Source organism: Numenius arquata, chromosome 23 (assembly GCF_964106895.1).
Source record: "Numenius arquata chromosome 23, bNumArq3.hap1.1, whole genome shotgun sequence".
In the NCBI taxonomy this organism is placed as follows: Eukaryota; Metazoa; Chordata; class Aves; order Charadriiformes; family Scolopacidae; genus Numenius; species Numenius arquata.
Window position 1 is genome coordinate 7,182,923 of NC_133598.1, and position 61,536 is coordinate 7,244,458.

Sequence of the window (61,536 nt, forward strand, 5' to 3'; positions counted from 1 at the left end):
GATCAGCGTTCAGGGCAGGACTTTTTTGCGGGAGGATGCTATGAGTTGTCTTTGGACCTTGAACTTCTTTGGGTGTAACTGATAATGAAAAATATTTATGAGAGTTGAAACCAAAGTACACAGTAATCAAGGTGGGTCATCTTTTGTTCATTAAAAAAATTCAGACCGAGTAGGAATTGATCATGGGGTAGGGCAGAGCCTGCACCTTTAAAGTTGAATACAGCAAGTGACCCTGCTACAGTTACATCCCTGGCTTTACATTTCACCGCCTCGATCTCTGAGGGTATCTTGTGATAGTCTATTTAAGAGTAAAAATTCTGCTTTCTCAGTATTATTAAAATTATTTTCTGTGTTACCTTGATGGTATTTTTTCTAAACATCACTTGAAGATTCCATTTTTTCTTTTATTGAGCAAATGACAAAGGTTCTTTGTTAGATTTCATGCGTGCCTATAAACGCAACACGATGTCATCAAAGGTCTAGATTGGCTTTTGTGGGTCAAATTCCTAATCTTTGCATTCCCAAATATCCCCCCTCCCTATGGAGCAGCAGCTCCATAGTTTAAATATCAAAAGCTAATTGTGTGTGTTATTAAACTGATGTCAGGTGTTTGAAACTTACGAAGCTGGATACTATTTAGAAATAGAATAGAAATAAAAATATATATATTTATAATATATATATTTAAATTATATACATAATAGAAATAGAAATAAAAATTTCTTATTTAGAAATAAGAATAATATCAAAATACACTTCAGATTGATAGAGAAATAAAATTCACTGATACACAAACATTTCTGAACTTTTCTCTAACTTCTCCTTATACGGTGATCTGAATTAACGTGGACATCAGGAGCAGGTCAGGCGTTTGCCTTGTGCTCAGGCTCTGCTCCTTTAGGTCAAGCTGAACCTTCAATAATTATTTTTCTTCCAGAATCCTCTTGACTGCTAAGCAAAGGTGTTCAGGGCTGTGCAATGGGAAGCGCAGAGCAATAGCACCCTGCAGACCTTGTGTGAAAAGACATTGGGCTGAATTTTCTTAGTGTTCCTTTTCTTTTCTTCTCCAAATTGTTTACTGACAATTTCTCTGGTCTTATCATTTTATACGTGCTTCTATTCCAAAAAATAAGCTGGGACATTTGCAAAAATATTTACTAAGATCAGGACAGGTATCGTTCATACCAGAGGTGGGGTTTGCTTCTCCTTTTTGGTTCAATGCAGTTCTTTCCATGGACTATATCTTGAATTGTATAAAGCACTACAAACTGCAAGAGTGAACACCAAAGACCGTGTCTATACCAGAAAACGAAACAAAGGCCCGGCCCAGAGAACGGCCGAAGGGCGAGCGCCTGGTCCTGGCTGTCGCCTCCAGCGCCGTTCAGCTCTCGGCTGGGAGTGCCCATCGGCCTCCTCCACCTCCCGCACTATGCCCAGCTATTATCTGGAAGAATATGGGCTGCCTTTTTTCTTTTTTTTCTATATTATTTTTATATTTTATTGGTTGCAACAGTAAATTATCTAAATAGATGTTGAGCAACCTAAAAATGTATTCTCTGCTATCTGCAGTTTTGTTCGGAGTTAAAGAAGTGCTGTTAAGGCTTTGCTGATGTTTCAGTTCAGCCGTGCCGTTTCCAGCTCAGGGCTCTGCTGGGAGCCCTCTCTCGAGGACAGTCTGGGGATTCGTGCGTAACACTTCCCTTCCGTGACGTGCTCGGCGGGAGGGGCTGTGTGTAATCATAATAAAACATTCATTGCAACACTAATAAATTTTTTTTTATTTTATGAAGAAATCCCACCTGTGTGACAGAAGCTAATGTATGTTAGAGAGCAATGAAGATAAGCCAGGCGGGGGATGATAACGTGTGCCTGCCATTTGGTGTTACTCACCTTTACTAACCCGCCGCGGGTAGCCGGTCTCCAGTGTTCAAGGGAAAGAGACACACCCAGCTTTGGTTCTGCATTTAGGCGGAACATACGCTTTTCTTTTGGCTGACCTGAAGATTTACATAAAAAGTCTTTTAGTTCAGTCTTTAGTGACGATCCATTCTAGGAGTGAAATCCAATGCCTGTTTATTAGTCCTGGTAACCATGTTGTGATCTCCGTTTGGATTTTCACTGAATTTCACTGAATTTCACTGAATTTTTTTAGAGTTGGAAGGGACCATATAGATCATCTAGTCCAACTCCCCTGCTGAAGCAGGATTGCAGGATTGCTTAGAGAATGATTAGAGAATTGCTTAGAGATTTTGTGTCAGAAGAATTTGAATCTGAAAGATCTCTTACAGTAACGTCCTGAAAGGACTTCCACTGTCCAAAGTGCATTCAGGGGAGTGGAATTCCCTCTTCAATGTTCCAGCCATATTCCAGTAGTCAGTATTTCTGTGTCTGAGAAATTCTCCTCCTTCTCTTCTTAATCTGCTTGTGAGAAGAATTTAATTCTGGATTTATGCCGTACAACTGCTTTACAACCAAGGGAGCAATTGAGATGAGCTTCCAGGGGAAAATCAGCATCAGTTTTAATGTAGATGTGAGCCAATAGCAGATTCTAAATTAAGATTTTTATGAATGAGTGAAAAAAAGTACTTAGGACAATTCTCCACCCAGAAAACTATCTTTGCACCATTTGTTAATGCAAATTCTGCACCCTTGGAGACTGCTCTCTCCAAAGAGTAAAGAAAGATGTTTTGGGTTTTGCCGAATGTGATCGGACAAGCGAGAGGTCCAAATAATGTCACTGACTCAACTGGGTTCACTGGAGCCCTGACCATTTGCAGCACAAGATCTTACACTTCTTCGCGTGCATATTTTTTCCTCATTTCCTTCTCCTTTTTTTGTCCAGTGGAAATACCTTAATCATCAAATCACTGCACCTTGTTTCTTTCTGTTTTGAGCTTTTGACTAGAGAGGTAAATTTAAAACATGACTTTAAACAGTGTGATACTTGAAGCCGTGTTCCAGATCTCGGGGTGCTGCGTAAGACAATGTGGTGGTTCCGTCCTTCCCCAACCCCAGGCTGAAAATGAAAGTCAGGAGCTGCCTTTCCCGTCTCAGCTGCTCTGGGAGAGAGTCCCACCTCAGTGCCAACAACAGCAGCTCCAGGCCATACAAATGAACCTGCTCTTTTTTCTTCCCTAGAAGAGCCCTTGATATCAGCTCTAATATGATCTAAACGACGACCAGGCAGATCCTTTTCCCTTGTAAAAATTATGTGCAACTGAGGTGTCAGTGAATGAGAAAACCAGTAAACTGGAGAATATTTCAGCTTACTGGTTTTCGCTGTTCCATAATGCTGGAATCGTTCAGTATCCATGAGAAAATATTGCATATGATTCAGTAAGCAAATACAATTTTCTTGGCTCTGTGCAAATATATGCCCAGACTGATAACGCGCCATAAAAGATACGCACAAACACACTGCACTGCAGGTATTCACATCTCTCTAGATTTTTTTTGCTAGCTTTAAAAAAGAAAAAAATCCTTGTGGTTTGAGGGACCTGACTTGTATCACCATTGGAACCCCAAACCGAGAGAAAAACGTAATTTCTTGTCAAGGGTGTAATTGCACTCGGCTGTCAGGAGGGTCTGGGCAGTTGTCACCTCAGCTGTGCGGTTGGGGACACTCTGGGCAATCCTCCTCTCAAGTGCATTCGAGTGCCCACATGGCACCCCCGCTCCCAGAGCCTCTGGAACCAGAAGCAAACTATGGGGTGCTGGCTGTGTAAAAGAGGAGGAACCTGAAGTACTCTCCCAGCCTCAGGACCTGTGTCAGGCAACCAGGGATCACAAAAAAAAAAGAAAAAAAAAAAAAGAATGAAACCAGGCTGAAAATACAGCTGAGTACTCCCCCGGGAAAGCTTCGAGGAATGGCCGTTACAGAAATTCTTCGACAGAAATTTCCAGTTGAGGTTGCTCCCCAGCCTTGGGTCTCGGGGCAGGCCCAGGGCCCAGGGGGAGTGGTTCCCGGGCAGCGCTGGCTCACGGAACCCCATTTGCCTGCCATTTGGAAGGGAAGCACGATGTCTATTTTCCTGTTTGTCACTAGAGGCCACCACATGCCTTCTTAAAGAGTTACATCTACAAATCTACCTATTATTTGCTGCAGCGGGAGAAACCTTGCTGGAACCTGAACGTGGTTAATGAAATTCACATATTACAAAACAAAATGTAACATATTACCTACTTTTCTGGTCCTATATCCAGAAGAAAAATTTTTTGCATAACTCTTGTGGCCAAATGTTTAAAGCAATATTTATCTTCACAGCCACAAGCTGTAATTAGGAGAGTTTTGTGCTGTGGACGGCAGTGAGTTTGTAAGCAATGGCAACGAGTATTATCTGTCTTTCTAAATCTTGAAAGCCAAATGTTCAAGGACGGGAATGTTCATGATCCCTTCAGATTGTGCCCCTTTCTTTATGACTGATGCTTGAGTATCTTAATTTTTAGGCAGCAATAAACTCTAGACATTAAAAGGTTTCTTTGAGTTTGTTTTTATGGTTTTTTCCTGCAGAGTTGTACTGTTCTTTCCAGAGGAACATGGCCTTTCCCAAGATGTGTCCGTAACTGGCCTGAGACTGTTCCGTGGTGAGAGTCACTGAGAAACCCCCTGGGCACTGAATGGCTTCCAAAAATGAATAATTTGTCTCACTAATAAGGAATGAAAAAATGGGTTTTTCCTGCACTGGTAACTTTAAAATCACGATTTCTGTTACTTGCAGCAACATCACATACTTCTGTCTTTGAAACTGCCTTGGCGGGAGTTGCTTCCCATGCACTTGGTTTATGCAGTTCATGCTTTAATTTCTTGCCTGCGTGATTCAGGGGTGCAGGGCTCAGCCAAAACTGGTGCTTTTTCTCTAAAAGTAGGAGACTATTAACTTCTGTTCTAAGAAGCTCTGTACAGTTTGTCAGCTACTGCGGCTTCTTCGTTTCTCCTTTTCTCTGCCTGCTCCGAGTAATTATTCCTCTAAATTGAAATACATATTTCTCAAATTGTATTCCTCCTCTTGGTTGTTTTCCATAGAGCCTAATAACAGCCTATCAAACGAACTCCATGTGTCCTTAGGACCTTGGAAAGCAAAAAATTTACCCCTGAAGTCTAGACAGTTATTGCAAGCGGCTTTACCACAGCTGATGGTATGATTTTATGCCTTTAAGCTTCTGATGCATATTCAGACTTTCAAAAGGCAAATGAATCTGTGCAGAAGAAGCTGCCGTGCACCTGTTTCACCATTAGGTCATGTCTAGGACTGAGGTCTATCATACAGACAGTCCAGACTGGGATACTCTGATGCTTGTGTTTAGTGGGATATTTTCACAAACCATTCTTTTATGCCAACCCCTGGATGTGTGGCTCAAGTGGGTCCTTTCAGTATAGTCATACAATTAAAAAAATCATAAAATACAACTTGAAAAGAAGTGAAATATTTTACTGAGGAAGGAATTAGGAGGAAGCAATGCATACTAAAAAATTACTTGTGATATCACAAAGCCAAATGTACGTGTAGAGTCAATAATTAAGATACTTTTGCTGTATAATTGGGGATGTGAGGAGGACGGGGGGTGCAGCCTCTCAAGCGTTACTCTTTCCTTGCTCCCCTGTTTATAGATCCTTCCCTTCTCTACATGATTCATACACAGGAACAGGCATCTCCCAGCAAAACTTTAGAAACCTTTATAGGTCAGGGTGTGGACATTGTGAAATGTTTTACCGGCTCTTCTACCTGTTCTCTCTGCTTCAATAACAGTGTGCGGTGTTTCCAGCAGTGTTATAAATGCTAGATTTTCTTTTCTTTTCTTCTCTTTCTGAAATGGCTTCATTCATTTTGCTTATGTAATAACAAGGCAGGCAGAAAGCAAAAATTTTGCATTCTACATAAATGTCTAGTTCATAAATAAGAAAGAAACCTGCCAATATGTGAGCACATCACCAGAAAGAATGTGTGATTAATAGCGCAAACCAGTGCTGCATTACCTCATTGCTAACTTCTTCCAGGGGATCAACAAGTCACTTACCAAAGCTGCCTATTGTAATATACCTTAATAAGTTTTAACATTTCTACAAGTGAAATGAGCTATGACTCATACACATTCTGGAGTGCATTCAAGTCTGTATAAATCACGTTGGAGGATTATTTAGTGCAGGACTTCCTTAAATGGCAGGTGAAACTGCAAGAAGTGATTTGTGGATGCTGATGGTTTCAGCCTCCTTTTATAGACTGAGAGCTCCTGTGGCTTGTTTGTTTGCAAAAGTGTTCTTACCTCATTCACTTAGGCTTAGAAATGACAGTATCTCCTACTGATATTTTTTTGCTATCATAGTCTATTTATGGGAAATGGAATATGTTAGCTTTGAGTGTGTTATTTTTTATGATACTTCACATTTTTAAAATTTTTTAAAATTTTGGACCTGAGTCGGTCACTTCTTTGATGTTGAAACAGCACTTCTGTGTATATTTAATACAGAAGTAGAATAAATACCAGTTAGCAGAGTTCAATCCGTTTTAATACAAGGAATTAATAAAATCATTTTTCAAGCACCACAGTATCACACTCCTGAAGATTTTCCTTCCTTCCAGACACTGATCTGAGACAAAGAGAAAAAAGCACGTGTGCCATCTCTGGTTTCAACTTCCCCAAATGCTGCAGAATCCCCAACACACCCAGGCACTCATTTTAGTAGGGCTATTGGCACGTGTGAATTGAAGAACATCATCAAAGTTGTGCAGGGTCTTGACCAATGGTGCACACTTGAAATAAATCAATCACGTTCTCTCTTCGTTGCCATCAGAGCCAGCCGGGATTGCTGTAACTGGAGAAGGGCTCTCCCGGAAGTTGTATTATCTAATAGCTGGGCTAAGTAGAAGCTGTGAAGTGATGAATTCTAGTTTAGCCGCTATCAGTGACTTTCTCTGCAGCCTTGAGCAAGTTGTGTCATCTCTTTTTCCAATTTCTCAAGCAATAAAATGGGAATGATAATATACCCCCATTCGTTATCTCCCTCGCTTCATCTCTCAGCGTGTTGTGAGAATATAGTATTAACAGGGCATGCAAGTGGTAAATTTTGGTATCATTATTTATTATGTAAGGTGCAGACCTACCCTAAATACATTTAGGAATGTATAACTTATCTACCGGAACACAAATGCAGAAGTAGTGGACGAACACTAGATACAGGGCACAGCACGGCCGCTGACACAGCGCCATAAGGTGTTCCACAAAAAGGAGCTCTGCAGTCACACGTGGCATTCTAAAGCCATGAAATAAGCAATGTTTGCCATAGAATACTTGCTTTCATTTAGAAAACAGAATGTAGTGTAACTAATATTTATATGATTAAGGACTAATTGGTTTACTTTGCTTATTAAGAGACGGCAGCTGGAATGGCTGTGTTAGAGCCGTCGGCGTGTGGTGGCATCAGTCACCGGGTGAACGATGTGGCCGGCGTTGTGGCTGTACTGCTGTGACTGTCACAGAATGCAGCAACACGGGTGTAGGAGAGGGTGAAAATCATGTGAGGAGTGGAGTGGATGGGAATTCTGCTGCCTCTAAGCCAGGACCGTTTGGACCATAACGGAGTGTAACATGGGAACGCAGGGAGCTCATCTCTCACCTCTGCGTGAGGGGACACCAGGACACGAGTAAAGCCAGTGCATTGCTCAAGAATGTGAAATAAGGACAGGCGTGTTCTTTAAAGCACTTCAATTATTTGTGTTTCCTTCTTCTTTCCTTGTAGTTTAGCACAATCAAAACCTAGCACAAAGCATAGATACTTTCCTTTGATTTAGAAATAAGGGGCTACTTAGAAGTTTTTGTAATTCTTTGTATGACAGCAGTGTGGTTGTGCTCTGTAAATGGAATAAATGAATCTAACCTTAAAGAACACAGAAAATTGCTGAAGAAAATCTAAGCTCATTTTGTCCAGATGCTACAAACGCCAGGTCTGGCTTGTTGGATCTGGTAAGCCATAAGGAAGGACATCGTTAATTAGCCAAGAGTTACTAATCCTGTACTGCAAGTTTTACCCAATTTAAAGAAACCATTAGGTAATCCATTCAATGCTTTTGGGATCTCTTTGTGCAACAAGGGTGGAGAGTTGGGGGGGGCGAAGGGGAATCGTGAACTGGTCTTGACATGCCAGTAAGAAAACATTGTATCACAGAGGTGGGCTTTGTTTATTTTAAATCTGCATTTTCTTTGAAATTTTCACTTTCTTTTGTGAGCCCTGTTTCAAAGCAAAGCAGGTAACAGGAACCCTTTATGAAAGTCCCTTCTGAGCAGGTAGACAGAGCACAGTGACAATTCCCCTGCCCTGAACACGCTGGTTTATATGCAGACGTTGACTTTGGAATGCAAATCCCTACAGACACTCATTATGCTCCATTTCGGCTCTCTTCAGCCTGCTTTACAGTCTGCCTCGTCTAAACACCTCTAATAGTACTTCTCTTTTTCTTGCTCGGTTTTTAGCTTTGCACGCCACTGGAAATGTTCCCATTGCTGGCAGGGTCTCCTGCGGGCTGGTGCTTGGGCTGATGCGAGGAAGGGGAAGGAGTTTGGATTTGGCTGAAGGGCTCGGGCCTCTCCCCTTCCCTTGGTACATGTTGCACCTGCAGCTCATCCTGACTGCGGAACCCGCCAACAAAACCCATGAGCATTAACGTGACAGCAAATAACTCAAATGGTGCTTTGAATGAAATGGGTCACTGAGAAAGAATGAGAGTATCTGGAAAAGTACTTCTAATCTTTGAAGGAAAGCGTGTGAAGACAGTTAAAGAAAATTTCTCTAATGCTGAAGAATAAAGAAATGTTTCCAGGGCGACTATTTCAGTAAGGTGTACTTTGTAACAATCCTACCACTAATGCTGTTTTAAATAGTGACATCGAAAAGTTGTATATAGGGAAGTCTAATAGTTTTGCTTGTGTGTCACCTGTAACTTGTGTCACCTCTTTCCTTCTTTTTTGCACCCTCCCAGTTTTGTACCTCCTGAAACGAGCCCTTTGCAGCCTTGGCCCGTGTCAGTGACGCTGCTGCCCTGGGCTGGTGCATATGCAGGAAAAAGCAAAACTGGAACAAGTGGTGGAAAAGAGTTTATTGGCTGCAGTGAGGTATATGATGAGAGACATAAGACCAGAAGAAAAATTGAGAGATTATTCAGTTTAAATTATAGTTAATTTGCAGAGCAATAAATGAATCACAGATGGAGATTCCTGCCCCAGTGAGATGTGCATAATATATATATTAACCAGCTCAGCCAGTCATTTTCATTGAATAGCTTTTCTTCAGCGTTTTGATGACTGAAAGCTCTTTAACCTGACAATATCAGCTCTACCTAGCTCTGTGTGGCACTTGCCATGATTAGGCTGCAAATCATTGTAGGAGAGAGTTCAGTGTCGTATCCCTGTTCTACACCCAGGGAGACCAACGTGCAGCACGGAGTTGCAGAGAAGGGGCACAGCAGGAGTGAGCAGAACCCTGAGTTCACGCTTGCTGGTGGATCTCGTTGACGGTGGAGGATACCACCTGCCCATTCACACTGTCATGGACAATTGCTTTGATCTTCCGATTGGTCAGCCCAGCATGTTCTGACAGAAAAAGAAAGGTTAATTAGTCAAGAAGCAGTGCTGAGACAACATGATGCAGGGAAAGCTTCATTTACAGTAATTTACCAGCTACTCCTCAACTGATTTATCTTTACATGTTTCCCTTTAAGTCAATACTTATGATTGCTCTTTGTACTCCAGAGTCACCCAAGTCTCGGCCAGGTCAGGGCCCATGAGTCACACAGCTACAGCCCAGCCAATGCAAATGGAACCTCAGAGCAGAGCAGCCTGAATGTCTGCAGGACACGCTCCTGCCGGAATGGGAGTTTCCAGACATGCAGATTTTCTGTTGGCTCTCAAGCCCTGGCACTGTTTTAGTCACCGAGTGGAGTCTCTGGGCCTCCTCGGGCACCAGGAGAGCTCCAGTCTTGAGCCTGAGCTTTGGACATGGGTTTGACTGCCAGAGGTCGGGCTGAGACAGTCCAGGAGAGCGCAGACACAGCAGAAGGTGCTCTGAAGTGCAGCCCTTCACGAGACCGATGAATCACTGACATTATTCTCAAATGTGGCCTACATGAGAATTAACTCAGAGTCCATTCATGTAAGGTTAAAATTATTCTGAGTAAAATTTGATTGAAAATGACAATAATTGAGAGTCACTATAGAGAAAAAAATAAGGGACTTTTACCTTTAGCTTTTGATTCGGATTTTCTGGCTATCCTGTAAAGATAATAAAAGAGAGAAAAAATACTAATTTCAAGAAGTTATTCATTCCCTCCTTCTCAGTGATTCTAAGGAGACCTCATAGCACTATGAGAGACAAAATAAAAAAATAAATAAAAGGATGAGAACTTTTCCTCTTCAGCAGTCCTAGGCACAGCTGCGCTCAGCTGGAGCTGTTCCTGTCCCTGTTCACTCGTGCCTGCGCTGGGGGCTGCTGCAGTTTCTCATTGCCCTGAGTTCTCAAGCTGATCTCGTTTGGGCTGACACAGATACCCCGGGCTTGGTGCCCTCCTGCCCTGCCCCCCGAGACTTTCACTTATAAAGGCTTCTAATCGTCTTTTTTCTGATCTTGTATAAATCAGACATTCCCTGTATGTAAGATGAGAGAATGAAGACTAGAGGCCCAAAGGTTTCTGACCGCAGAGATTTCAGACGAGGCAGAGGTGGGGGAACCAAAGAACCCGTCAGCAGAGGGGCTCACTCTGGGCTCACCGACCTGATGTTGTGTGCTGGCGTTTGGAACTGCAGGTGCTGACCAAAAGAGATCTAAACTTGTCTCTGGGCTTCTTTTTGATCTAGAACTTGTTTTGAAGATAGGAAATGACTATGAATTTTACTGAAATTAGCATTTTTTCCTATGCTGAAATAGGCACGCTGTGGGAATGTAGTTTTGTTTTTTTTTAATAAAAAGTTACATTAATTTAGATAATCCAAATTACATGGGTATAAGTTTCTCTGTATACTAAGTGGCTCAAGCTTTTTATTATGATCCATCTTATTAAAATACCAACCCTTGATGTAGTATGGAACTCACAGGCTTTGATTAAGTATAAACAAACAAACAACAAATAACCCGAATATGAGAACTCTCCTCTCATCTGTTCCAGTCAGGGCGGCTTCGCCTTACCCGTCAACATTCCCTTCCAGCAGCAGGCGGTAGGTGGAAATTTCCTTCTCCAGGCGGGTTTTGATCCCAAGAAGAACCTTGTATTGGTTATTTTGTTGCTTTATGTCATGACGAACCTGGCTCAGCTCTTCCTCACATTTGGAGATGATCTGCTGCATGTTTTGCAGTGCAGCAGCATAGTAATTCCGAGTGTCCGCCAAGGTGTCCTCCAGCATGCGCTTCTGACAGAGCAGATAATACCAACACTGTGGTTAGTATTTATGTGGTAGATACAATGCAGAAATGCCAGCAAATTTGGTCTCTGGCTAGATGATCACAAAATTAAGACTGTGGTAATTGAAACACTTATGCATTTGCATGACTATTCCCGTGCAGACAGCAGAGTCATGGAGCTGTGGCGTGTGTGCATAACGAGAGGCAAACTCTGGGTAATTAGTCCCTGCCATATTCTCTCTGCTCAGAAGCTGTGCTCCTGTAGCTCTGACTCTTCTGTCAGTTCTGAATTTACTGTCCAGAAGCTCCAAAGTCTCCCAGTCATGGATATGTGAGCTTTAATCTATACAAGAGCTGAGTGATAGTTTTGAAGATTTCCCACCAACATTTTTCACAGTTCAAATACTTCATGCATTACAATAGCAGTTGTAAATATGAACTTTGTGTTACTATCTGTCGTCTTGGGCATTTTTTCTCTTTAGGTCATGGAGACAGCTATCCCATCTCTGCTCTTTCTTCTCCCCATATTTTATTCTGAAGAGACACATACATTTTTCACTTTTTGGTGGTGGTTGCTGAACCTTTTTTGCATATTCTGGCAAAGTCAAGCATGGTCCCAACTCCAATTTCACTGATACTTTAATAATTACAATAAAGTGTAATTAAATAAACAATAAATTGCTAGGCTATGGATTTAAGTGAAGAATTGGTCCGTGACAATTTCTGAGCTATTGGAAGTAGCAGCGAGACGCCAGAGAGGTCTGCAATAGGTACCTTACTCATCTGTGCCTGCAGCTCGATGTCCAGGGACTGCAAAGTACGTGTGAGATCCTTGATCTCGTTCTCATTGCGCTGTATCTGCTCGGGGTTGGGGGCTGCTGCCAGAGACAGAGCTGTGCTCTAGGGACCAAAAAAAGGCAAGGTAAAAGCTGCTGAGTCTGGCCATTCATGAACAGCAGCAGGGATCCTTGATATGAGTAGAAAATAGCCGTTACCTGTTCTTTGTACCAACTGTCCAGGCTTTGACGATTCTTTTCAATTATGGCTTCATAGTCTTCTCTTATTTGTGCTAGGATCTTGGCTAAGTCTTCAGGAGGTGCCGCATTTACTTTTACGTTGACTTTGAAGTCTTGTGATGAGCGATTTGCTTCCATATCCTAATCACATATTGGCAGAGGAAACAAGGAAACTTGTTTATGAAAGTGGAAAGTTTTCATTCCTGCCTTGACTTCTGCAGTTCCATCCTCTCACATAATCCAAAATACTATTTTCATTATGGTAGGTTAATTGTTATAGGTATTCATTTAACACTATTTGCAAAATTTATACATGGGTAGTACTATGCCACGACTTATACCAGAGACTTGTAGCTGCTTCTGTGGCAGAACTGTGCCAGAGAACTCACTAAAAAACACGGGAGAAGATCTTTCATAGAATATTTCTGGAAGATACATACATAATGGAGAAGCACTGATTTTTTATATTTATTTATCTATTGGGAACCCAAAACCTTTGATGAAAATCTAACAGTAATTTCATCTTTCTTACCCTCCATGTTAATATTTATGGAACTATAAGTAAGTTTACAGGAGAGTAATGTAAAAGTTCTGTGTAATTGTTAAAGGAATAATTGGATTAAAGCATATAATTACTGTGTAAACAACATAATTACAGGACAAGTCAGGCAGGTACGGTAACATTCCTTTCGGTGTAGCACAATCCTGTGTGCTAGGTACCATTTTCAAAAGCGCCCAGGCAAAGCGGCATTTCAGGGTATGACATCACAGCCTCCGAAATGCCGATGGACTGGACACGCTGATGTCTCTGCTGGTTGCCCTGGGCTATTGGAGCCGTTCAGCAGTGTCCTGAGCTACAAGGGGATTTGCCAAAGGCAACTTCACCTACTGCTGTGTAACCCTTGTATTTCTGTTCTCCTTTGCAAGTATTTCTGAGAACATTTCTGTTGGATATGTAAGGCATTATTGGCTACATGTGACAGAGGGTCAGGATCTGGGAGAAAATACAGCAATTTGTTATCCTTTCTGAAATCCCAATTACACTGGTAAAGTAGCACACAAACTTTGTGCCTCATCTGACTCTCGTTGGCTGCTTTAGAAATATGGTTAGGTTCTGAATCATCAATCCCATTTATAGACTGTGGATCTTACTCAAAGCTAATTACATGGTAGCGAAGATTTGTGTGATAGGATTTTACCAAGTGGAGCTTTTCCTACCTCCTCGTGGTCTTTCCTCCTGAGGATGTGCTCTTCTCTCAAACCTTCAATTTCCATTTCCAGGTCTGTTGTAATAATGGTCAGGCCGTCGAGCTCCTTACGCAGGTTCTCAACATCAAGCTGCACTCCCTGCCTGCGAGACTTCTCTGCTTCGTACCTTGGTCAGGAAAAAGAAGTGTGTTTGCTGAGAGCAAGCGGCTTCTACCCTCTCGGATAAGGGGTATCAGAGAGAAGTAGACTTGCTGGAGACCTCTATGTAGGGAACTAGAGAGAACAAAAAATCCTGTTTCTAAAATATGTTATTTGAATATTCTTGAATAGTCTTAAAAATAAGATAGGTTTCATTATTGTTTTTCTTTCTTCCTCACAACTCCTCCTGTAATGTATGGAGTAATTGCTCTTTCTTTCCTTTTCCTTTTTGCATTTTAATATTCACCAGGTTGTGAAAGCTTTGAGAATACTCTCAAAAAATTGCCAATAAAGGTGCGAACACAGTATCAACAATCAATACTTTCTGTAGTTTTCCAAAATGATAACTTTTCAGACCTTCAGAAAACAGGGAAAACGTCATGGAAGGCAGTTATTACCGTTCCTCTCTGACCTCTGCAGTTTGCCCTCTGTAGGAGCCAAAGGCAGAAGGACACGGCCAGGTCTTCCCTTGGGCACATGAAGCACTTTTGCTCCTCAGAATCTCTCCCTTTACTTAATGTTTTGTGGGCACTATTAATGTTCCCACATTCAATCCATCAGACTCATTCTGTAATTCCAGTCTCCCAAAGTAGTTCCACTGTTCCCTTTCTGACACTATTGAGTGCTAAAGGAAGGCAGGGCGAGGGGAGGCCTTCAGAGTCTGAGTTTGTCATAATATTCCCAAAAGCTGAGATATTTTTTTAATAGCTGATCATCATCTGTTGAAAATAAGACAAATCTTCATGATTCCTAAGAAGTCTAACTCACAGAAATGTAAATTCCTTTCCTTTGCAAAGATCTGCTTGGACGTTTTCTGTCCAAGCATTTTGGCTTTTTAATTGGTCTGAGAACTCTCTCTCCACAATGTGCTGAAAGGCCAGACCCTGTGCTGGGAGCCCCGGGAGCCCCGGGAGCCCCGGGCCAGTCACTGGGGCAAAACCTATGAGCCTCCAAAGCAGAAGATGCTGAAGGACGGGTATTTCCTGCGGAGCTGGACAGCGGAGGGGATAAGTACAGGAAATAGATTTGGGCTGGACGGGGAAGCACAGTGCAGAGAGGGCTTAATTGGGATTCCCCGATGACAGTTTTAAATGCCTTTTGTCACAAGTATCAAGTGTCTGCTGTAAAACCTGCTCTTCAGGACCTCAAGTAAGTATCACAAACAGGGTGACTCAAGATTGTTCAGCAATCATTTGTGGTTTTTACATCCTTTTTATCCTTTTTGAGTTGGTTTTTTTTCTGTTCTACACTGGTTTTATTTATCAAGTATCACCAGAAAACCTCAGCAAAATCAGTTTCATATTGGATTATCACGAAAAAGCAGTATTTTCCTTAATCCTCTTTCAAACTTAATCAGGAAACCAAAGAAGAGCTTACTTGAGCCTGAAGTCTTCAGATGCCATGTTGGCGTTATCAATTTGTAAAAGGATACTGGCATTGGTGATCTTGCCATCCTCAATCTGGAAAAGAGAGAATCCGAGAGGAGACTCAGTGTTGCTATATGTGATGGTGAATAACCCATGCTGGCTTAGACTCCCTGCTGCTTGTAGGCAGCGTCCAAATAGTCCCATGTTAAGGAGAGTACATGAATGAAAGAAGCTTAGTTTCCCAATTCAATTAGATGTTTCTGCATTTTTTGTCCATAATCTTACTTTTGTCTTTGTCTTACTTTTCTGGATCTGAAGCAGGAGGAGTTATCTTATTCCTGGCCAGGTAGAGGATATGAATAATATTACACAAACGTCATGGTATATTACACAATAACCATCCCTGTCTTCCTCTCTTTTGTGAACTGGGTTTGATTCTGTTTAGTGTTGCTGGGAAGCAGCCTTGGTCATCTTTAGGGCAAGTTTCAGTAAGAACCATTAAACTGTGTCTGAGTACAGTCAAAATGCTGACGTGAGTGATAAGCTGAGAAGCAAGCATGTGCAGAAACAGCTCCCTGAGTCAGAGTTGTGCTGCAGAGGGACAACGATGATGGTGGGAGCAACTCATGAGCAGGACCCCTCAAGTCCACCCCATGCTTCAGTCTGGAGTCACACGGATTGTCATTTGGACAATAATACTGGCATCTAATTGTCATGGTCCATTCAGTTATTCACCTCTAACTGTCGTGAATCGTCCAGCAGCACAGAGTGATTAATTCATGTTTCTGGTTTTGCTTCAGGATGTTGAAAATTGCCCTAAAAGGCACAGGAGAAAGTGCAGCTCATCATTTGTTTCATGTACTCAGCGTGTGCTGAAAGGCCTTGCAAGTCCCTGTTAACATGAGATAGCTGTGAACTATAGATTGAATATGAAAAGCTCAGCATTCCGTTCAGAATCTTTGAAAGAATTCTAGCGGGAACTCATACAAAATTAGCAGGAACTAATAATTGTGGGGCGTCATGTCCTTTTCTGGCAGAGAGGAAACGGGACGGTTGCTGTTCCAGCGGCTGCCCTCACTCAGCACTTCCATAGCAAAACAAGGGGCGTTACGGGTGCACAGAAATCATTAGCCTTTTACAGAGCTCTCAGCACCTGGAAGTAAAACTTCCCACACCTAAATGAATCACAAAGGAACAAGGAAATGACAGAATTCTCCCAAAGTGTCAAAAGTTTACCTCTCGTAGTAAAAAAGAAGGTGCTTATGGAATGTTTTAACTAGTCTGTTAACAGACCGTATGCTCGTGGGCAATTAGCAGCACCCTCGGCTACTGCCCTGGGCCAGGATGAAGGCCGGCTGAAGAGGTGTAACCGTACCCTAAACGTGGCGCTGCCTGGAACGGGGTGTCAGAGAAGAGGCAATTCTTGAATCCATCCTTAGAGAATGGTGAATTTTACTATGGAAGGAAATAAGGCAGTGAGAAAGCAGCATGTGAGTTCTTCAGCTTCAGAACCACACAGCAATACATTTCTATAAACACTTTATGGCTCTTTCTGTGCAATCGGAAGGAATAAAGAATACAAGAAAGGAGTTACAATTGTCGGGGTTCTGCCAGCTGCCGTGGGATACTGACTGCTGTGCCGGTGAGCAGCGCGTTTCCAGTGTGGACATTTATCTGTTCGGTTATACAAATTTCTTCACTACATCCATCATGAGTGTGGGTACATCACTAATAATCTGCCAACTTACAGATAATTTAATTGAGAACTCACATATTATTCTATATGAAATACACCCCAATTCCTTCTCAAAACAGCTGTTTTCCAATAAGGGTTCCTGCACTGACTTCTTCCTCAGCACGTCTTGTGTCCTTTGTCCAACATCAATGCTGTTGGACAGCAAACTGCTTTGTAAATCAGTTTGCTTATTTAGTGGTACCAGATGCTTGAATGAGACATTTACCTGAAGAACTGGTGCTATTTTACTGTGTACCTGGGTCAGAATGGAGCCAGGGTGGAGCAAGGGAACTGCAGCTCCATCTGACATGGTCATCCAGAATCCAGGTGTCCAGGAAGGAGTGTGGTCCGAAGGTGGGACCTACGTGGTTATATGCCTCCGAGGTCAGACAGCCAGTACCTCACAGACTTATTTGATACAGGATCCTAATTTTTTTCTAAATTTCATTTTAGGTGCTAAATTAGTTTCACCTTTTTAATTCATGGTTAAGTAATTTAATTATGGTTAATAATTAGAGGCTATATTTTTCACTCATTTTACTGGCAGTCGTGGTGCTAATTACAATAATTTATAGAGAAAGTAAAAATTCTGAGTTAAATCACTGAATCGTCGCCTGTAAATGATCCTTTAATGGCCCTTCCTGCCCAGCGTGAGCACCACGCTCAGCCCCCACTGCCTGAGCCAGGCTCAGAGGTGCCTGTAGCCAGTGATCGCTGGTTACATGGGGAGTGGTAAAAATAAGTGTTTGGGGTACAACCTATTGAAAAATGAGGCCTTTACCCCAGTCAGCATCATGCTTTTAGTCTTAATGCCTTCCTAAGTATTTCTGATTTATTAGTTCCAAATCAATGTGAGCACATTTATATTCTTGATGAACAAGTTTTTATCTCAGGATCAGTTAAAAAAAAGCGCTCAAGTGCTAGTTCTGGAGACGGATGACCTTTCTGTATCCTTAAAAGAGAAATAGGTGACGACAATTCTGGCTCTCTGTACACATTGTCTGTGGTCGGAGCAACTCATCTTCTGCCTGGAGGCAACGCATTTACCAGCGAGCAGGGAGTTTGATTAAGTCCCGGCCTCAATCAGCAAAGATGCGGGATAATTCCATTTCCAGCCTCTTGGAAAAAAAAGCCTCTCAGGGTCTTGAGAATGCCAAGTGACCATATTATAAAAAGTGGAGGGAAAACTACAGCATTGCATTTGGAATAGCTTTGGTTTTTGCCTCATATGGCTGTGTAAAGTTAATTACACTGATTAGTCACACAGATGGTTACAGCGCTAGGTATGTTCATTATGAATACAGATTAATACTCTGCTTAAATTTGAAGACACGTGAGTTTGGGAGATTGAAAGAGTTATTGTTGAACGTTAATATTAACTACTGGCAGGAACCAGAAATTCTCCTTTTAATTACAGTGAAAACATCCACAAGGAATTTGTCACTGCTATTTTCTTAATTACAATGAAGTATTTTTCCATCTGATTACATAAGCTCATTGGACCCAAAGCTCCTGCAGTTTCATTGTCTGCTGCCACAGGAATCAAGAACTGAAATGCAGGAGTATGTCTGCAGAGAGTGGCGTGAGAGAAGGCAGTCTTTTTGCTTCACCTGCTTTCTAATTTGCTTGAATACATGTGGAGTCAAAAAGAGCAAATTCTGCCAGGCATCGTTACCCAAACCCCAGTTTCAGGTACAGAAACCAGCGCTCAGCAGCACACAGACCTCTTCGTACTCTCAGGCTTTGCAGGATCGCCCTTGTCTCCTTCCAGCCTTTCTTTCTTGTAACCCATTCTCCTCCTCGGTTATGCCCAGTTTCTGTGACCACTTGCATTAGTATTTCTAACTTTTAAAAGGGTTGATTTAACGTTCTGTAAAGGAACGCCATCAGCATAAACGAGTCCCCAGATTCCTTAAAGGAGCGCAGAATGACAGAGTCACAGCTCTGACTTACCTGTCTTTGCATGTCAGTGACGTTTTGCTCGTACTGGTTGAAGTCATGCCTCTTGCCGTGAGACTTTGCCTTGTGCCACTCTCGGATGCAGCTCTCCAGCTGAGCGTTTGCTGCTTCTAAGGAGCGGACCTTCTCCAGGTAGGCAGCCAAACGGTCATTCAGGTTTTGCATAGTCTGTTTCTCATTGCCCCCCAGGAAGATGCTCTCCCCATAGTGCTCGCCGAAGCCTCCCCAGGTTGCCCCTCCTCCGGCAGCCAGCCAGAGGGATCTGGCAGAGGAGAAGGAGGTTTGTGAGCTGCTGGCACCACCATCTGCACTTGAAGGTCTGTAAGAAGTTCCTTGCTGGGCCAAACCACACCCTGCACTACCCCGGAGGGACCCAGAGAAAAGCTGGAACGGGCCTTGGCTGGTACCCATGTTGTGAATCTAACCCAATGTTTGACTGAGGAGCACTGAGCGGCTCCTTAGCCTTCCCTGAGCAGCTTTATGCCTTTTCCTGTGGGAGTTTCCCTTCGATGAATGACTACAGCAACAAGATTGTGTCATCGTGAAACGTGCTTCCTCTTGGTCAATTCCGAAGCATTTATGAGCCTGCACACACTGTTGTTATTTGGAATCGCAGCCGCATACCAGATCGCTTTCCTTTTGCTTGTTTTGTTTGGTTTTTTTTTTTTCTTTTTCTTTTCATATTGTAATGGCGAGGTGTGGCTAAAATCAGGAGGTGTGGAACAGGATCAGCTCTGCCTCAGACTTTTTCTAGCCCTGTGGTTCATATGTTATATTTTCCTGTTTATGAGGGAAGAGTATCATCCATTACAGAATAAACGGAGAGCTGGGGCAGGGATGGCCCTTGAGATCCTTTCTTTCTGGTGTAATTCTCAGGCTTTAGAATTACAGCAGTTGTGAATCCTGAAATGCAGCGTGTCCTGTCGAGCTGTCACTAACGTACCGGACAGCTTCAGCCTGAGGGAGACGAGAGGCTTTAATGAAGTTATCCAGCCTCTGTCATCGCACTGAAACTCCGGTGCAGAGCAGGGCCCTGCTGTTCCCTTCAGCTGCCCATTGAAATACATGAGAATTAGGTACTTAACACTATTTTCTAGTGATTCGAGGTTCAGTTGCATTTCAATAGTCTTGTTGAAATAGATAGTAGTGCAGGAATTTCTTCCTGTAACTAGAATTAATTATATTGAGATATTTATATGATTAATTATAGAAAATATTTAGAGTATGAGTTTGTAACAACACTCGAAAAATTCAAGTGATGATTTAAAGCTACCAGCCCTAAAAACTGACCTGGCAATCATGCAAAAAGAGTCATTCCCAGAAGTTTCAGTAACCTTCTGTCGGACTTCTGCCATCAAATATACAACGGGCAAGTCTGGCTGCTGCAGAGATTTTCTTACTCCTCATGCTGATGAGCAGGGAGTGAATTGTGTTCCCATGGCACCAGCCGGGGTTGCTGGGTTCCCCGTGTCCTTCCGAGTGGTTCTGGGCCACGGCAGAGGGCTGGGCTGGAGGAGACTTTGGGAAGAGGTGGGAAACCGGGTGGGCACGGGCTGGTGTTCCTGAGAGCAGCTGAGGGCTCGGCTCTTGAACGAGGTCTTAGCACCGTTACTCATCGGAGTGGGGGGCTCAGAGACGCTACAGACCAGAATTGCACTCTCCTGGAAGGAGCCTGAAGGAATCTTTCTTTTTTTCTCTGGTTCATTTCACCTGAAATATTCCAGCGATAGGGAATCGCTGCTCCTCACCCCTCCCCGGGCTGCCTCCAGGGCTCCTTTGGGAATTGGGCAGGATCGGAGCTCCTCCTTGCGGCTCGGTGTCAGCTCTGCCAGCACCCGAGGATTTTCCTTTTACCAGTTAATTTCCACTGAGTGCATATTCCTTCTTGTTCTTCATGCACTTCATTGTGTAGAAATGCTAACATTTTTAATTGTTTGGGGAAATTAATCACTGAAGAGATGGTTTTCCAATAAGTACAAGGTGTTGGCTATCACAAAAAGTTCTCGTAACGGCTCCTATTAATAGATGGGGTTTGGTGTCAGCCCTGCTGCTTGAGAGAGAGGACCCTGAAGCACCAGAGAAAAAATGAAGGCCTAACTTGAAAAAAAACTCAAATTATAATAGAACCCATGATATCCTGCTGTCAGTTCATCCCTCCAGAGATTAATTTCAGACTGAATTTTCTAGCCTGGCAGTTCAGCAACTAATGTATGAAGTATTACATTGAAATAGAAATACAGACATATGCATGTAGTATTACGTAAAAGAAAATGAATTCTTTGTTTCACGTGCACTTACTCAGTGAGATTCACACCTTGTCCAGCACCAAGACTGATAGTTTGTGAGACAGAATCGCCTCTGTCTTGCTCCCTGAGAGCTTCATGGAATATCGTGCCATTGTGGAAAAGAGAATTGTCTTTTTTTCTGGCAAGTAACATAGAACAAAGGTGATCTGGCCCATAGGAAGTGTTTGCTCTGAAGCTCAGCCTTTTTGAAGCTGGAAAAGATGCCACACAGTTTTCATCACCACCTGGTAAGGATCCATGGAAAAGACCAAAAAACTTCCTTCAAGAGCGGGCTGGCACTAAGGGACATGGTTCTGGTGAGCCACTGAATCCCCGGGGTGCAGCAGGAAGCGATGATCCGGCAGGAAAACCAGCCACCGTCAGCAGGTGGCACCAGGAGCTGAAGATGGCTGGTCCATGGACACCGCTGTGGAGCTCCTGGGCGGGTCCAAGATTATACTGAGTTGGAACACAAAAAAGCAAACTGAACTGAATTTATAGGCTGCAGTTTCAGTATAGGCAGAGTATTTTGACACCTCCATTATACAGGTGAATACCCTGTGACCATCACTTGTTGGTTCAACTCCTCCATCAGAAATACGAATGGAGGTGCCTGTGGCTGTAGAATGTCCCTCTCTTGCTGTCTCAGTGATGTATCTAACAGTCACCTTATTTCTGGGGCAGGAAAAAATATCTGTACTGTTTGGTGTTTCTTTTCTGGCAGACTGTGATGGTGCTTTGCCGAAATTTGCAAGAACTCATTCGCAGTTCTTTCCAGTGGGAATACACCAGTTCAGGTGATTCTTACCCACGGTAACACCAATGATCCTTTGCCTTCTCGTGCCTAAACTGTAGGGCTGGTGCCTGCAGCGTAGGTATTTTATTTTAAATGTCACAAAATAGAATACAAAAATTAGTGGCTCTAAGGAGGTTGAAAGGAATATAAAATACATAATTCTAGAAATGATACCATTTTTGTGGATACTATTGTGTGGATTGAAATACCCAGCAATGAAGCTAACAAAAAATTTTCCGAACTGGTCGTGTTAGCAAAATGCAGCATTTATGTACATGTTTTATATGCTTCTGCAGTTGGGATTTGCTGGCCTCTTACATCTTTATGTGTCTCCCTTGATGACACTGCTGGACACTGGCAGAGCAGCCCCCTGCAGAGGAAGGCGCGTTGCTAATACAAGGGGCTAGTACAAGGCTGCTGGGGCTCTTCATTATGGAAGAAACCAAAAGAGTCCCAACAAGCTCCGCTGGAGCCGTTCATTTCACCCGGACCTTGCCCAGTGCTTGCTCAAGAGCGAAGGGAATTTGCCTTTTTGCTGAAGGAAGTGCAGGAACATAAATATATATATATATGGACAAATATTATTTTTTTTTCAGAGGTGCATTTTATTTGTGCACGAATTGGAGTCACCTTGTGCACTTTGAATTCACAACAAAGCACTTAAGGATTTTTTGCATTATCTTCTAAGTTTTTCACTGATAGTAACTTCGGATTCCTGGGAGAATCTAAATGCACTTTGTCCATTCATCATCACCTTTATTATTATTATTATTAAAGTTATTATTGTGATTGTTGTTATCCACTGAGCATCTCTTGTTGGGGTTACCCTGTGTTAGGAGGGTGTATGGCAATGCCACAACAACTTCAAAAAAACAACATTAGACGGGATGTATTTGCACAAGCAGAACAGAAACTTTATTATGTAGGTTCTTTCATAAGGAAACTATAACAGCTGCTGACAGAAACCAAGCTTGTCATCTCTGACCAATGAGCATGTAAAAAGGGAGGGCAAGTTTGTGGAAAGACATCAAGCCGTTGCACATTCTTGGATTACATTCTTGTGATGTGGTGAAAGTAAAAGGGTATTTCTGCCGGCATTAGCCAACGTGGAGGCTGCGCTGGTTTTATACCGTGCCATGGGCAAGAGGGGATTCGGTATTTCTCTATTAGAATCTCCTGTCGCGAGCAGAAGCAGCTCTTCCATCATCTTCTGCACCCGCGCGAACTCTTCCGATGCTTGAAGGTGCTGTTGTAGGGGAAAAAAGTAAATTCAACAAGGGGAAAAAAAAAAAGCACTGCAGCACTGCTAACACACTGAAGAGCCCTGTGATGGGGCTTTTTGTTTGTTTCCTCACAAGATCTTTCTCACATATCAAAGGGGGAACTGCCTTTACATCTTCTCTCCCTCCTGGTTCCTCATTCAGTAAATCTTAGGGGTGCACATCATGTCTCAGATTTGGATGTATCTTATATGTTGTGTGAATCAGCAGAAGAATTTAGGGATCTTTGGGAGATTTTGGTATTTTAGCATCCCAAGAGGAGTTTATGCAATCATTTTGACAAGCTACTGGTTTCAAATGCACATAAAGTAGAATAAAGTCTCTTAATAATAAAGAATGAGGTCATTGCGGAGAGAATGTAATCTGTGTTAGTAAGAAATCCTAAGCAAAAAAAATAGGTTTATCTAATCCTATTTTGTTAATTCATTTAAGCCCCTCTTTAAATCAAAATTTTTCTTACCGTCTTTAGGGTTCACTCCTGACATCCTGTAGAAAAGAACAAAGATTTGGTCAATGCCCATCACTGACCCTGTCCACTGAGACCATTGATCCGCTTGGGAACCGCTGCGTGTGACCAGCTGTGATTTCCCACCGCTGCTCTCAGCAGGAGGTTTCTCAGCTGGGCTGGTACCAGCGGTGGTGTTAAAGTGCTTTCTGCTTTGAAAGCCGCTCCTGCGTCCTCAATAGGAAATATGAACAGCAGTCGGACCAGTTCATGGTCCTGATATGTCTCAATACACTTCTCCTCAAAATGTCACAATCTGGGAACAATATAAGGAGCAGATTCCTCCTCAGAAATCAAAAGTAATTCCATGTGTAGATCAGATATGAGAAATGGGCACTAAAATGTAGATTTTACTAAAGGAAGCACCAAGTTCTGTTCTAGATGGGAGTACCGGTGTACGGTGATGGATATTTTTACCTCTCTGCACAAGTGTAGAAAACCAAGAGCTAAAGAAATACTGAGAACAGGTTTTTATAGGTTATTTCAGGCTGAAGGCTTGTTCCAGTGCAGCAAGAGGATTATATGGTGCCTGGTGCCTTCTATAGTTCATTGTAGTCAAAATGCGTTTACATTTTCAAATCATCAGCACAACTGATCTGGAGATTTAGCTTGAGTTATAGCAACGCCTATACTACGCCAGGCAACTGCTTTGCCATTGCTCAAAAGGCTGTGTGCGCAGTGACTTTCATTAATAACCTAGAGTCAGGGTCAGCAACCTCAATTACTGCTATACAACGTGTCATGTTATTAACCTTATCTGATCATCATAGGATTGTAAATAGTAACGTACTGAGAGTCCTGGCCTTCCAGCAGCTGCCGGTACGTGGCGATTTCCTGCTCCAGGCGACTCTTGATGTCCATGAGCATTCTGTACTCCTGGTTCTGACGCTCCATGTCGCATCGGAGCTCGCTCAATTGCTCCTCAACGCTGGTGATGAGGGCCTGAATCTGTGCCAGCTGCGCGCAGTATCGGCCTTCCGTGTCCCGCAGGTTGGCTTCCAGTCCTGCTTTCTAAAGGGAGTAACGTCAGAAGAGGTTAGAACACAGATGTGTCCCACCAGGGGGGAGTCGGAGGAGAGGCAGGATGGGGAGGGAGGAAGGGCAGGGTGTGTTAGTGGTGGCTCCTGCCCGGGGCAGCTCCGTACCATGCTGAGCTGCGACTGGAGCTCGATCTCCAGCCCCTGGACCGTGCGTCTCAGTTCTGTGATCTCTGATTTGCCGGTCTGTATCTCCTGTGTGTGGCTGGCAACTTCACGGTTCAGCTCGTCAGTCTGAAAGAAAAAAACAAGTGTAAAATCACACACACATTGTATAAAAATATTTAAAATTATTTTGGGAAAGGGAGGGCCCATCCCCTCTGCTGGGGCAGCAACAGTGGGGCAGTGTGTCAGTTTGGTGTTTGTTGGTGTGACTGTACCTGAGTGAAGAACCAGGCCTCGGCATCCTTCCTGTTCTTCTCAGCCAGAGCTTCGTACTGTTCCCTCATCTCAGAGAGAATTCTGGTCAGGTCGATGCCAGGAGCCGCATCCATTTCCACGTTGACTGTTCCACTGAGCTGACTGGAATACTCCTTCATTTCCTGTGCGGGCAGAGGCAGAGGACACAAAAAAGGTTAGGCTCTCTCTTCTCGTGTACTTTCTGCCATCATGCAGTGGTACCCAGAGCTTTTGTTATCAGGTATCGGAGGTGGAACACACATAAAAACATGCTTTTCTGCTCTCACACAGTGCACATATTCACATGTAACATATGTGTGTTTCTCTTACTCATCTCTTTAACTCACAGTGACCTGTCGTGTGCTTATGGATGTCAAACTGAAACTAATAGATCGGAACAGTTTGGAACCAGAGAAATGCTTCTCAGGACACACTTTGGATTCTTCTAATATTACGGTTTTCTTCTTATTAAGCTGTAATGTTGTCATTCTGTTCTTTCTGTTTGGATTTCTCCCTCCCCACCTGAGAGGCATAAATTCCAAAGGAAGGTGCTTTCCTCCCTGCGCGGTTACGGACTCTCACCTCCTCATGGTTCTTCTTCAGATAAGCCAGCTCCTCCTTCAGCGTCTCGATCTGCATCTCCAGGTCGGCTCTGGACAGGGTCAGCTCGTCCAGGACCCTGCGCAGGCCGTTGATGTCGGACTCCACGCTCTGGCGCAGGAACAACTCATTCTCATACCTGCAGTTTAAAAAAGAAAGAAGCACTGGAATCTGATGTACAAGTTTGTATTCAGTGGAGCTATAAAACTATGACATTTTATATTGAATGGAGGAGGAACAGTGGGCTATAAATGAAAACATATACATTGAAAAGAAGCATAAAGGGAGTAAAGATGTTTTTTTCCCACATCCAACTATGGCATATGGAAGTACATGCATTGCCATCTGATTTTATTCTTGAGGAGCATGTGACATTTCACTTTGCAGAACCTAATAATGATTATCAGCATCAATAGAAAAGCTGTTGACCGAAAAGGACAGACGGTTTGCAGTGACCTCTCAGATCTGGTGTGAAGGAAAGCAGAGATTGCCCAGTTCTGCCCAGGACACTATAAACCTGCGGGTACCTCACTGCAAGATAAATCGGTTGCGCAAGTGTCTTTATCATCTTTTCAGCGGTTCTGCTGGACTGCTGCTGGATAAGCCCCAAATTACTCTTCGTCTTTCCTTTCCAAATTTCAGACCCTTTGAGGGAGAACTGCTGCGACCCAGCAGCGATCTCTTCCCACCTCTATGTTCCATTTCAGTGGAAATCCCAACCTATTCCTGTCTTCTTTTCCCCTGTGATTTAGGCTAGTAAAAATAGTTAAAAGCTTCCCTAAAAAACTAAGACACGAACTATAGTTTATTATGCAAACAGTTCAGTGATCTGGATACTGTGTTCTGTCAGGGGTATGTTCCAAACTGATCCTTCATCACATGGATTCTGTTTGCCGGGGGTTTTCATGGAAAATACCTATCCATGTTTTTGAAATGTGTCCTTCAGTGACTGAAGCGCTTTATTTTCTAGATAACACTAAACTTCAGAACACTGTTTTGAGAAAGAGAGACGAGGAGAGGGAAGACAAATGTGCTCTGGGTAAACTCACTTCATCCTGAAGTCGTCTGCAGCCAGCCGGGCATTGTCGATCTCCAGGATGATTCGGGAGTTGTCAATAGTCGCTGCAAGGATCTGGCAATGAAGAGACACAGAAAAAGGCTCCCGTGACTCAGGGTGAAATATCAGGGTCCTCAGTTCACAGCAGGCAGTGACCGAGGCTGTAAACCATCAAAGAAGGCAGAAAGGAATGGACCTCAGTTGTGATGTCCCTGGTCAAACCTGCCTTTGGATGGCAATAGCCAGTTCCATGTATTACGTTGCTCTTTGGTCACACTGTAGGTCTTACAGCTTTTATAGAGCAAACCCAGAAATACTAAGCTTTTTCCTACATGCCATACCCAAACCAGAGAGCTGAGATACTTCTGTATAACCCAAATTAGAAACATAATGAGAAAATACGTTTGTACAACACCTGATCTTATCTGTAGCTGGGAGAATCATTTTTCAGCCTTTGAGGCCTACCCATCGCATTCTTTACCATTGGAATACTGCCTAAATATATTGATAATTCTAAACACATTTTGCCAGGTTTTGGTAACTTTTAGTGCAATCATTTTAATTTCAACAAACATCACATTTTCAGGATAACATTTTTGGTTTTTAAATTGAGAAAAAGCTACTCTTCTGCTAGAATGCTCATAACCACAATATATTTGGAGTTATGGAATACCGTATTTATTTTGTAATTTTTTTAGCTTATTTTAAAGTGGAACATGCAGTTCCACAGTTCTAATGCATTCTTGCAACTCCTCTATGTACGAATGTCATACCTTGTCTCGGAGATCTTCAATTATCTTGTAGTAATTACTGTAGTCCCGGGCTGGGCTGGTGGGAGCTTGCTTCTGATACCAGTCTCGGATTTTAACTTCTAAATCCGAATTTGCCTCTTCCAGTGCTCGCACCTTGTCCAGGTACGAAGCCAGACGGTCGTTCAGATTCTGCATAGTTATCTTTTCATTTCCAGAGAGAAGGCCATCACCGCCACCAAAGCCACCACCAACTTCAAAACCTCCACCAAAGCCAGAGCCTCCACCAAAGCCAGCTCCTCCACCAAAGCCACAGGCTGCACCACCACCAAAGCCACTGTAGCCTCCTCCATAACCGCTACCAAATCCAGAACACAAGCCACCACCATACCCACCTCCTACAGAGGAGCCAAACCTGGCTGAAGAGATGGAGACACCCCTGCCACCAGAGCCTCCATGAATGCTTGGAGCTCGGCAGGTTCCTCCTGCGCGGACTGAAGAGAGGCGAGAGCTGCTGCTTCCACCACCCCCAAAGCCACCGCCATAGGTAGAAGAAGAGCTGTGCATGAAGGAAGTAGTCATAGCTGCAGCACAAGAAGGTGCTAAGGTCAGTTATTCAGCTCAGTGTAGAAGAGGAAAGTGTGTGCCTTCACTGCCCTGGTGCTTCTTTTATATCCTCAAGACAGGGTGGCAGGAGACAAACCCAACCTGCAGCCCTCCCTCCAAAAATCCTCCTCCCTAGAGGTGAGGCCAATCATGATGACATTCCTCACAAAGGGAGCTGGCTCTGCATCTCAGGGGCTAGGGCTGGGGTTTTCTTTTCTAATTAAACAAAAGGGATGATTCAGATGAGTGTTTTTTCTTCAGGCTATAGTTCTGAAACTTGGAGTTTACTTCTCTGACATTTAAGAATGGAAAAACAAAGTGAGTTCAACCGCACCCACTTACCCATTTGCAGCAATCACCAGGGGATTTTAGGAACATCAACTTTTTCTACAGATGAAGTTTAAGTAAAATTCTCCTTTCATTGAAAAATGTGCAATCATCTGTTCATCTCAACATTATTTCTTCTTATCTATCCATATTTTTTCCCATTTAAAATTTGTAATTGAATTTGATATGTTCTTATTCCCATTCTTTGCTTGGAACTAATATATAGATTTTGGGGTCTGAATTTTCAGTATGAAAAGCGTATCCTCATGGCATTGCATGAGGAGCACTTAGCATCCGTCAGTGTACAAGGAGGAGCCGGCACAGTTAATTTACTGATGCTTGTGAAATAGTAAAGAAAGGTAATACAAGATTGAAATAATTCAATTAAAAGAAATGTGGGAGGACTAAGTTCCTGTTTCTTTTGGAAAATGTAACTTTTAAGTTACATTTTTAAGATGAAACAGTTCAGATAGCAATTAATGTGTTTAATGCCAATATGCACTATGAAATGAAGTAATTATTGAAAATAAGACTTGAGAAGCCCTAAGAAGAGTCATCTCAATCCCTCATTGAAAGTGGGAGGCTGAAACACCACTGTTTTTCAAATCTAGTAATTTGTGAGTGAATTTCGAAAGGCGGTAGTTCAGTGATACAGCTCTCTCCAATAGGGCGTAGCGATGGGAAACCAGATTTGGGAGATTTCTAAGGGAGTATTAACCGGTTGTTTTCCCTGCTGGAGTGTGTCACTGGGATAAGGGGGGTGTGGAGAGTGGGGCGTTTGAAGGGAGACCCCCGATCCCTGCACACCGGGGGGACGTTCTGCAGGGGAGAGCCCCGAGGTGCCACTGACAAAGCGGGGTACGGGAAGGCAATAACGGGGCACTGGGGCACGTCATGGCTTAGGGGAACCTGGGGCTGAGAGCAGGGAGAAAAGCAGGGACACAGTGAAATTGGGAGGCACTTTCTTAGGTCTCTAGTTCAGAACCACTGCAATTATTCTAAAGTAACACTTTGAAATAAAGAAGAAAAATGCTATGTTTGCTAACAACATGATAAGGAGAGTGTTGTTTTTAGCACAGTTTTTGACAGTAGCTATCGACAGAAAATGACCCTAGAATTCAGGCTGGGTGACTGCAGACAGACTGAGGCTCAAAGCAGTTGTTGGAATAAACTGAGGGGTTTTCTGACATTTATGGCTGAGACTTTGACGCAGCCTCAGGGAAATGTGCAGTCTTTTTACCCAGAAAGCCGGGGACTTGGGAGGAAAGAACCACCAAGACTCTCGTTGTGATACACGGCCGAGCAGCCCGTTCGGAGAATGTCCCCTCGCTCTCCAGGGGATTGTCACAGACGGCGTCTCCCGGCTCTGGAAACGTGTTTGAAGCTGACCCTGGCCCTGTGCCGTGGTTCAGCTCTGCTTCGGGCAGATTAATGCTGTGCACTGCTTGCCAAACCTGCGTGTCTCCCAGAGTTAGTATCTCAGGAAACAAGTTTAAACAAACTCTCCTAAAGATAAAGAACTTTCTTAAAGACCCCTGTAATGTCAATCTGCTGAGGTGTGTGTGCTGCCAGGGTCTGTTTAACTCGGAGTGAGCCCACAACAAGCAAGATCAAATTCCATTTAAAAAAAAAAAAAAAAAAAAAAAAAAAAGCACTTCTAGAAAACACCATAAACTTTAGCAGGAAACTTTGGGGATTTTTCATTCAGTCTCCTTTCACTCAGTGTTTATAGCGTCTCTGGGAGTTTGCTGGTGAAATACACTTTGCTGCTTTTTCAAGTGCCCCGTGTGTTATTCTAGACTGTTATCAGATGAACACTTACAACAACCAGGCAGCAGATATAAAGCTGTTTCTTTCCTGTAGAATACTTAACAATTGGAAAAATAAAAATAAATCAAGCAGCCAATACAGATTACAGCCTATAACATAATTCAGAAAACCGTACTGGTGGAGATTCTGAGGCTTTTTCAATTTTCTGTTAAACCAGCAAACTCAGATCCTGAGGGTGTGTCCCTGTGACCAAAAGCTTGTGAATGCCCAGTGCAGCCTTTGCTGACCTGACGCTTGTCCCTGCCTTCATCTTCGCTATTTGTTCTTCCATATTAAACAACTGCTTCTAAATAGCTCCTAATATTTTACTAGAAATTGTCAAATGGAGAATCCAAGGAAAGGTGCTCAGTGAAGCACTGGGAAGTTTGGGGGTTCTCAGCACTGTCCTGGTGCTGCAGAACCTCATGCTTTGTCACACTTACCCAGAACTTTCCTGGAAGACGTTCCCAGACATGTCTGTGCAGTGCAAACTCTATTATTACTTCTGTTACGGGATTAATGCAGTTGACACACTTCAGCCTCTCCTCTCAGGAGGACAGAGAGTTCCATTCAAGAAGCAGCTTGGTTTTCATCTCATTCTTTGCTGATAAAACCATCACTCAGACATGACATACCTGTAGAAAACACTTCTTCTGAACCAAACTCTACAATTATAGTCTATGAGTGATTTTATATTTAACATTTCACCAGAAATCCTTCATTATCCTACAAATATGGGACAAAATCAATAAATTATAAACTAAAATTCGAATTAGGCTATAAAAACAAGAATTCTAGCCATCTGAAGTCTCTGACACCCCTGATCTCTTTAGCAGGGTTCATGAATTCATTCCATTCTTGGCACTTTTAACCTCTTAAAGACTCTTAAACTGTTAACTTTTTAAACCACTTTTTTTGTAAACATGCGTTTAATGCAGTCTTTGAAAAGAAAACTTTCTGGTCAAAATAGACATTTGCAAAGTGTCCTTAGAACTTCTTGTTTGCATTCTTGGAGCACGAGAATTTCTTGTCAGACTCACATTTGCAGCTCTGCAGCGCGAGAAACATGCACCAGTAATCCCATACCCGGACTGGTTTTGTCACAGGAACTCACTCCCAGGGAATGGGATTTGTTGAGGTTAAAAACCAGACCCGGAGTTGTTTGTTCTTTCGCCTGGAGGGATTCCAAGCCTAACTGTTGTAGGGAATAAATCTGGTACAAAGCCTTCATTAGAAGTGTGTCAGCGCTGGGGAACAGCTTGTGCTGAAGCATTTAATGCAGAAGAGCTTTCTCCTCCTCGCTCTCCCCAAAGCAGACAGCATCTAACAGGCGAGGGTCTGAAGAGCCCCTTCCATCTCCCACACGCCAGGGCTTTCCAGGCCACTGCTCCCTTTCGAATCTGAACTTGTTTTCACCAGAGCACCTTAGTCCCCCTGTTCTTCCCATCCCGTCCTCTTCTCTGTGTCTCTTTGCTGATTCTTACTTTCCGTGACTGTTTATCTTTCCTGCCAAAGTCTTTCCCCATCAGAGCGAAGGCACTGCCCAGTGCTGCCGTGTGGGATTCCCAGGGGTTCAGCTGGGATTGTGTGTGTCAGTACGTGACAGCTGCTGCTGACAGCTCTCCTGAGTCACTGCCGAACCCAAGGCGAGCACCAGTGCCTCTTGAATGGAAGAGGATTGCCCAGTCTTGACCCAGGAGGTCCCACAGCTTTGGGGTACCGAACTAAAAGTGACCATGTTTAGGATTTCATTAGGATCATGTCCTTTCATGGCGTGAGAATGAAGGTGGCTGAAATTGGTGCTAAAGGTTCATTACCTCTGTATGGTCTGGGAGAGTGAGTGAAGCAATCTCACCAGTGTTTCTCACTCCCGTTTGTTTCTGCAGGAGGTATCTCCAAGCTATTTTAACAGCTCCATATTGTACCCTCACAAAACATCTCCCAGCTCTCGCTTCTTCCCAGAGTCACGTAACATCTCACTGCTCCTGCTCTCCAGAGTGCTCAGCTGGAGTTAGAAATGTGAGTCACTTGTGTTCCCCACTCTGGGGGCTGAGGATGCTCTTGCCCCCGCATTCAGAGCTCCTGCAGTCAGAGGAGGTGGGAGCAATGAGAGATGGAGCTCAAGCCACCCCCAGACACCGCCAGCATTAACCTCTCAGGGAGGCTGGCTGTTTCCTGCCTTAAAGCCAGACTTCAGTAACAATAGCCCAATAAATGAAAAGTGAAGATTGCAAGAAGATCATCTTTATTAGAGTAGATACAGCAATTCAGTACATGAAAGAACTAGAAATAATTGAAAAACTAAGCCAATTTGCAAATTAATCACCCCTAGATGGATGAATCTACCTAAACTTTGTGTGGCCAAGAATTTTCTGTGCTGTAAGATAGTAATTTCCAGCAGTTTAGAGTGATTCCTGCTTCAGTTCCTGTGTGTTGTCTGCATTTTCTGACTGTGAAGGTGACGTTCGGAGGACTCTCAGCACTATTTTCCATCTGTCGGCTTCTCTCTCTTGTCTACAATAGTGTGGAGAGAAAGAACAGCCGTTACTGAAGCGTAACGCACACGAGACCATTCTGCAATGGGTGCTGAGCTTGGTTTCTCTCTCATCTCTCGCTCCCTTCTCTCACAAGTTTTCTTCTTCATAGCATTGATTTGAATCATACCTCACTTTTACAAGACAACTGACCTTTAAAAGCTCAAGGCAAGTTTTTCTTGCGTGTTCATACAGTTCCTCTGAGCTGGCCAACCTTAAATGTCTTGTATCCTTTCATCTGGGGGAATGATTAAGCGTTTTGTGCTTTACTTAGCCTTTACTGTAGCGTAGTCTGAGATTTTTTTCTGATTCTAACATCTTTTAATGACTGAAATTTGTTAAAATCTAGCCAGAGTCACCATTTGTTAGTTATTAGCAACACAAACCAGTGCAGCAGCCCAGGCTCTACAATGGACACAGCTCCCATAACGTGTGTATATTTCCCTTTAGAAAATAAAACTTCTTTGATTCCTAAAGGTTTCCTGAAGAGAAAGAATTCTTACCGGCGGTTCCAGGAAGGGGTCCAAACATCCTGTAGAACAAAGAGATAACAGTTGAAAGGAGAGGTACCACATCAAATGCTGTGTGAGATGAGGATGTATGAGAGCAAATCCTCTACCAGGTGCATTGTGTGTCCAGTGAGGGAAGAGACGGTCCCCTCCTCCCCTCCCTCTCAGCTCAGGAGAGGGAATTGTTGAACTAGGTGAAACACTCCCATCTGGGAGGTCCCCTTATCGCCTCTCTGCAAACAGCTTGTCTGCCTTCCCTTCTCTTCAGAGTATTCTCTTCTACACTGAATCCTACCAGGCGAGAGCTATTTAGCTGGTAACAGAAGTTTATGGGAATTTGGTGTTAATCCTTATATTCTATAGAACATTACTAACTGCACCGTGTTTCTTAATGCCAAGCAGCTAATGATTAGTTATCACGGACTGCTGGTTGCATTTCACCTCTTATACTGCTTCTCAGTTTGCCTTGTTGTTTGGAAACTCTTTGAGGTACTCACGTAAAGTAAATGGGAATTGTAACATTTCTAGCTCCACTACGGTCCACAAAAATTAATTTGTTAAAAATCTCAGAACCCCCAGAGTATCTGAAGTTGTGTTTGCTGTGGTGCTGTGGGAATTGAGCCCTGTGGCATAGTCAGACTCTCTGAGGCACAGCCACAAGGTTTTCTGCAGCGAGCAGTTACTCACTGGGACTCCTGGCCCTCCAGGAGCTGTCGGTAAGTGGAGATCTCTTGCTCCAGTCGAGTCTTGATATCCATGAGGGTCTTGTATTCGCTGTTCTGGCGCTCCATGTCAGCTCGGAGCTCGGCCAGCTGTGCCTCGAGGCTGCTGATCAAGCCCTGCATCTGCGCCAGTTGGGCACCGAAACGCGCCTCCGTGTCTGCCAAGGTGCCCTCCAGCGCGGCTCTCTGCGAGCAGAGGGGGGAACCACAGACAGGTCACTGCCGGATGCAGGACACCTTCCAAGGAGGGGAATATTTTCCCATTTCAGGGCAAATTTTACTGTACCATGTTGAGCTGGGACTGAAGTTCTATCTCCAGCCCTTGTAAGGTGCGTCTCAGGTCAGTGACTTCAGACTTGCTGCTCTGCAGTTGCTCGGAATTGATGGCTACTTCACAGTTCAGCTCTTCAATCTGAAACAGGGAAAACTTTACGTGAGAAACGTGGGACCTCTAAGTAGAGGTCATAAGGCTTTCATAGCACTTTTCTCTGTGGTTTAATAATTATTTTGTTTCTTTCCTGGATTTTTTTTTTTTTTGCTAGTATTTGTGTAGTGTGGAGTTTTTCCCACCTTGTTGTGGAACCAGGCCTCAGCATCCTTCCTGTTCTTCTCAGCCATGTGTTCGTACTGGTCTCTCATATCAGCCAGGATCTTGGTCAGGTCAATGCCTGGAGCAGAGTCCAGCTCAACACTGACTTGGCTGGCTACTTGCCCTCCCAGGGCACTCATTTCCTATGGTGGAGGAAGACAAAAGAGGGTACAATCATAAACTGAAAACATTATGAACCTTCTGTTCTTTCTTCCAGGGCTAAGATCGGACCAACCCCCTTAAATACTTGCAGGGGGTGTCTTTAGTTTCCTAGTCTACAGAAATCTATCTTCCCTGTTGGAGAGCTCAGGGCAATGCTGAGGGATTCCACGTTCCCACACACTGTTTTTCCAATGTCACTTTCAAACATCTTTCTTGGGGTTTTTTTACCTCCTCATGGTTTTTCTTCAGATAAGCCAGCTCCTCTTTCAAGCCTTCGATCTGCATCTCCAGGTCGGTCCTGGCCAGGGTGAGCTCATCCAGGACCCTGCGCAGGCCGTTGGTGTCAGCCTCCACGCTCATGCGAAGAGCCTGCTCCGTCTCAAACCTTAAAAAACCAAACCAAAACTATTCGGTGTGGCTGATCAAGCCAGCCCACCGTGAAACACATCATGTGCTATGAAAGTATATGGTTTTATAGGAATTATCACGTAGCAAATGTTGTCCAGCATTAAACTTTTCTCCGCCTATTTACATGCTATAAAATTTTCAGTGGTGCAGAAGGTGCTTTCAGCAAATACATAAGGGGCTGAACTGCAGTGACAGGATCAAACTCGTGTTCAGGCAGAGATTTTATAGGCATTCCCTTCTTCTTTCACAACCACTGCCCTTTGGCTCAGCAAGGGTTTTTGCCTGCTCCAGAGACCTCTCCTTTCAGGAATTACTCACTTGGTTTTGAAGTCGTCGGCAGCCAGCCTGGCATTGTCGATCTGCAAGACGATCTTCGAGTTGTCGATAGTGGCCTCGAGGATCTACAAACAATGAGAGTTCATGGCTGAGGCTGAAACAAACATGTTATCTTCTTTCCTGATCTGAAGATGAAAGGAGTTGAGATTCTATTTAATCTGTAGCTACACCAAATAAAAGTGTATTTTATTTGGTCTCAGTAGGAAAGTATCAGTGATCTATAGCAAATACGTCACCGTGCTTTTGCCATGACTGTCAGTTATGGACAGGTCCTTTTCCTCTTGCCTGGCACGTGAAGGGGCTTTTAGGGAGGAGACCCACAGTGAGAGGAAACTCCGTGCTGTCTCGGAGGGGAGGGCTTTGGTGAGCTGGGGGCAGGTGGTGTTTTAGGACTGAGGCAAGACACCTGTTTCCTGGAGATGCAAAGGAAGCAAAGTCTGCAGAGCCCTCGTGCCAGAATTTGTTCTCAGGGGGAAGTGGGTACAAGGGCTGGATGATTTTAAAATAAATGATGTGTTTGTGTTTCATAAACCATACAGTCCTTTTGTATGGTTTGTACAGTCCTTTTGTATGGTTTGTATTTCCTAGAATATCCAGAATAGTGTTTATTGATTCTTCTCATGCGTCATGAAAGCCCCTAAAGGAAATTTTGTTTATTTAGAAGTAATACCTGTTAATTTTTACCTAGAAAGCATGTCTCTTGTCTGCCACTTTTAAAACTCAAAAGGTCATCCACAAAAACAGTTGGAGCAACATTATCTCTCCCCTATCTAAGGGGAGTAAAAGACAGGAGGGAAGACAATACTAAAAGGAGAAAATCAAATGGCCTTTACTGGAGCTCAGTGTTTGAAATGAATAGAGAATGTGAATGGGTTGAAGCAAGGGGAAAGTAAACTGCGTGGGAGCGGTCATGAACTCCAAGCTGAACCGTGAAAATGAAACCTCAAGTTTTCTTTCATTTATTTACATAGTTTAATCAGCTGCTGCCTCTGTTATCCAGGGTGTGTATCATCCCAGAGCAATCTGTTATCAGGTACCCATGGGCTATTGGGGCAAATCCTGCATTTATATATGGGATTGATTCCTTCATGTCTGCTACTTCCTTTTTCCATAAGCCAAATGCCTCAGCACTCAGCTATCAGTTCCAAGCTTAAGTAAGAGAAATGTGAAAGAGGAATAACTGTCTGGTGATGAAATCTGGAGCTGCTATCTTCCCATTTACAGAGTTGTACTTAACCAATTAAAGCAAACATTATCAGAGAATTAAGTTCTAAGGCATCTCAGACAAACTGTTTTGTACAATCTCTTAGCTAACATTTTAAAAAGTAGATAATTCCATACTGATAATGTATGTATCCACCCTGCCCGATCGTTAGATATTCATCTCCTCCTCCTCTCCTTTCCACAAACCGCGATGCCTTCTGGGTGCTTTCCTAGGGAAGCGTCTCTCTCTGGGTGTTTATGCTTCCTTCTTAAGTGCCTATCTGAGATGATTTTTAATAAATATTAACACCTACCTTGTCTCGAAGGTCTTCGATAGTCTTGTAGTAAGGACTGTAGTCCCGAGCTGGGCTTGGCCCTTGTTTTTGGTACCAGTCTCGGATTTTGGTTTCAAGGTCAGAGTTTGCCTCTTCCAGCGCACGCACTTTCTCCAGGTAAGAGGCGAGGCGTTCATTCAGGCTTTGCATAGTTGCTTTCTCATTTCCCGAGAGGAGGCCGTCACCGCTCCCCAAACCACCTCCATAACCCCCGCTGAAGCTGCTGCTAAAGCTGCTTCCATATCCCCCCCCAAAACCGCATCCCAGGCCAGAAGAGACGAATCTGGCGGAAGAGACTGACACCCCCCTGCCACCAGAGCCCCCATGGATGCTCGGAGCCCTCAGGTAGCCCCCACCAAAACGGAGGGAGGAGCCCCCAGGTCCCCCTGCCACCGAGGAGGCCGTTTGCCTGAAGCTGTAAGTGGCCATGGTAACGCCAAGGACCTAAGCCCAGCTCCCACGGTGTGTGCTCCCAGCACGAGAGTGTGCTCCGTTCCCCCACCCCGGCTCTTTTATGCCTGTGACAATGGGAGTTGTCTCCCGAATGTGTTATCTGAGACCCATGGAATTTATCAGCCTTAACCCTTCTGCCAACACGGCGATTCCTCTTATTGGTCAGTTGCTGTGAAATGGGCTGTGTTTCTGTCCCAAACACCTTCACGCACAGGAGAAAGTGTTCTTCCTTCCTTCCCCCTGACTGCTGTCTCTTGAAGCAAAAGGTGGGATTCAGGGGAGGCGTCACCCTGCGGAGGGGAGCACTCACAAACCCAGTTATAGTTCCCCTGTGTGGAAACAAAGGGCTGGGAGCGCACAGCCCTGCTGCAGCCAACGCTGCGTCCAGAGCCAAGTCACACGATGACTTTCTTCATGTCATCTCAGGAGAGAACTTTAATAACAGTGACTAAGGTAGTAACTGGTAGACTGATAGCAGAGCTTGAAAGGAGCCCAAATGGTGAGCAGTGTGTGTGGACCTGGACAAAACAAGTTCCCACCCCTCTGTTTTCCTTATTTCCCATGAGAAAAATTCTTCTTTTGGAAGTATCATTTTTACCACTTCTTTCTTTGCTCCCAGTTCCTTTGGGACTGACAGCAGAAGAGAGGGTCTGACCGAGAACGTGCCTTGTCTGAAGGAGTCTGATTTTCTAAAGAAACAAGAAACCTTTTCAAGGAGCAGCAGCAGAGATGAGATAAGCATTAAACTGCCCTGAGTACCTGGGGAGTGAAGCAACAACAGAAACAAGTGCCTGGGTGTACATTTAGTCCTTTCAGTGCTTCTGAAGGAGGGAAGTAAACACAGGAAACAGTCACTCGCTCTTCTGGTCTCTGGTTCATGAAAACGTTATTTCTGAAATGCTTAAGTCCTCTGTTATCCAAGATGCATTTTCAAAAGCAATTTTGCCTCAAGCTCCTCCGTGGGCATCACCAGTGGGTACTCACATCTTATTTCTCCATTCTCTTCCTTCCCCTTGCCCCTCGCTCCCTCCAAACCCCGGGACTCCCTAGCAGAGAGCTATTTTGAAGACAGGGGGACGAAGCTGCCCTCCCAGCCTTGGCAGCCTTTGGGGCAACCAGGCCTGGGCAGAAATTCTGCCACCTACAAGGGCTTCCACTGAGCAGAACCTCTGGAGCACAAGATGCACTCTGTGACGTTTCAATCAGAAATTCATTTAATACCAACATAAAGAATTTAAGATAAGCCAAATGAAACGTGTGCTCTGTGTGAGGGCCTGTCTAGTCGTTCTATAATGCATCGGGTAATTTAGACCACGGATTAGTACTGTACTCACTTTGAGCAGAAGGAAATGTCAAACTGCAGGGCAAATACAGGGAGGGTGAAAGAACAAACACACAAGCTGGGAGCTGGCCAGGACACCCGCATTACAGCCCCGTCGGGCTGTGTCTGGCTATGGGGCTGGATCAGAAAGAGGGATTCTGCAGTGAGTCAGGCGCGGAAGGTATCACTTCATACACACCATGTGGGTACGTGCCCTCCCTGCCCGGGATGCTGTAGCCCAGGGGCAGCACCGCTGAGTTCTTTGCTGTCTGTAAAGATGCTGCGCGCACACAGCTCCCCAGCTTGCCCAGTAAAACTGCACAGCCCTTCAGAGACAGGGAGGACACTGCTGGCTGCCAGAGACGCTGGTCATTCCTTCCCCAGACCTGAATGTCCCATTCAGCCCTGGGCAGGAGAAACCTGCCCGGCCGGTTACTGCTCCAGGCCCTGTGAATAGGGGAAGCGAGCACAGGGAGTGACAGGCTGCCTGCAGAGAAAAAGAAAGCTACAGAAGAACAGTTCTTAAAGTCCATAGTTTGAGCATAAAAGAACATAAATCAATGTGCTTTTCTTCACTGAACAGAAATGCAAGAAGCTTAAAGGAGAGTGAACACCGGCATATTCTGATTTGTCTCCTGCTGCAAGGAACATCCTTCCCTCTGGGTACCCCTTTGTCATCCCCTGGACTCCCATGTCAGGTCCTCAAAGCAGTGTATTTTGGGGGTTTGCAAATCAAAGCACACATTTATGATGCTGCATAATATTTTCTGATCCAGTTCATGAAAATTGGGGTCTGGAAGGCCTCTGCATTCCCTCTGAACCCCCTGGAGTAAAAGCAGCAATCATCATCTGTTACACTGTAAGAACATCGATAACGCACTGCCAGCGGGTTGGGTTTGCCCAAAGAATGAGCTGCAGTTCCTCGTGGCAGCTTGGGAGCACGTCTGAAAGTGTCAGGAGAGGAAAAGCTTGGGAGACACTGTCAAATGAAGTAACTATTTACTCTTTATACCACCAAATATATCATAAGCTTCTAGTAGCAAATCACTCCCTCCTGCAGCATTTTTATTAAAACTGCATTCTAAGTTTCCAGAAAGGTTTGGATTTGCTTTTACCTTTGCATCTCTCTTTTACCTCAATGGCTGCATGGGTTTGGTTTTGTTGGGACTCCCCTAAGGTGATAACATGTACTTAAATGCTCGGAAAAGGCTTTAGTGTTCCCAAATATTTGCTCAAGAAAGAATGTGCTTTTATCATTCTGCATAGCTCTTTTCTACTCCCACCACAATAAACTTAATTTATTGTAGGGTCAGCTTTTCCCTAAAGCAAATGCAAGGAATGGTCAGCAAAGGGAATTTCCTTTATCTGCAGCTTATCTGAGGGTGAGGGAGACACGTCTGTTAAAGTGAAGTCATCCAGGAGACGTGGAAAAGTGCCCGAGCTCCTGCCGGGGACCTTGTTCTGCTTCACCTGTACGCTCTGCTTTACTGGTCACTACTGCTTTGTAAAATTGTTCAGATTGTTTCACAGTATTTTTATTAACTGTCCTGTAAACCATTGTTTACTGCCCTTGAGTGACGCCGGCATGTACCTCACTCTTTTCACAGCCTGCTGTGTTTGCTTCAGGAATTGTTAATGCAATTGCAATTAAGTGAACTCTGTGAACATTTTAACTTACATCATTGGTGTCTGCAATTCCACGGATGCTTCTATGGACAAATGAGGAACGTCAGGTTATTTTTCTGAATTTACCTTGTAAACCTTTGAGGGCTTGTCCCTTCTGATAAGTCTTCCTTCCTATCTCTACTTCCAGCAGTGAAAATGTGCTTCTTGACTCTTTTGCACCACATTTGCAGTCTTCATCTCTTCTCTTGCTCATCAAAACCTTGGCCACCCCACCATATGCCCTTTGAAAATCACATATGCCCTTTGAAATCACAACTTGGTGTGTTTTTCTCTCCGATGGAAGGCCACAGACATGAAACATTAGAAGCTCTTTAAGCCAAGCACAAAATTTTCTATTTTTTCTTTAAACTTCCTTGTGGGAGGAACCAATGACAACAGGAGCCGATCTGCAGCTGGTTCTGAAATGCCTGTTGAATGGCTGCCCAAGAGACAATTCTTAGCTTTCTTGCTTCTATATCCCATCATTAATCTCTCTTTTTTTATCCTCACAAATCTTGCATTGCCACATACTCACTGAATGTGCCAACAGATTGAGAGACAAGAATGTTTCCGTGCAGGAGAGGCAGGTCCCAGCACATGCACTCCCAGCTGGTCACAGTGCGAGGGGGAGATCACAGTGCAGCGCTGCTCACTCCTCACTTTCTCAAAATTACTGCTTTTGCAAAGTAGAAGGAATGGGATTTGGTGGTGACAAATGCATGCGGCTGCCCCGATTTCTGCATTGAAGGAGATGAGAAATAAGGTCATGTAAGGGTTCAGTTTTAAAAGAAATCACAGGAGTAGATGCAGAACAACACATTTTTATCCAGGGGTCTAGTTCTTTTGTGGCAGAAAAGAAACGATAATTCAATGATTTGAGCTGAACTTGAAAGACACAGATTCCTGTCCAGCTACAAGCTTCTTTAGTGATATCGGGACATAGAATTTAATTTCTCAAAGTTTGTAATTTGTGTGATACTTGAATAGGTTAGTATGAGGAAAATACATGAAAGATCATGAACTCAAACACTTAAATAACTGGCAGCAGTGTAAATACTCGGCAAATACTTGAAACTGGAGTGGAGGGTACTTTTGGAAGTACCTTGTTATTGTCTCTGTTTCCCTAAAACTCTTGACTTCTCTGTCAGTCCAGAACTATAATGATAATGCTCGTCAGGGAGTAAAGTACCTGAGATCGGAAAATAAAATAGATTTTCTTGTAGCATGGGTAAAAATTGTGTGGGAAGAAAGGATCAGTTCAGACACCCAGCCCTGATGAGTGAAAGACAAGTCATTGGAGATACTTTTACACTTCCTTTAACCTGTTATCTGGCTGGTAAATCTCAGCAAGGTATGATGGGGCTGGAAACTATTATTAAGAGTCGAATGTCTAACTGCCGAGAGGATGCCTTCCAAAAGTCAGGTTGCTGCAGGCAGCAGCAATAAGCAACTTTGAGGCACTGCCAAAAGCCAAGAGCCTAATCCTGTGCCAGGCTCCGGAGGGAGCGGGTGCGCGGGGAAGGTTTGCCAGGTCACTGTGGGCTGCAGTGATTCATCTGCAGGAGGAGGCCCCAGGGCCCTTCAGAGGGCATTTTCCCATAGGCCACATGGAAAATTCCTACTCACTCCCACCCCCGCAGACCCGGTAGGAACAGAGGAGATGGGTTTCACAGCACAGAGAGATGGGCTGCTTTATTCTGTTCATATCTGTAAAACATTTGGAGACCTTATTTGCATTTGTGCTATTTATACGCTCATATATTTAGATGCATATGTTTATATATTTGTATTTATATACTTATAGACTATTATTTCTTCTGCTAGTTTTACAAGAATATATTCTGATCGTAGTGACAAGCCACGACTTCCAATAAGGGTAGAGGTTTTACTGTGCAAGCGTTAAACTCATGTTCTTCATCAAATTAGGAACCAGGGAGCTCTCTTTGTACCCTGCTGATGGATCCTGTCAACCGGGTTTGGGCTTTCCTGGTCCGATGGTTGGTTTCATACTGGTTTTTGCTTGAGAGAAATTCTGAGAGTCTCCAGATCTCTGTCAGGCTCAGTGAGAAAATCAAACTGTTGCTCTCAGAGGGACAGCCCTGTAGCCACTGGTGTGAGGTGTTTTGAGAACAGCGTGTTCTCATGGCAACTATCAGCTCCGGGAGACACCTTCTACAGCCCTGGCTTTGTCTGCCCAGGATCACTGTGTACCTTTAGGAAAGGAAAAGGGTATTTCTAATTTCTCTAACAGTTTGCTCCATTTTCAAAATAGTAGTTTATGGGCAAATTTCACAGCGTTTGTGTGTATCAGGTAGGTTACCTTCCTGGGCAGTCCTGGCTGGTAGCTGTAACTGAGAACTATGGTTTTCCACCAGCCTCTGACACTTGTATTCAGCTTTAAATCTTCTTTCAATGAAACACTAAGGTCTGTGCCAACTGTTTAGCTATTTTGGGCAGCCCACCACCACCACATCAAGCTGACTGAAACACTGCCGAGTGCCTTTTCACTCTTTTCTAATGGGTCCGCCCTTAATAACTGATAAAAACTGTAAGATTCTGGTGACATGATTTCTAACAGCATTTTCAACAGAAAGGAATCGTCGGCATTTGTTTAAAATCTTTGCATGTGTGAAATCGCTATGAACTTTTTGGTACTGCCATAATTTTTGACAGACTGACATCGGGTTGCGGGAGAGAACTGAGCTCAGATTAGAGGTGTTGTAAGAAAATGCTGGTTGATGAGGCTGTGGGTGCCTTTGATGGCACAGCGCTCCGGCTGCCAGGACGGGTTCGTGCAGGAGTGTGTGCCCACGGAAAGTGCTCCCTCCAGCCAACCTTTGCACGGCATCGCCGAGCGTGGGCTCCTAAGTAGTGGGTTATTAGGAGTAATTGCAGCGCGCATAACCTTCTCTCGAGGCAGTACTAAAAGAGTTACGAAAGTCAACTCTGGTGCTCCTGAAATTGCATCTTCACTGTATCAACCATGAGAGAGCTTTTGCCCCTAATGCCTGTCCTAGTGTGAAAGTATTTGAAGAAATTCCAAAGTTTGTTGGGATTACCCCTCCAAAATGTTATGTGCTACAGGAAACTTAACAGAAATATGTTGCCTGGAGTGCAGAAAGGATTTTCCTACAGGGATTTTTGTACTTGCTTAACTTCACTGCTATTATTTTTCAGGGTTATGGTAGGCTGGGAAACATGACAAATATCACAAAAGTAGCTTTCTTTCATCTGATTTGTTACCAGAAGCCCAGGTTCTCTTTCTGCAGTACCCACAGCAGTGGAGGGGCCGGAGGAATGTCCCCCTGGCACAAGGCTGGCTGCACAAGGGGCCTGGCTGGGGACAAGGGAGCAGGAGACTTTGGGGAGCGAGCCCAAAGCCACAAGTCGTGGCAGTGTTGGGCATCTGGACCTGTCCCTGTCCCTGTCCTGGTCCCTGCAGACACACAGCAGACCTCAGCCAGCAACAAGCCCCACTAATTCAGGCTACTAATTTCTGGTTCTTGTTCTGGATTCTTCTCTCTCCAGCTATTCCCCGCCTCATCTTCGTCTGACCTCCTGAAATCGTTAGGTTATGCGGGTGGAGATGATTAACTTCCAGAATTAAGAAATTCAAACACACCCAAAGATGACAACGCACAGTCCCTTTGGCAGCCACCGGCTGCAGTGTCGGTGTCTCCACAGTCCCCCCTGCAGGCCTGGTTCTTAAACACGGCACCATTTCATTGAACCTCATTTGTAGTAAAATCCTTCTCCTCCTCCCTTGGCAATACCAGGCTCCCTGGTGTGTGGCAGCCGCTGTTGCTACTGAATGAGTTGAAAACAGAGACAAAACAACTTCAGCGCTAATTAAATGCATGCAAGGACAGTCCAGGAGGTTTGGACTTAATCTGAATTTGCTGATTTCATATGGAATTACCTCAAAACCTTCAGGAATTACGTGAAAGAAATACTTCCTCTCTTCCTCTTCCCTATCCTTTGTAATGAATTTCTAATCTTTTTATGCCTGTCTGTTGATTTGGTTTATTACCCCATCTGGTATCACAGTGTTAGTCCGGTGAAAAACGTCTCTATTTTATTATCATTTAAGCTGTTCTTTCCTTGGCCTAACCGTTTCCCGGGTCTGAGGCTTGCATTGAATTTTGAGACTGCATTGAACAGTTTCTGTCACGAATCCTATTGTATCTTTTCCGAATTTGCCACTAGAGGATGCTGTGCGAGCCCACAGGCTGCATCCACAGCTTCAGGGACAGCCTGGCCGTGAGGCAGAGGGAGACAGAGCTGTGCTGGGTGCTGAGCCCGGGGAACAGACCCGTGCCCGGAGAAGAGACCCGTGCCCTGAGAACAGACCTCAGCCCAGGGAACAGACCCATGCCCGGGGAACAGACCTGTGCCCGGGGAACAGACCCATGCCCTGAGAACAGACCCGTGCCCAGGGAACAGACCCGTGCCCAGGGAACAGACCCATGCCAGGGGAACAGACCCATGCCCAGGGAACAGACCCGTGCCCAGAGAACAGACCCGTGCCCAGGGAACAGACCCATGCCAGGGGAACAGACCCGTGCCCAGGGAACAGACCCATGCCCTGAGAACAGACCCGTGCCCAGGGAACAGACCCGTACCCTGAGAACAGACCCGTGCCCAGGGAACAGACCCGTGCCCGGCCACAAGAGAGCACGGCACAGGGCTCCCCCACACTGACACTGCAAGCGCAGACCGATTCCACCTCATTCCATCTTGTTTTGATGGGCTTTGATATTACAATGGGCAAATTACGCTCTGGGAAGTCCCGCCTAATACCTCCATCCAGCAAAGTCCACAACTGGCTCCTTTCTGGGATCAGAAATATTCTTTCTATTTAACCTCTGGTCAAATAAGGTATTTCATCCCAAAGTCCATTAGAGGTGACTAATGCTGAGGTTTAGACCTTTGTTTTTTGAGGCAGTCGGCACTGGTTGCTGTGAGAAGTAAAATGGAGCATAAGGCGAACGTGAGTCTCTGTCGGCTTGTGCGGGAGCTTGAGTCCTGTTGTGACTCGAGGGAGAGGTATTTTTGCTTTGACTTTACAAACCTCCTTTGGTTTCTAGGGAGAATTTCTCTGACTCATCTCTTTTTTCTGCTGCGCCGAGAATTCGGCTTTGGATTGTAACATGTAGACAATTCGATGCCTTGTTAAATAATACATGGTTATCCAAAAAGATGGTGTCTTACCGGACCTGAATCTGTTTGCGAACCAAAGGGCAAGCGCAAAGTTATTTGACAGAGTCAAGACTGTTGGTGGTGCCTGTGTGTTCAGGGAACAATGAGGGCTTGTGAGAGCCACCCGTGGGGCAGCCTCCAGTCACTCCCCCGGTATGTGGCAGACCCTGTTCAGCTGCTTTCTCAGCCCACTGCAAATCAAACACCTAAACGCAGGCTTGTAAGCTTTAAAAGAGTGAGACGTACCACCAGTTTTTCTTCCTCTGTCAAGCCCAGATAATGTAAGTGTGGCACGTGAAGTGGAGCAGTTTCAGGAGAGACTGGACCTTGCCTCCCCCCGCCATCCTCCTCCCAGCCTTCCAGAGCCCCAGCGCGGCCCTGGGAAACCAGAACACGCTGCCTTACTCTGAACCACCCGGTAAAAGCCCTGAGCCACATCTTCCAGCGTGCCAGGAGGAATAATCCTGACGATTGAACTTCGTGTTATAAGGGGAAGTGCTTTGTAAACGCATCCCTCATCTCCTGATCTAATCCTTTGCCTCCATAGAACGAGATCAGACAGAGCCCTCGTCTGAAAGCTGGGAGAAAGGGCTCCTGAGGGTGCTTTCTCATCAGTGACCCAAGGAAAATGGGTTTGATACGGAAAAATTATCATGAAATTTTGAGGTTGGTTCAGTTCAGCTGCTGAGCTGGCAAATCAACTACTTGCCCATCCCTTGCAATGTACGCTATGAAAAAGGTTTCACCCAGCCTTTTTTCTTCCCTATAGGTGTCACTCTTGAGTTTAATGTGAAAGTATTCATTCATCTCCGATATTTTATCCAGACATCACCTGATTAAGTTAGGACATAAAATTTTCTTTGGGGCCATATTACATAATACACCCAACCTTAATTTCTCTGTGAAGGTATATCTCATTTTTTCCACCTAGCTTTCAGTACAATATTCACAGACCAAGGAGATTGTTGGACACAGTTTTCTTTGCATTGCAGAAAAGTAAAGATTTATTAGAGGCATTGTTATCAGCAGAAAGATCACAAATTGCACTGCAGAGAGGTGTCTGTAGATACAGTGACTGCAGATGAAGAACAATGTAAAAAGGAAGCAGATATTTTAGGAGAGTCCTAGAAATTAGTCATCTCAGCTTGGTGGGTCACGTTTGTAGAGCAATGTCTGCGTTGGGCCGGGGGACAGTGCTCCCTCTGGGTTTCTTAACACACTCTTGACTGTCCTGTGGAACAAGAGGGGAAAGCATTACTCTGAGGGGGAAATCAGGAGTCTCCTGCAGCACTGACATTTCCATGTAGCCGTTATTTACATGTCCATCCGTGTCAGCAAAAGCGTGGGAGAGGATCTCAGCCTGGGTGTGTACCTGAGGCTGAGACACCTTGGAATGAAGGGATTTGACTGTGAATGGTTTAATCCCCGTTGCAATGGCAAGCGTGGAAGCCATAACAAAAGGGATAGTATTAACAGGAAAAGAGATGAAACACAAAATCTGAAAGCCACGGGGACAGGATACATTAGGAACTGCTTTGGAAGATGTTTCTTACCTGCCTTGTCACCAGATTGCCCGTGAGAGTAGGAAGTGGAGGAATAGGAGTGGGAGGACATTCCCCCTCCTTGGAGAGCTCCTTGAGCCGTTCTGTGCAAGGAAAGGAGTTTTAATGAGGGGAATGATAAATACGTTCATAGAGAGACATACTGTAACGTAACGTGCAGTGCATGTAACAGCCTGGCTTTTCCTGGACCTTGCAAATATATCTTTATATTTTTCTTTTTATTCCTTTCAGCTATATTTTCCTAGAAAGTTGTAGCAGCAGAAATGACAAAAGGCTGTAGAAGTATGATTCTCCCCTCACAGTCTGGCTGTGCTGGCTCCTTTCCTGGCAGAAGGTGATAAATTACAGATTGGTTTTGCAAAGCGATTCCTCTCATGGAATTCCCTCTGCACAAACGGGCCAGGAGGCACTGGTTCAGTGCCTGTGTTTCCCTCTGAGTTTGATGTCCTTAATAAGTTTATGATATATGCATTTCAATGCGAGTGCTGTGAAAAAATCTATTGTATTTAGATTTCAACTACAGACTGATAAAACATTCTACTCTGTCTTCTGAGAGTCCCAATAGAGAAATGATTATGACACATTTTATCCCCTTATCTGCAAACAGAATACGTACACAATGTCTTGCTGTCCTTCCTGCAGCAGTGCCCGGTACTGAGCGATCTCCTGCTCCAGGCGGCTCTTGATGCCCAGGAGCATCTTGTACTCCTGGTTCTGATTCTCCATCTCACAGCGGATATTGGCCAGCTCCTCCTCCACAGAGTTCACCTGCGCTTGGATTTGTTGCAGCAGGAAGCCATAGCGAGATTCGGTTTCTGCCAAGGAGTTTTCCAGAGAGGTTTTCTGGAAGTGGAAGTGCAGGAGTTTAGGACCAGAGCTCTGCCCGTCCCTGCCCGTTCCGGGGAGGGAAGGCCCCCCGCGATCCTGCCCCACGTACCGTGCTGAGCTGCGCCTGCAGTTCGATCTCCAGGTTCTGCGTCTCACGTCTCAGCTCGGTGAGCTGGTGGCTGCTTGTCTGGATGTCCTGGCTGCTGGAAGTGACCTGTCGATTGACTTCTTCAATCTGCAGGAGACAAACGCCAAAACACACTTTCTGAGTGAGGAAATCCCCTCAGGGAGCAGATTTGCTGATGGCAAACAAAGGCAGCCGGGGAGCCTCCCCCTGTCACCCTGTCCCCGTCGAGGACAGCCCGGTCAATGCTCCGTAGATCCTGCCGTTCCATCCCCCTTTGTAGACCAGGGCTGGCCTGCTGCCCCTCTGCCCTGCAGTCTTTCCCCAGCAGCTCTTCCCTGTCCGTTCCCCAGCCGGGGCCAGCGAGGTGCGCATGAGCAGCGCCCCCTTTAGCCCAAGGCTTTGCGTGCCCCGTCCCAGGGTGTCTGGTTTTCCCAGAGGAGGAGACTCTGCTTTGTGCCTCGGGACGTACCTTGACTTCGTACCACTGCTCGACCTCTCTGCGGTTCTTCTCGATGATCTGCTCATATTCGTTTCTCAGGTCGTTCAGGATCTTTGTCAGGTCTTCGCCAGGGGCAGCATTGACCTCCACGCTCACATCACCACCGGTCTGAGACTGGAGCTGCCTCATTTCCTGCAGAGAGGCCAAAGAGAGGAACAAAGAGCACAGGTCATTTCCTTTGTTGGGGACGGTGGGCAAAGCGGTGTCAAGGTTCAAAGGAATGACATTCATGGGACATAAGGCTGAATTGATTTGACATGTAACCGTGGGAACCCTGAAGAATCAAGGACTATGTCTTGGTCGTGCTATTTATCATTAGATCCTACCTCCTCATGGTTTCTCTTGAGAGCAATCAGCTCATCCTTCAAGGACTCCAGCTCGGATTCCAGTGAAGACCGAGTGCGAGTCAGGTCATCCAGGAGATTTCTTAAGCCGTTAATATCAGCCTCCACAGTCTGACGAATGACCAGCTCATTCTCATACCTGTAGCAAAGAAAGAAGCATTACACATTAATTTCATTATAATGCATAGGCTTTGTCATACCACCTGGGGCAGGGGATCATCACCTGCATTCATGAATCTCATAAAATTAATGACACGAAAGATGCGAGGTTCAGGAGAGGTACTCACTTCATTCGGAAGTCATCAGCAGTCATCTTGCTGTTATCGATGTCCAGAACCAGTTTGTTATTGTCCACAGTGGCAGAAATGATCTGCAAAAGGGGAAGTTGGAGAGGAGTCCGTTTGTGTTCAAGACACCCAGGGCAAGAAGAAAGAAGACCGAAAGCTTTGATGGGATGTTGTTGCGGCTCTTTCCTGCAGTAACGCAGGGGCCACAGACAGTTGTTGAACCGCTGTGACACAAGGACTGGTGTGTGCAAGATTTTGGCTTCCCCAAATATTTTGATGAAAGAAGACATTGATGGGGGAAAGAACAGAAGGCCATTTTTGCTGGGAGATCACCAACACCTGTGGGTTTCTGCTCTCTGGGTGTATAAGGAATTGAAGTCTTTGTCCCTGATACTGTAATTCCACTCATTATAAAAAAAGCTAAGGAAGGCCTTAGTCCTCCCATCTGGTCTGCGTAGGAGTGTGCAGAGACCAAGGGAGTTCAGGTCTTGCAGTCCAGGTGCTTTGGCTCAGCACCCATCCAGCTGAACTGGGTGGGAGCAGCAGGAAAGACTGGAAACCACACACGCCTGGTTTGGAGGCACCTGTAGAAGGTGGGATTTCAGATCCGTGCGCCAGCATGTGTGGGCCTGATGGAGCGCTCCCTGATGCCTTGGGCTGTGCCCCCAGAGCACATCCCTTTGGCTCGTGGGGTGCTGTGGGGGTTTGCCCAGCCCAGAGTTGGGAGGCGCAACTCAGCAGGGGTCTGCCCATGATCCCACCAGCAAGGTGATCCAGCAGCTCCCTCCCACCCAGAGGGAAGGGGGACATTCTTACAAGTGGGACCAGCATGTGGGAATGGAGCCACATTAGTCAGGGTGCTCCTACCTGATTTTGGAGTTGTTCGATGGTCTGGTAGTAGGAAGTGTAGTCCTTGGAAACGCTGGGAGCTTGTTTCCTGTACCACTCCCGGATGTGGTGCTCCAGCTGAGCATTTTCCTCTTCCAGCCTTCGCACCTTGTCCAGGTACGTGGCCAGGCGGTCATTGAGGTTCTGCATGGTGACCTTCTCATTGCCGCTCAGAAGGGTGTCCCCCCCAGCACCAAAGCCTCCTGCAAAACCACCACCAAAGCCTCCTCCCAGGCCACCACCAAAGCCACCACCAAAGCCACCACCAAAGCCTCCACTGAAACCACCAGCAAGGCTGCCAGCACTCATGCCCCCTGTGTAGCCAATGCCACATGCTCCCCCGCCATAGCTTCCTCCACCTGTCACCGAGGAGGCGTATCGCCGGCAAGAGACGGAGGAACTCCTTCCACTACCGCCACCACAACCACTGCCACCTCCACCGCTCCTGTAAGAGGTGGTTGTTCTCTTGATGCTGCAGCTCATGGTTGAAAGAATCAGGAATCCAGCCCCAAAAGCAAAGCCCGCTCACAGCCTGGTACAGAAAATCAGAGTGCAGCCTCCTGTCCTCGCTGGTGGCTCTTTATACGGTGTTGGGTGGGTGTCACCTGGAAGGCTGTCCAGCTTCCCATGACGTTTGCCAGCCTTAGTGCTCATGCTGAAAGTGATGTGCTAAGGGGAATTTCTTTTGGGGCTTGGGACAGCCCTCCCCGTGGGTATTGTCTTTGCCTGCTGATTCACACAGAGCATGCACTGCAATTTCAGGTGGGTGGCTGTGTGTTAGATTTTGTTGCAGATAATATGTTGCTGGCTAATTAGTGAGTGAGGCTCATTTTACTGGTTCCTCTTTGTTCTTAGTAGTCATTTTTTGTCCTGAAAGCGGGTGGTGAAAGCACCACCTAGTTACTCTGTTGTAGTTTTGGAGTTGGAGAGATATGAACTCATACACCCTGTGAGTCTTGTCTTGTTTTACCTGTAGAACTGTCAGTAACTCACACTTCTGGAAATGGAATCTCTAAGAATTTTGGTCCTTCCCTACAAAGAAAGCTCGTGTGGGTACTGTCTTTCAGAGTGTTTAGTGGTAAATCTCAATAGAATAAACCTTGGAGACAAAATACTCCTCCTTTTCTCACCAAATGTTGGGAGTATAACGTCCAGGAAATAATCCTGTGTCTTGCACAGAGGAATGGACATGCAATAATGGAATTTCAAAGTTGTGAGTTTTTGTATTGTACTTTGTGCAATTTTCAATAACTCAGAGATGATTTTAAACTGCAATAGATGTCTAGAATCTATAAGGCATCACTGGGTCTGTCTTGAGAGAAGAGAGCAAAAGGATTCAGCTTTCAGCCCAGTTTTGCTAGGTGCTAGGAGGCAGAGGTGCTGATCAGCTTGCTCTCAGGGAAGGAGGTACCAGGGCTATTCAAAATACAGGACAATCCCGTTGTCCACATAGGAAAGGACATGATCTGGTTTTGAGTGTATTTGGGCTGGAAAGTAAGGGGAGCTTTTTGTCTGTGGGAGGCAGAAGAGTCTGGAAGGTGCTTCCATTGAAGGAGCTTTGGATGGAAAAGAGAAACTGTTTTGAGATTGACCGTGACCAATTGGTGGAGGGGCTTCTATCCCCTATAGCAGGGACCCGGCCGGGAGGAGCCAGCAGATTCCCCTTGCCTTCTGTCTTTTGTCTCTCTAACACTGCAGGTGTCTCTCCAGCACTGCTGATTACAGCATTTCTGTAAGATAACAGGATGTGATGACCCCTTCTTTGGAAGTGAAATTTTACCTTTGAAAAACTTGTAGAAAACAAATGTTGAGCCTGAAAGACAAGGGGCCTCTTCAAGTGAGAGTTAGACTTTGAGAGGAATTCATCCCTATTTGGGGGTTAAACAATACTATTTCTTTTTGCTGTTGGTTTCTTCGTTTTTGATCTCTCTCACACACAGCTTGCCGTTGTGGCTGGAGCAACATTTTCTCTCTCAGCCACAATGATTATGAGACCCATGAAAGTTCCTAATGTGTGTTCTGGCTGGCTGGGGAATCACAGAAAGGCACTTACCCTCTTTCTTGATCTCCCTACATACATTTTCATAGATGTGCTGAAGATAATGTAATACTTTGATCTTCATAATTATGATTGTTCTTTTATTGGTAGCTCTCTAATTATCTGCACATCAGAACCAGTGCTTTGCATATGTTATTGAGACTGAGTCATCATTATTAAAAAATAAAAATTATTTTCTCACAGGGTGTGATTCCTTAGTCATATTTTCCTCATTAGATTGTTGAAATGCACCTTTATTCTTCCCTATGAGATGTTTATTGCTGATTGGCATTAATGCCAGAGGTGTTGATTTTGTATCTCCTTCTCAGCAGCGTTGCATCATAACATCTGACCCAACAATTCCCAACATTTCCCAATGCTGTAATTTCATACCATCAACAGACACTTTGTCTCTTTGTCTCTCTCTTTTTTTTTTTTTTTGAATAGCAGATCCAGCTGTGCTTACTGCTGCTCACTGCTCTACCTGCATCACAGAGGAACTTTAGACTTTGTTCTGTACCTCATGGGTATTTCCATGTCTCCTTGAGGTTTTAGTCCACCCTCCTGTGGATGCAGCTCTGTGGCCTGAGCTGGCTGAGTTTGGACACACTGATTTGCTTCACAAGCCAGAAGAGCCAGGTCTCTTATGGTGCCATTAACGTTCATAGCCCTTGTGAGGACAGAGGAAGGTCAGACAGCTTCTGTTGTAGGGGGTATGGAGGCTCCTCAGCCATTTGACGAGACTGTTCGAGCTTTGAAATTGTATCTTCCCCTGGGAGGCTTTTTGCTCATAATGCATCTTATGAACCTCAGTAAATCAGAAACATTTGTTTGAAGTAACAGCGTTCTGAAGCCTTTCCAGGTGCTGTTTACTCCCTGGAGAAATTGGATGTGGGGCCACAAACAGATACTCCCAACTGGCGAAAGAAGCAAAAGCAGTTGGTGGTTTTCACAGACGCTATGATGCCATTACTGGGTATATGTCTTTAGTCACACAAGAGGGAGAGAACAACCTCAGAAACAATTAGTGGTAATTAATTGTTCTACAACAAATGAGTCAACTGTGGTCTTGGTAAGAAGATTGCTACTCCCCTGAGTTTCATCAGGAGCTCCACCTGGGCATTCCTCATCCATCGCCCACCACCTTCATCCATTGCGCATCCATCGCCCATCCATCCTCATCCATCGCTCATCACCCTCATCCATTGCCCATCCATCCTCGTCCATCGCCCATCACCCTCATCCATCGCCCATCACTCACCTCTGCATTTCCTCAGCTTGTTCAGAGATGAGCCATTTCCGTAGCCCCAGATTCTATTCTTATTTTTCTCTTATGTGACTCCCTGGGATGGACCTTTATACCTTGTACATGTGTGGACCTACAGAAAATCCTATTAAAGGGGAGCTACTTTAATTCTACAGTCTATCTAATTGAGTTCAGTAGCCCTTCCTATCACTGAAAAAGGAAAAGTTTAGAAGTAGTTCCCAGGAGAAATTAAGCTCTTCCAGTGGAGCAATCCTTTCCTGTTCTCTTTCTCTCTGCCCTCTAGAATATGCTGTTATTATCAGTGACGTTAACATTGAATTCTGAATTCCTCCCTGCCAAAGCCCTTTTTTTTTTCCTTCCCATTGATCTTTTCAGAACATTAAGCAACTGTATTTCTTTTTCTAAGAACTGTGGGTGAAGTGAAGCAAGTGCCAGAGCAGACGGTGAGACCAAGATACCTGATCGAACAGATTACAAGGTTTCTGGAGCATCCCCCAGGCCGAGACGATGGCGGTGAGGCTGCCGTGCTCTCGGCGTGTCTGTGGCCTGTTCCTCACGTGTTCCCCATACAGCCCTCACCCCACATGTGGAAGACTGTATTTTTGATCATTCTGATACTTTTCTGTGCTTCCAGAAGATCAGAAGGAAGCAAAATAACCTTTCAGCACTTATTTATATGCAATTGTAGTTCGAGTTTCCATAATCCTGCCTCAAAAAAGGTCTCTTCTGAACCTGTTTCGGCTTTGTTAAGCACAGCTGAGGGGTGAATGAATCCCGGCAGCCTTTGCAGAGGAAAGTCATGTTTGCATTTGCTTTATGTCACTTTCTATACTCTTAAAACCTGAAATTAGCTTTTTTTTTTCCTCTGGAGAAGGGCTTTTGTTCATACAAATTCCTGATGCTGGACTGGAAAAGGTCGGTCTGGAAACCCAGTTTTTCAACACAAATAGAAAGAATCTCTTCTTTGTGGATTCTTCCTGCAGTTACGGTCCTGTGATGGCAGAGCCAAGCCACATGGTGACTGAGAGAAGACCTAACCTAAATAATACTCTTGTGAGTTGTTTGTGATGAGAAAACCTTTCATTTTGTTACCTGAACAGAACAATACCTCAGTCTCAGATGAACCAGCAAATACTAGAGCCCAGATGTGACAGGTAGGGAAGGGGACAACGGGCACTTATTGAACCTGGCTGACTTTGTCCATCTGATGGACGGTTATAGATTGAAAGGGGGCTTCATTGTCATCTTCAGAAAGCAAAATATGTATGAAATAGCTGTTCTAATTTACCATTGCCCTCTCATTTCCAATTTTATTGCATATTTTATCTTCTTAAGCAGAAAAATAGAGTATAGGAAATACTTTCAGTGGATGAAAGGTGTGTCTCATTCCTCTTGAGGCCTAATATCAGCCAGTTGAGTGGACTGACAAAGACTGCACTCTTGGTATCATGTTGGTGTTTAAATTGAAATTTCTAGCATAAAACACAGGACTGGTTTTGGTGCGTGACACTGAAGGAAACAGGCACATTGCCTCGATGGCTGTATTTCCTAACTTCAGTGATACGTAATTCTCTGCGTAGTCAAAGGTGTAGAAATAGGTGATGTCAGGAATGCCGTACGCACTGGAACACCTCTCCTGAGTCACACCTTCCCGCGGGAACTGCCGCTGGGATGCCCTGAGTAAAGCCAGAGATTAATGGGCTCAGATGAGCCACAGCAGTGCATTGAGCAGTTTAGTACATTAACAGTTAATTAAATAATTCAGAGAGTTGCCCATCATTGGTATTTCCTTTCTCCTTTCACTCCCATCACTCAGCTTGTCTTTAGCAAAAGGCAGCAAGGCAAGGGGGCAGAAAGCCATCCCTTAGTAGCCATTAGAAAACAAAACGGCAAATGGCTTGTAATTTCACAGGAAGGAGGAGAATTGTGCAAAGAATGGATTTCTGTTTTCAACCTTATACCTCTTGCTTTTGAGCAGGGAGTTCTGGCAGTTCCCGTGGGTGGAGCTGGGGAGACGTCACACCTCATGCAGCCTTCGTACAGCCGTGCTCAGAAACAGTGACATTTCCTTTTGCTCAGTGGTATTGTCTCGCCATGGTGTCCATTTTCTTAGTGCAATCCAGATGGTTCTGAGGCTGTGCTACAAAGTACGGTAGCACAAACTGTATTTGATTGGTTAAGCTTGATAAATACCCGCTCAAAGTCTGTTAAATTAAATGTCTCAGACACATTGGTTTTATTTGCTTTGCAGAAGTAAAGTTTTATTAGCAGCAGGGTTATCAGCAGAATTGAATCACAGAACCCATCGCCAAAGACACATTGGGTGGGAGAAGCATTGTGGAATGGAAGCAGGGCCAATGGGCAGGGGACGAGGTGCTCCTTCCGCGTCGTTCTGGTTCCATCAGCGGGGCTGCAGAAGCGCTGGGTTGGGTCTCTTGTTGTCCGTGTCTAACGCCTCTCGGTCAGAGGGAGCCGGCATCACTGCTGGGGCTCTAGCACACCCTCGACTGTCCTGTGTAAAGACAGAGCAAATCGTTGCCTTCAAGGGAATCTGGTATTTCCAGCTGAACTGAATTCTCTCACCCAATGTGCTGTGTTAGCAAGGGAAGCTCGGAGGCTCCAAGCCCAGCAATACCTAAGGCACTTTCTCAGAACTCTATTTTTTTGTTGCAATGAGCAAAAAAGTATACCCCATCCTGGAAAGTTTATAATCTGTGGTTTATATTTAGGTGGAGGGAAGGGCAAGACTTACTGTATTTTAACTCCTGATTCCCCCATGACAGAGTCAATGAGGTTCTCTCACTCTGGGGCTACTGGAGCTGGGGTTCTTGCCTAGCCCAAAATACAAAACCTTTTCCTGACAAAATATATTGTTCTCACTGGGGTAGATGTGACCCACTAATGAACATACCCTTACAATGCATTGTCTTACCTGTCATGTCACCACACTGGGAATGAGAGTAGGAAGTAGAATACGAATGGGAGGATTTCCCACCTCCTTGGAAAGCTGCTTGGGAGGCACTGCAAAAGGAGAGCAATTAATTCACCAAAAATCCACTGAACACTGAATATTCAGTCAAAAAAGCTGTTGATGTAGCTCCATGGACAACAAGTCTCTATTAGCAATTAAGTACAACACATTTCTTTTTGTTTTATTGGTATAACACGGAATACGTACACAATGTCTTGCTGTCCCTCCTGCAGCAGTGCCCGGTACTGAGCGATCTCCTGCTCCAGGCGGGTCTTGATGCCCAGGAGCATCTTGTACTCCTGGTTCTGACTCTCCATCTCACAGCGGATATTGGCCAGCTCCTCCTCCACAGAGTTCACCTGCGCTTGGATTTGTTGCAGCAGGAAGCCATAGCGAGATTCGGTTTCTGCCAAGGAGTTTTCCAGGGAGGTTTTCTGGAAGTGGAAGTGCAGGAGTTTAGGACCAGAGCTCTGCCCGTCCCTGCCCGTTCCGGGGAGGGAAGGCCCCCCGCGATCCTGCCCCACGTACCGTGCTGAGCTGCGCCTGCAGTTCGATCTCCAGGTTCTGCGTCTCACGTCTCAGCTCGGTGAGCTGGTGGCTGCTTGTCTGGATGTCCTGGCTGCTGGAAGTGACCTGTCGATTGACTTCTTCAATCTGCAGGAGACAAACGCCAAAACACACTTTCTGAGTGAGGAAATCCCCTCAGGGAGCAGATTTGCTGATGGCAAACAAAGGCAGCCGGGGAGCCTCCCCCTGTCACCCTGTCCCCGTCGAGGACAGCCCAGTCAATGCCCTGTAGATCCTGCCGTTCCATCCCCCTTTGTAGACCAGGGCTGGCCTGCTGCCCCTCTGCCCTGCAGTCTTTCCCCAGCAGCTCTTCCCTGTCCGTTCCCCAGCCGGGGCCAGCGAGGTGCGCATGAGCAGCGCCCCCTTTAGCCCAAGGCTTTGCGTGCCCCGTCCCAGGGTGTCTGGTTTTCCCAGAGGAGGAGACTCTGCTTTGTGCCTCGGGACGTACCTTGACTTCGTACCACTGCTCGACCTCTCTGCGGTTCTTCTCGATGATCTGCTCGTATTCGTTTCTCAGGTCATTCAGGATCTTTGTCAGGTCTTCGCCAGGGGCAGCATTGACCTCCACGCTCACATCACCACCGGTCTGAGACTGGAGCTGCCTCATTTCCTGCAGAGAGGCCAAAGAGAGGAACAAAGAGCACAGGTCATTTCCTTTGTTGGGGACGGTGGGCAAAGCGGTGTCAAGGTTCAAAGGAATGACATTCATGGGACATAAGGCTGAATTGACTTGACATGTAACCGTGGGAACCCTGAAGAATCAAGGACTATGTCTTGGTCGTGCTATTTATCATTAGAACCTACCTCCTCATGGTTTCTCTTGAGAGCAATCAGCTCATCCTTCAAGGACTCCAGCTCGGATTCCAGAGAAGATCTAACCAGAGTCAGGTCATCCAGGAGATTTCTCAAGCCATTAATATCAGCCTCCACAGTCTGACGAATGACCAGCTCATTCTCATACCTGTACCAGAGACAAGAGGGACAGAGAAATGGGGAAATGAGATGATGACGGTCAATTGGACACATCTTTCCCAGATCAGTATCCCAATACAACCTGAAGACTCAGTAACACCAGTGGGGCAGTGCTGTCTTGTCTCTTGAGATTGAGCTGGATTGAAAAGACATGTGAGGTTCACAGAGAGGTACTCACTTCATTCGGAAGTCATCAGCAGTCATCTTGCTGTTATCGATGTCCAGAAGCAGTCTGTTATTGTCCACAGTGGCAGAAATGATCTGCAAAAGGGGAATTTGGAGAGGAGTCTTTCTGCGGTCAAGACACCCAGGGCAAGAAGAAAGAAGACCCAAAGCTTTGGGCAGTTGTTGCGGGTCTTGGCATTGTTTCCTGCAGTAGTGCAGGGGCTCTATGACAGGGCAACACTCCAAATACACTTTTCAAGAAAACTCAGGCTATCACAGACCCTCCTCCCAAATCCGTACTCTTTGCTTCTCCATCTCAAGTTAGAGAGAGTTCTCCATGTGTCCTAAGGAATGTATCAAGCCCTTTCCCTGTAATGTGCTTCTTCATGGCCTATTAACTCTATATTTTTTGGTACCAATTTAACCTAATTGTAAGGGAGAGCCTTGGTCCTCCCATCTGGTCTGCGTAGGAGTGTGCAGAGACCAAGGGAGTTCAGGTTTTGCAGTCCAGGTGCTTTGGCTCAGCACCCATCCAGCTGAACTGGGTGGGAGCAGCAGGAAAGACTGGAAACCACACACGCTTGGTTTGGAGGCACCTGTAGAAGGTGGGATTTCAGATCCGTGCGCCAGCGTGTGTGGGCCTGGTGGAGCACTCCCTGATGCCTCAATCTGTGCCAGAGCCAGAGGGAAGGGGGACATTCTTACAAGTGGGACCAGCGTTATTCGGGTGCTCCTACCTGATTTTGGAGTTGTTCGATGGTCTGGTAGTAGGAAGTGTAGTCCTTGGAAACGCTGGGAGCTTGTTTCCTGTACCACTCCCGGATGTGGTGCTCCAGCTGAGCATTTTCCTCTTCCAGCCTTCGCACCTTGTCCAGGTACGTGGCCAGGCGGTCATTGAGGTTCTGCATGGTGACCTTCTCATTGCCGTTCAGGAGGATGTCCCCCCCAGCACCAAAGCCTCCTGCAAAGCCACCAAAGCCTCCACTGAAGCCACCAGCAAGGCTGCCAGCACTCATGCCCCCTGTGTAGCCAATGCCACATGCTCCCCCGCCATAGCTTCCTCCGCCTGTCACCGAGGAGGCGTATCGCCGGCAAGAGACGGAAGAACTCCTTCCACTACCACCACCACAACCACTGCCACCTCCACCGCTCCTGTAAGAGGTGGTGGTTGTTCTCTTGATGCTGCAGCTCATGGTTGAAAGAATCAGGAATCCAGCCCCAAAAGCAAAGCCCGCTCACAGCCTGGTACAGAAAATCAGAGTGCAGCCTCCTGTCCTCGCTGGTGGCTCTTTATACGGTGTTGGGTGGGTGTCACCTGGAAGGCCATCCAGCTTCCCATGACGTTTGCCAGCCTTAGTGCTCATGCCAAAGGTGATGTGCTAAGGGGAATTGTGTCTGAGGCAAGTCTAACGCATTACTGTTCCCTTCAGGTATGCCTGTGTTGATTCACACAGAGCATGCACTGTAATTTTATGTGGGTGGCTCTTCGTTGGATATTTTGTTGGATAATATGATATCTTACAGCTTCTATTAATCTGGCAATATATCGCTGGTAAGAGGAGTTAATGAAGGCTCCGCCTTGCTTGTCTGTCTCCTTCAGTCTTCCGTGTGGTGAAACTCAGTATTTCAGCTTTTGTCTTCCTCCTCTGATCACAGACAATGATTCATACGACCCGCAGCCGCCGAGGGATTCTTCAGTCATTAATTTATTCAAAATTTACATTAGCTATTTAGAAATCTACTTTAATTTTCTGAAATAAACTATTAATTTTTAAAACTTCATTCCCATGTCTGCTAGAGAAGAGAATTTTGCACTGAATTTTTTACTCTGTGTCACTGCTTATGTTGGGGAAGGTCCTGCTGGGATTTCACTTTTTCTGAAAGTGCAGGATGGTGATTTCAGTTATTTTTCTTGTTGAAGAAAACTGGGTGTCAGAGAGCTATTAATTTTATTTTAGCTGTTTTAAATGGACTCAGAGGAAACTGAGAAGTGTTTGATATGTCATATTTTCATAACCATATTAAAAATAGCCATTTCTCAAAATATGTCCTTGAATTATATAATGCAGTAAAAAATAAGTTGGATGAAAAAATACAGTGTGAAAGATTAGATCAGAAAAAATATAATAATGATCTGAACTTGTTGCAGTGAATTGTGTTTGCCAACCGTGAGAGAACATATTGCAACACGAAACACAGAGTAAGAAACAATTATGTGGTTTTTCCACTGCCTGTGCAATATGGGGCGTTCAGTGAGTTGCTTTTTCCATCTTTACTAATCAAGTCTCTATGAAACTGAGAAGAGCCTTGAACAGAAATTAATTCTCAAGTTTCCGGCTTTCTCTGTAACTCTTCCCGAAGAGTCCTTTGGCTAGTACAAGGGAAGCACAAGGAGCTGGTAGAACCTGCTGTGAATGACCACCTCAAAATCAGCTTATCCACAGTGAGGGAGGATGAATTCAACCTAGAAGCATTTTAGGAAGAGATTCCATATCACAGAAGAAGAAATAAACTCACTAAAATTAGCAAAACAGGAGTGAGAAGCAAAAGAAGGAGTGAAAAAGAGGAGCAAAAGAGGGATTGAGTCACCTACATGTGAAGGTACCCATCGGAGGGGGGAGTGGGACAGTTTGAAGCTGAAGACACTGTGCCTGTGTGTGTCCCGGGATGGAAAAATACAGTGAGATTCCTTATTTACCTCCTACTCTATGTTAATTTCCTTATCTACACCAGTGACCTTCCCTGAAAATCCTTCATTCCCTAAAACTGAGCCTTTTACTAGGAGCTGTCTCCAGTCTGCCTGTTGTAACCCATTCTGAGCTTCATCTCGTGGTGTGTAGCTCTCAGTGCCTGTAGGGCAGCGAGGTATTTACAAGACAGGAAAATAAATACTCTTTAAAGTTCAATTTAAAGTGTAGAATGACACCTGTGGAGGTAGCTGTAACACAGAAGGAGCAAGAGGTAACAATAGAGTACCCTCTGGAGGGCTCTGGTGATGACTTTGGAATAACCCACATAGCACTTGGTATGGGCATCACGTCTCATTGTAGATGATGTGTGTAGTCCAAGTGTCTAAAGCAAAGAAATAGAAATCAGCATTACTGGAATCCCATTCTTCCTGTTGTGTGTCCCTGGGAGGATTTGTGTAGCACAAAGATCTACAAACCATTCTTCACGCAAGCACAACACAGGCACAGGCTTCAGTTTGGTGGGGGTCAAGTATTTCGGTTTCCCCGAACGGTTCCCAAGTGTTGAGCAGGTTTGCACA

At 45.0% G+C, this 61,536-nt stretch overlaps 5 protein-coding genes across 5 annotated transcripts; all 5 read right to left on the reverse strand.

The window, feature by feature from the left end:
- Positions 1-9,478: 9,478 nt before the first annotated feature.
- Positions 9,479-19,472, reverse strand: KRT23 (keratin 23). Its single transcript, XM_074162596.1, has 8 exons — positions 18,862-19,472; positions 15,184-15,266; positions 13,618-13,774; positions 12,379-12,540; positions 12,158-12,283; positions 11,171-11,391; positions 10,229-10,260; positions 9,479-9,582 (listed from the first exon to the last, which is right to left on the reverse strand). Exons 1-8 carry the CDS (start codon positions 19,276-19,278, stop codon positions 9,479-9,481), a joined length of 1,302 nt encoding a protein of 433 aa, XP_074018697.1. The 5' UTR covers positions 19,279-19,472.
- Positions 19,473-23,114: 3,642 nt separating this feature from the next.
- On the reverse strand, positions 23,115-28,157 carry LOC141474660 (keratin, type I cytoskeletal 19-like). Its single transcript, XM_074162667.1, has 8 exons — positions 27,600-28,157; positions 26,819-26,901; positions 25,752-25,908; positions 25,151-25,312; positions 24,879-25,004; positions 24,524-24,744; positions 23,689-23,714; positions 23,115-23,194 (listed from the first exon to the last, which is right to left on the reverse strand). Exons 1-8 carry the CDS (start codon positions 28,155-28,157, stop codon positions 23,115-23,117), a joined length of 1,413 nt encoding a protein of 470 aa, XP_074018768.1.
- A 4,642-nt stretch (positions 28,158-32,799) lies between these two features.
- On the reverse strand, positions 32,800-37,544 carry LOC141474669 (keratin, type I cytoskeletal 19). The gene is made up of 8 exons (XM_074162679.1): positions 37,095-37,544; positions 35,560-35,642; positions 35,062-35,218; positions 34,653-34,814; positions 34,369-34,494; positions 34,048-34,268; positions 33,355-33,383; positions 32,800-32,831 (listed from the first exon to the last, which is right to left on the reverse strand). Exons 1-8 carry the CDS (start codon positions 37,542-37,544, stop codon positions 32,800-32,802), a joined length of 1,260 nt encoding a protein of 419 aa, XP_074018780.1.
- Positions 37,545-46,964: 9,420 nt separating this feature from the next.
- LOC141474679 (keratin, type I cytoskeletal 19-like) lies at positions 46,965-50,771 on the reverse strand. The gene is made up of 9 exons (XM_074162695.1): positions 50,576-50,771; positions 50,268-50,515; positions 49,401-49,483; positions 49,096-49,252; positions 48,740-48,901; positions 48,253-48,378; positions 47,932-48,158; positions 47,307-47,398; positions 46,965-46,984 (listed from the first exon to the last, which is right to left on the reverse strand). Exons 1-9 carry the CDS (start codon positions 50,769-50,771, stop codon positions 46,965-46,967), a joined length of 1,311 nt encoding a protein of 436 aa, XP_074018796.1.
- A 5,314-nt stretch (positions 50,772-56,085) lies between these two features.
- On the reverse strand, positions 56,086-59,461 carry LOC141474671 (keratin, type I cytoskeletal 19-like). Its single transcript, XM_074162682.1, has 8 exons — positions 59,006-59,461; positions 58,282-58,364; positions 57,936-58,092; positions 57,580-57,741; positions 57,093-57,218; positions 56,772-56,998; positions 56,526-56,614; positions 56,086-56,105 (listed from the first exon to the last, which is right to left on the reverse strand). The coding sequence occupies exons 1-8, from the start codon at positions 59,459-59,461 to the stop codon at positions 56,086-56,088; spliced, it is 1,320 nt and encodes a 439-aa protein (XP_074018783.1).
- Positions 59,462-61,536: the final 2,075 nt, after the last annotated feature.

Bases quoted from the DNA above. Each gene is read 5' to 3' on its own strand.
- LOC141474679 (XM_074162695.1), bottom strand. From the start codon at position 50,771: ATGAGCTGCAGCATCAAGAGAACAACCACCTCTTACAGGAGCGGTGGA. The intron at 48,902-49,095 runs GTAGGATCTAAT...GCCTCTCTGCAG, and splicing joins TCAAGAGAAACCATGAGGAG to GAAATGAGGCAGCTCCAGTC. The intron at 48,379-48,739 runs GTACGTCCCGAG...TGTCTCCTGCAG, and splicing joins AGCAGTGGTACGAAGTCAAG to ATTGAAGAAGTCAATCGACA.
- LOC141474660 (XM_074162667.1), bottom strand. From the start codon at position 28,157: ATGACTACTTCCTTCATGCACAGCTCTTCTTCTACCTATGGCGGTGGC. The intron at 26,902-27,599 runs GTATGACATTCG...CTTCATTGCCAG, and splicing joins TTGAAGATCTCCGAGACAAG to ATCCTTGCAGCGACTATTGA. The intron at 23,195-23,688 runs GTAAGAAAAATT...CCCCTACAACAG, and splicing joins AGGAGTGAACCCTAAAGACG to CACCTTCAAGCATCGGAAGA.
- LOC141474671 (XM_074162682.1), bottom strand. From the start codon at position 59,461: ATGAGCTGCAGCATCAAGAGAACAACCACCACCTCTTACAGGAGCGGT. The intron at 56,999-57,092 runs GTACGTGGGGCA...TTCCACTTCCAG, and splicing joins TGCAGGCGCAGCTCAGCACG to AAAACCTCCCTGGAAAACTC. The intron at 56,106-56,525 runs GTAAGACAATGC...GTCTTTACACAG, and splicing joins CCAGTGTGGTGACATGACAG to GACAGTCGAGGGTGTGCTAG.
- LOC141474669 (XM_074162679.1), bottom strand. From the start codon at position 37,544: ATGGCCACTTACAGCTTCAGGCAAACGGCCTCCTCGGTGGCAGGGGGA. The intron at 35,219-35,559 runs GTGAGTAATTCC...TGGTTTTTTAAG, and splicing joins GCCGACGACTTCAAAACCAA to GTTTGAGACGGAGCAGGCTC. The intron at 32,832-33,354 runs GTAAGAATTCTT...ACACTATTGTAG, and splicing joins ACCCCTTCCTGGAACCGCCG to ACAAGAGAGAGAAGCCGACA.
- KRT23 (XM_074162596.1), bottom strand. From the start codon at position 19,278: ATGGGTACCAGCCAAGGCCCGTTCCAGCTTTTCTCTGGGTCCCTCCGG. The intron at 13,775-15,183 runs GTAAGCTCTTCT...TTCCTGACCAAG, and splicing joins TCTGAAGACTTCAGGCTCAA to GTACGAAGCAGAGAAGTCTC. The intron at 11,392-12,157 runs GTACCTATTGCA...CTGCTCTGTCAG, and splicing joins TGCAGGCACAGATGAGTAAG to AAGCGCATGCTGGAGGACAC.